The sequence below is a fragment of the Spermophilus citellus genome (assembly GCF_964194105.1).
Source record: "Spermophilus citellus genome assembly, chromosome: 1".
In the NCBI taxonomy this organism is placed as follows: domain Eukaryota; kingdom Metazoa; phylum Chordata; class Mammalia; order Rodentia; family Sciuridae; genus Spermophilus; species Spermophilus citellus.
The window spans coordinates 78,626,096-78,698,184 of NC_138182.1; positions in this window are offsets into that span (position 1 = coordinate 78,626,096).

Sequence of the window (72,089 nt, forward strand, 5' to 3'; positions counted from 1 at the left end):
CTCATATCCAGGCTATAAAAACTGGGTGAGAAAGAACTGAACCGTTAGGTTCCCTAGACATAACTTCCTATCTCCAGTTCAATCATCTCCCCAACTTCATTGCAGTAGAGAGACTTCTTATGTGAGGGCTCAGCATTTCAAAGGTCCATTCTCTGTGAGGGAGCCACTCTGGTAGAAACTGCATCAGTTTTATGCCCTGACCTCAGAAATCACAGCATCCCTTCTGTCATGTTTTCTTGGTTGGAGATGATAGAAACCCCTACTCACATTTAGGTATGTGAAAAGTAGTTCCCATCTATTAATGAGAGGCCTGTGAATCACTTGGCATAGACAATGGAACATGGATAATATGTCCTGGCACAGTAGAGTAATTTACAAATGAAGAACATAATGCCTGAGTGGAGTGGGATTTGGAGTCCAGTAGGATGATGGGAAGTAGAAGACAGACTAATTCATGCAGAGACCTCCCACCCTACTTTTCCACACATCATCTTGTGGAGGTACTCAAAGTATTTGAAGAGCATAAAGTCATGAAGCACAGAGAGGCCTCATAAGGAGATCCTCCTCATCCCTGTGTAGTATGCAATGAATCCAGAAAAAACCCTGAATTCCAGAGTGTCAAGTGATGTGTTCAAGTGTACACTTGGTCATATAGGGTCATATATTTAGAGTGTGTTCCATGAAGGAACCAAAGGAAGTGTAGATCTTTATCAGTTTCTTCTTTTTTATCTTTATAAATGGAAAACCCCAACCAGGAAACACTTAAAAGTAGAATTAATTAATGGAAAATATCCAAGACCTGGAAGAACCTGCGAAAGCCTTGGAAGCCTCTTTATGTATAATCATGAGCTTAGACTCTACATTTTGAGATAATGATTTTTTTTTCTAATTTCTTCTAATTAGTTATATATGAGAGCAGAATGCATTTTGACTCATTGTACACAAATGGAGCTCAGCTTCTCATTTCTCTGGCTGTACATGATGCAGAGTCACATTGTTCATGCAATCATACATATACATAGGACAATAATGTCCATCTCATTTCACCATTCTTCCCATTCCCAATCCCTCCCCTCACTCCCCTCTGCCCAATCCAAAGGTCCTCTATTCTTCCCTCCCCCCTCCCCCCATTATGGATCAGCATCCCATATCAGAGAAAACATTTGGCCTTTGGTTTTTGGGGGGATTGCTTATTTCACTTAGCATGATATTCTCTAGCTCTATCCATTTACCTGCAAATGCAAAATGCTCCATAATTTCATTCTCCTTTAAGGCTGAGTAATATTCAATTGTGTACACATACCACATTTTCTTTATTCATTCATCTGTTGAAGGAAATTGAGATGTTGATTTTTTAATACCCATAATTCTCTAGGCAAAGAAGAGGACTGCTGGAACATGGTTCTTAGTAGAGTTACACCAGGGCTGAGAGATTTCTGAAGAAGTAAAAAATAAGACCTTGTTAGTTTATATTTCATTCATATGCAATTTATCACAAAAGAGCTGAGTAAAAATCTCCAATAATTGTAAAAACATTGATAATTCAATAATAAATCTTAACTAGCTAGGGGAGTAAATTTTTCAAACACTGTTATAGCATATAATCCATGTAACTTACATTTTATCAATATCAACAAAGTAGATTGAAAATAGTTTAAAACTAAAAATATAAAAAAATACTTTGCAATCTTTCAAAATGTATTTAAACAATAAAAATTGGTTATGTTTAGAAGCTATATATAGATTCAAATCAATTCTTATTCTGACTAATCTCTACTATGTTGCCCTACCATTTTTTACTCAGTAGTTTTCTCAAATTCCTCTTATAAAGGTAAAAAAAATGTCCCTAATCACCAGTCCCTACTAGTAGTTTATTTCTATTTTCATATTATATGAATTTATTTATTTATTTGCCTTTTATGTCACTGCACTCCTACATTCTCTAGTTTTTACTCACTTTTTTTGAGGAATTATTCATGATTCTGGTTTTTAACATTAGGATCAGTCCACAATATAGTTGATATTAAATGATTATATAAATGAAAACTGTGCTGAGGGAGAAACACAAGTCTAACAAAAAAATATATGATATCTTCATTATATTCTTCTTTTTTAAAAAATTTACATGCCAATGGTAGTGTAACTGTTTTTTTTTCTTTGAAGAATAAAAAGTAAAAAGGCAAAGAAACATACCAAAGAAAAATGTGAGGCATATCACCCAGTTCATGTATAAAGAGGAAATGCAGACAAGGTGAAAAGAAAGTACAGCATGGTGCTCCAGGGGACAGAAAAAGAAGCAGAAAGTAATCATTGGTATTAAATAACTAGCAGATTATATTAAGTAGACAATACTGGCATAAATAAAAATATCTTAGGGAGACTACCCATTAGTTAGCATAAATAAGCTCACAGTCTGATAATGTTTTGTTTTTCCTAAAATAGAATAGAGGAGTTTAGGACAAAAATACTGGAAAATATCTATAGAATTGTGTGTGTATGTGTACATGCATATTTTTCTTGGGATCAAATCCAGAGCCTTGCACATGCTAGGCAAGTACTCTATCATAACCTCATTACCAGAAACAATTTTAAGAACTCAGAAGAAAGCATCCTTATTAAAATTCCTAAAAGATTTCAGCATTATAATCATGAGTAAAATATTGATGATTAAAATCAAAATCATTATTATTATGATCTATTATTTATGTACATAAACACCTGGGCTCTAAATTTAGGTTGAATGTATGTGCATGTTGGTTTTTCTCCTTTAAAATTACTCACTCAGTTATTCTAACAAATCTTTCTTGCCTTCATAATGCCTACTATAGAGAGCCTTTTAGAGTGGGTGAAATCTGACATTATTGATGATCACCTCCAGGTAAGTCAGCTGCCTTCCTGAATGATGGTCTAAAGAAGTTTATTAGCCTTGTTTTCTACCATTCATATTGCCATTCACTGCCTGTGCTTCTTTGAATACCTGCATAACACCTTTATATATTTCTTTTTGGAAAGATCTCTTCACTTGCAGAACTTTTTTGTCTATCATGCAAATAACTTTCAAATGGTGAACTAAAACCTGCCTGAGGAGCTTTCAGTTCTTAATTCCAATTACTCGATTGCATCATCTCCTGGATTCTCCACTGCTACTTTGAACCCAATAAGCACAGAACAGAATGCCTCATGTTTCCCAGGAGATCTGTCACTTTATGATTCAGAACTTCTCTTGGTAGAAAACCCTTCTCAATTACCTGGGTACTATCATCAAGACCCAGGACAAAAGACCTATCTTTCCACATATCTTCCTCTCATTCCTACAGTGAAATAAAAATAAAACAACAGTAAAACATCTTTCGTTTCAGATGAAAATATATCTCACAGCTACCTATGCCAGTTTTTACTTTTTTACCATGCATTAGAGATATTTTTCTCATGACTAAGGTTTGGGATTTACTTTATTATAGTTTTGCACACTCAAGGACTTGAACATTTATTATGTTTTGGGAGTATATTTGGATAAGTACTAAATGGAAGAATTTCATAATGCATGAAAGAAAAATATTTCTAATAAATCCCTAAAATTAAATTTGATATCATTTTGACATTTATATAGATACAGTTTTTTTTTACAGCCTGTGGGAAAATAAATTTGACCTATGTCAAAATCTATGTCTATAACTTAGAGTTGAATGGACATATACTATTTTTACTCAAGGTATCTCTCAATAGTTTTAGATACTCTAGTTATCACATTGCTTGCATATTTTCCAATCTGACAATTTGTAAAATTTGTTATATATATATATTTGCTATGTTTTCATTTTGTCATAAAATTTACCCTGCCTTCATTTTTTTCTAACTACCTATTCTATGTAAAATAAATTTATGTTCTCTTCTAAACGCAACATTATTGGTCTGCTGTCATTATGATTTTATATTTGGCAAATTGTCATGTGATTTTTGTTTCTAAAGATATTTCATGTGACTAAAATTGTCTTGACATGTTAGAACATAGTCACAATTTATCTATTTTCTTTTTCAGGGAATAGAATACAGTATCTAAACTCTCGGCATAGATTAGGTATGTATGACTGTGCATATCAAAATGCATATACATCAGTCTGGGAATGCAGCTCAGTGGTAGAGTGTTTGCTTAGCATGTATGAGGCCCTGTGTTCCATTCTCAGCATGCAAATAAATAAATCAAAGATCCTGAGGCAATTCTTCAAAAAAAAAAAAAAAAAGGAAAAGAAAAGAAAAGAAATGCCTATATCAAACATAAATATGTGTATAAGTACATGATAGGGTTGGTGAGAAGTATAGGTAAATATAAATAAATATAAATAAAACATTTGAAACAATGGCACATAATAAATAATAAACCCCAGATTTATTGTGTATGAATCTTGCAGGATCTTTTACAATGAAAGGCTCAATGACACTTTTATATCTATAAAAAATCATTTTTCTAAATTCTAAAATGAAAACTCTCAAAAAGGTGTCAGTGTGTGGATATTTGAACAACTTAAACCCTTTGCATATATTAGATATAACAGTACAGGAAGAAATACATAGTGATGAGCCCAAAGTCACACACATAGATTGCAAAATTGGTGCTAGAACAGATTTTATGAGCCAATAAGCTTTCTAACTTATCATGTTACTTGCAGTTTAATGTGTTTGCTGTTATTCTTTTTTTTTTTTTTTGGTGGGATCTTGTCAAGGAGATATTGAAAATAAAAATAAAAGTTAATTTTTGGTTTCACTTGTCATATAATTTATTATAAAATGATCAAGTTGCTCAGTCTCCCATATCTCAGAAGTTTATGATCATATATTTCTTATTCAGTCTATTTGCTTTACTACCAGGTTGAACTGGCAAGAATAAAGATTTTTGGAGCTCCGTGGTCCACCCATATTTATGCTCTACCCTCTGTAGTGTGAAGTTCTAAGTAGGAGTCTGGCACCAACTAGGGACACTTACTAACACCAACACTGCACATTACCTTCAACTGAGTCCTATGACAAGTTTCACAGGAGTTTGTGAGTAGTCATGATGCCTTTATGAAATATGTATCTTCATTTCATCTTTCTTCTTTCTCCTAGTATAAGACTTTCAAGTCTCAAGGAATAGAAAACCTGTGGAAAGAATCTGTAACCCTGAAAAAGCCCGCTGATCGAAGCTGTCTGACAATCAGGAATACCAATTGTTACATGAGGGAAAAGAAATGCCTATTATCTAACATGACTTACATTTTGAAGTCCTTTGTTTCAGGAACACAACCCAAACTAAAATTTTGCATCTCCTTCATGCTTCTATAAATGATTTAATATTTATATTTAGTATTAATATTTAAAATAAATAAAACTCTTCTCTTTAAGTTTACCTATGTTGTAGATTTTCTACTTATTTAGAACAATGCCCTACAAAATTAGTATGATTCAACATCATTAGTATAAGAACTGCATTCATTTGTAATAGATGTGGTATATAGAAAATTGCAAACCCTCTAATAACATTCAAAGCACCAGAATTCACTATTCTTTCCTCATCAATTAGTTCAATCACACTATGATTTGGAAGGACATAAATATTATCAAGTGAATTGAAAAGTTCATCAGGGGATGGGGATAAGTAAATAAGTAACAAAGTATCCCTGTGTGGTGTCTTACACCTGTAATCCCAGCAGCTGAGGAGGCTGAGGCAGGATGATTTTGAGTTCGAGGCCAGCCTCAGCAACTTAGTGAGGTCCTGTTTTGAAATACAAAATAAAAGAGGTGGGGATGTGCTTTTCTCCTTAAGCACCTCTGGGTTCAATCCCTGGTGCAAAATAGATAAATAAATAAGACACAAAGTAACATTGGTTTTGTTTTCTCAACAAAAGCAATGAATCAATAAACCCAGATAAATTGTGGGTATTGTTACCTAGAAGTAACATGGATGTGCTTTTTTTCCTCTTTGATTTCCACGTCCTGCAGCTGTAGCTTCCCTGTGACACAGTTAAGCCACATTCTACCCACCTTTAAAGTGTCTCTTCAGTGACTTACTGGAAATAGGCTCCCAATCGTTTTTTAATTGCTGTGCATGGGAAATGTTTTTCGACAGCACAGCTTGCTCCAGAATATCTCTCTGGTGTTGGAACAACTATTTTCTAATTGCTTCCCTACCTTTACAATTAAATTGCAAAGAACCCAGCTGGGGGAAAGCTCTTCAAATGGATAACCAGCCCTACCATGTCAGCTCCTAGTGACTATGATGTGATAATCAGGAAAAAAGGAGTGTTCTTTTTGATAACTGAACTTCAGGAGTACTGACAACAAAGCAACCAGTGGGAAGGAAGTGGAATGTTGTCTGATCAGTATTTGAATTTCATGTGAAAAATTTTAAAACACTGAATTCCTATTATAAAATACAAGCCTAAATTCTTCTGTACTTCCTATATTAACTTTTCTTAACTACTACTTCTCATCAGCTTCTTTACCGGGGCTGCAGGGGGTGGGATAAAACTATTCCTGATGTCCACTTTCTCTATGCAGTTCAAACTTCTGTCCCCAAGATTACTGTATCCTAGAAATGAAACTTCAATTGATATTTGTTCTATATGTTATTATGTGATGTCAGTAAAAACTGTATACAACTACATAATCTTAGAAGCACTATTTTTGTCACTTGGGAGAGAGAGATTATTTTCTAATTCTGACAAACAAATATTGTACCCATTCTATCAAGAATATTTTACATCCAGCTCTTTAATATTTCTTGTTTGAAATTACATAGAACAAAAATCCCTATGACAATCAACTGTTCTCATTTTCATCTGGCAAAGTGGTCATTGAATGAAACTCTTAAAATTCCAATATGATAAATAATTCACAGGGAGAAATTCAAGCCAAAATGATATATATTTTTAATAGTAAGACATCATGTTCTTGGATAGAAAAACACTTTATCATTATTATTAGTTAATCGTGAGAGTACAATGTATTTTGACACATTATTCATATGGATCATAATTTATCATTTTCTGGCTGTATATGATGTGGAATTACATTGGTAGTGTAATTACATATCCATATAGGATAGTAATGTCTGATTCATTCTACTATCCTTCTTAATCCAGTTCCCCCTCCTTTCTCTTCATTCTCCTTTGTTTAATCCAAATTATTTCTATTCTTCCCTAATCAGCCCCTTTTTGTGGGTTAGCATCTATACATCAGCAAAAAACATTCAGTCTTTGTGTTTTTTTTTTTTTGTTTGTTTGTTTTGGCGGGGGGATTGGCTTATTTCATTTAGCATGATAGTCTTCAGTTCCATCCATTTATCAGCAAAAGCCATGATATTTTTTTTTTCTTTTTGGCGGAGTAATATTACATTGTGTATACATATATAACATATTTTTCTTTATTCATCTGTTGAAGGGCACTTAGGTTGGTTTCATAGTTTAGCTAATGCGAATTGAGCTGCTATAAATATTGATGTGGCTGCATCACTATAGTATGCTGATTTTAAGTCCTTTGGGTGTAAACCAAGGAGTGGGATAACTGGGTCAAATAGTGGTTCCATTTCAAGTTTTCTAAGGAATCTTTTTTTTTTTATTATTTTATTGTTGGTTGTTCAGAATATTACATAGTTCTTAATATACCATATTTCACAGATTGATTCAAGTGGGTTATGAACTCCCATTTTTACCCCGTATACAGATTGCTGAGGAATCTTCATACTGCTTTCCAGAGCGATTGTACCAATTTCCAGCCACACCAGCAATGTATGCACGTACCTTTTTTCCCACATTCTTGGCAATATTCATTATTTCTTGTATTCCTGATAATCGCCATTCTGACTGGAATGAGATGAAATCTCAATGTAGGTTTTTGTTGTTGTTGTTGTTGTTGTTTCTTTTAAGGGGGGATACCAGCAATTGAGCTCAGTAACACTAAACACTGAGACTCATCCCCAGCCCTATTTTGTATTTTATTGAGAGTCAGGGTCTCACTGAGTTAGTTGCTTAGTGCCTCGCTTTTACTGAGTTCTTTATATATCCTGGAGATTGATGCTGTATCTGAGGTGCAGGAGGCAAAGATTTTTTTTTCCCATTTTGTAGGCTCTTTATGTTCTTGATTGTTTCCTTTGCTGCGAAGAATTCTTTTAGTTTGAATTCATCTCATTTATTGATTATTGATTTTACATTTTATGCTTTAGGAGTCTTGTTAAGGAAGTCAGTTCCTAAGTCAACATGATGTAAATATGGGCCTAATTTTACTTCTATTAGGCTCAGGGTCTCTGTTCTAATGTCAAAGTCCTTGATCCACTTTGATGAGTTTTGTGCAAGGTGAGAGACAGGGATCTAATTTCATTTTGTTACATACAGATTTCCAGTTTTCCCAGCACCATTTGTTGAAGAGGCTATCTTTTCTTTAATGTGTATTTATAGTGCCTTTGTCTAGTATGAGATAACTATTTATGTGGGTTTGCCTCTATGTCTTCTATTCTGTACCATTGGTCTACATGTCTGTTTTGGTGCCAACACCATGTTTTTGTTACTATAGCTCTGTAGTGTGATTTAATATCTGATATTGTGCTGTCTCCTGCTTCACTTTTCTTACAAAGCAAAATTGTTTTGGCTATTCTGCATCTCTTATTTTTCCAAATGAGTTTCATGACTGATTTTTCTGTTTCTATAAATAATGTCATTGGTATTTTAATAAAAATTTCATTAAATCTATACAGCACTTTTTGTAGTATGATTGTTTTGATAATATTAATTCTGTGTATCCAAAAGCATGGGAGATATTTCCATTTCTAAAGTGTTTTTCAATTTATTTTTTAGTGTTATGTATTTTCATTATAGAGGTCTTTCACCTATTTTGTTAGGTTGATTCTCAAATGTTTTGTTTGTTTGTTTTTAGGGCTATTATGAATGGAGTAGAAGTCTTTATTTTCAGTAGACTCACCACTGATATGTTGAAATGCATTTGATTTATGTGTGTTAATTTTATATCCTGCTACTTTGGTGAATTCATTTATTAGTTCTAGAAGTTTGCTGATGGAATTTTGGGGGTCTTCTAAATATAGAATCACAACATTGGCAAATAGTGATAGTTTGGGTTCTTCTTTTCCTATTCATATCCCATTAACTTTTTTCTTCTGTCTCATTGCTTTGCATAGTGTTTTAAGGATGATGTTGAATAAAAGTGGTGAACGAGGGCATCCTTGTCTTGTTCCAGTTTTTAGAGGCAATGCTTTCAATTTTTTTATCTATTTAGAATGATGTTGACCTTGGGTTTAGCATAGATAGCTTTTAAAATATTGAAGTATTTTCCTATTCTCCCTAGTTTCTCTGGTGTTTTGAACATGAATGAATGATGTATTCTGTCAATTTTTTTCTGCATCTATTCAGATAATCATATGATTCTTGTGATTAATTATTTTTTTTTGATTTCAAAATGTTGAACCATTCTTGCCTCCCTGGGAGGAACCCCGAATGATCGTGGTACACTATCTTTTTAATGTGTTTTTGTATGTGATTTGCCAGAATTTTATTGAAAAATTTTACATCTATGTTCATCAGGGATTTTGGTCTGAAGTTTTCTTTCCTTGATGTGTCTTTGTCTTGTTTTTGTATCAGGATGATAGCTGCTTCAATAGAATAAGTTTGGAATGGTTCCCTCCCTTTCTATTTCATGGAATACTTTAAAGAGTATTGGTATTAGTTCTTCTTTGAAGGTTTTGTAAAACTCTGCTGAGATTCCATCTAGTCCTGGCTTTTCTTGGTTGGTAGGCTTTTGATGGCATCTTCTATGTCACTGCTTGAAATTGATCTGTTTAAATTGTGTATGTACTCCTGGTTCAGTTTGGGTAGGATATATGTCTCTAAAATTTGTCTATGTCTTTCAGATTTTCTCTTTTATTGAAGTATAAATTTCCAAAATAGTTTCTGATTATCATTTGTATTTCAGTAGTGTCCATTTTGATATTTCCTTTTTCATCATGAATTTTAGTTATTTATTTTCTCTTTCTCTTCATTAGTGTGGCTAAGGGTTTATCAATTATCTATTTATTTTTAAATATGTGGTTTTGTCAATTTTTTTGTTTCTTTTGTTTCAACTTCATTGATTTTTAGCTCTGATTTTAATTATTTTCTGTCTTATGGTTTTGATGTTTATTTGTCCTTCTTAGTCTAGATTTTTGAGATGTAATATTAGGTTTTTTATTTGGCTACTTTCTATTCTTTTAATAAATAAGCTCAATGCAACTTCCCTTATAGAACTACCTTCACAGTGTCCCAGCGATTTTGATACATTGTGTTACTATTCTCATTTACTTCTAAGTAATTTTTATTTTTCTCCCTGATTTATTTTGTTTTCCATTGGTCATTCAATAGCATATTATTTAGTCCCCACGTGTTAGAATAACTTCTATTTTTTATTTTGTCATTGATTTCTAATTTCATTTCATTTTGATCAGATAAAATGCAAGGTATTGTGTCTTTTTTTTTTTTTTTTTTTTTGTATTTGCTGATAGTTGCATAGTTGCTTTATGGCCTAAGGTATGATCTAGTTTAGAGAAGGATGCATGTGCTCCTGAGAAGAAAGTGTATTTTATCATTGATGGATGAAGTATTTTATATATGTCTGTTAAGTCTATATTATTTATTGTATTATTAGTTCTATAGTTTCTTTATTTAATTTTTGTTTGGAGGATCTATTCAGTGGTGAGAGAAATGTGTTAAAGTAACACAGTATTATCGTGTTGTGATCTATTTGATCCTTGAAATTGAGAAGGGCTTGAGGTATGTGGATGCTCCATTGTTTGGGGCATAAATATTTATGTCTGTTATATCTTGTTGATGTATAATTCCTTAATGTAGTATAAAATGCCCTTCTTTGTTCCTTCTGATTAACTTTGGCTTGAATTCCACTTTATCTGATAGGAGGATAGAAACCTCTGCTTATTTTTGTGACCCATTTGAGTTTGCTTTTTCCCATTCTTTCACCTTCAGTATGTGTAGGCCTTTGTCTATGGGATGAGTATGCTCGAAATAGCATATTGTTCAGTATTTATTTAATTTATTTATTTAATCCAATGTGCCAGTTTATGTCCTTTGATTGATGAATTAAAGCCATTTACATTGTAGGTTATTATTACAACATATTGTATTCCTAGTTACCTTGGTTAATTTCTGCTTTTTAATTTTTATTAGTTATCCTTTGATTTACTATTCCTTTAGTGTATTTTCTGTCTCTGCTGGTTTTAACTTTTTTTTTTTCATTTTATCTTCATGAAATATTTTGCTGAGAACGTTCTGTAGTGCAGGTTTTCTGGTTGTGATTTTTTTTAACTGTTGTTTATCATGGAATGTTTTTATTTCATCTTTAAATCTAAAGTTTAGTTTTGCTGGGCATAGAATTCTTGATTGGTAATCATTTTCTTTTTTTTTTCTTTCTTTCTTTATTTACTCTAATTTGTTACACATGACAGCAGAATGCATTTTAATTCATACTACACATATAGAGCACAATTTTTCATGTCTCTGGTTGTTCAAAAATTAGAGTCACACTATTCATGTATGTGAGAAGCCACCTCTGAGCTATTCAGCATCTTCACTTGGCCTTGAGGCAAGGAGATTTTGGTTTAGCATTGCATGCTATTTTGTGTCCCCTCCCACTTAATAGATTACACAATGCATGTGACTTCAGTCTTTGCTGGACTAGGAAGACTGCTCTTAGCTCTGAAATTGGTGACTCATTGGGAACTGGACAGCCCACCTCCTACCTTATTTGGCAAAAAAAAAAAAAAAAATTCTGTAGAAAGCCTTTGAAGTTCCCTCATATAAATAAATCACAATAAAGTGAGTGCTCTCACACTCGCTTTCCAGTGTGTAACTCATCCCCGAAGGTTGAAGAGTTGTCCTGCCCTCACTTTCTAAAATTACTTTCTGTGTCATGTAGTTTTTTGCCTCCTTCTTTACTTATTTTTATTGTGCAGCCAACCTACTTCACACAGAAGAACCCCAAATTCCATTGCCCATACAGGACATGGGCAACACATGCACTTAGGGTAATGATGTCCATGTTATTCTACCATCTTTCCTACTCCTATGCCCCTTCCATTTCCCTCCCTCTCCTTTGCCCTATCTAAAGTTTCTCCAATCCTCCTATGCTCCTTCCCCAGCCCCATTATGGATCAGCATCCACAAATCAGAAGAAACATTCAGCCTTTTTTTTTTTTTTTTAAGGATTGACTTACTTTACTTAGCATAATTTACTCCAACTCCATCTATTTACATGCAAATGTCATAATTTTATGCTCTTTTAATGCTGAGTAATATTCCATAGTATATATATACCACAGTTTCTTCATCCGTTCATCTACTGAAGGGCATGTAGGGTAGTTCCACAATTTAGCTATTGTGAATTGTTCTGTTATAAACATTGATGTGATTATGTCCCTGTAGTATGCTGTTTTTAACTCCTTTGGATAAAAACTGAGGAATGGGATAGCTGGGTCAAATGATGGTTTCATTCCAAGTTTTCCAAGGAATCTCCATGCTGCTTTCCATATTGGTTATACCCATTTGCAGTCTCACCAGCAATGTATGAGTGTGCCTCTTCCCCAACATCTTCACCAACACTTACTGTTGTTTTTATTCTTAATAGCTGTCACTCTGACTGGAGTGAGATGAAATTTTAGAGTAGTTTTTTATTTGCATTACCATTTTCTTTCTGAGCTTGGTATACATTATTTCATGACCTCCTAACTATGTGGGTCTCAATTGAATAATCAGCTGAGATCTGATTTGGTTTCCTCTAAATGTAATCTGACAGTTTTCCTGGAAGCCTTTAAAATTCTATCCTAATTCTGTATATTAGGCATTTTCATAATAATGTGCCTTACTGTGGATCTGTTGTAATTTTGTACATTTGGAGTCCTGTATGCCTCCTCTCTTTGATTTTCCATTTCAGTCTTTAGGTTTGGGAAATTTTCTGAAATTATTTCTTTGAAAGGATTGTGCATTCCTTTTTTTTTTTTTTTTCTGTATCTGCACCATAATCTAGCCTGATAGATCTTAAATTTGGCTTTTTCTTTCTTTTTTAAAAATATTTTTTAGTTGTTGATAGATCTTTACTTTTATTTATTTATATGTGGTGCTGAGAATCAAACCCAGTGCCTCACACATACCAGGCAAGTGTACTACCACTGAGCCCCAGCCCCAGCCCCAGCCCCAGCCCCAGCCCCATAAATTTGGCCTTTTCATGTTATGCATATTTCTAGGAAATTCTCTTCATGTTCTCTTAAAATCTATTCTCCATGGTCATCTTTATTTTTAGGATTATATTTGTAGTCTGAAGTTCTGTCTTCCAAGTGGTTTAGTCTGTTGGTGATGTTTTCCATTTAATTGGTTTATTTATTCCTTTATTTCATAGTTTTCTGATTTTTTTGTATCTTTACCACTTTATTTAAGTAATCTTTCACCTCCTGAATTTTTTCTCTGATTTCACTCCTTATATTGTCCTTTACTTCACAAATCAGTTTAAATATGTACATTATAAACTCCTTCTTTTCTTTCACTGTAGTTTTAATGGATTCTATAATTGAAGCACATTGGTTTGTTGTGAACAATTTTTCCCTGTGTTTTTTTTTTAATGTTGTTTTTGTGTCTACCCATCTCTCAGTGTAGATCTTAGGCAGTACAGTTTCAACCTGTAGACTTATAGTGATCTTGAAGGTTTCTAGTAACTTACCTTTAAGGGGAAGACAAAAAATAACAGCAACCAATGCAAACAATATATATCCTTAAACCAAAAATCTCCTACTATGACATCTACTGTTTTGTAACAATAAACAAAAATTATCTGTCCAGTTATTGCTTATAATAAAAACAGTAAGTTTGTAAAAATAGTTTAAAATTTCAAATGGTGGACAAATAGAGAACAGAAGTGATGTTTGATGTGATTTATGAGGAAGGTGAAGATAGAAGAAAAAAAAATCAGGAAGTATGAAGGAGGGAATAATAGTTGTTGCCTGTTAGCAGGAGAAAAGGGAGAAAGAAAATCAAGGGAAACAAGTGAGAGAAAAATATACATATAAATTAAGTTTTTTAAAAAAGTTAAAAATAGTCGGGGGGAGTAAAAATTAAAGAATACAAAACTGAAATATGCTATTCAGAAATCCCAGTCCTCATTAACATGCTCATTGAAAAATGATTGCTTTCAAAAATTGTCACTAGCCACCCATGGGTTACACGTGGGTCCCTGTGCATGGAAGCCCATTGGATAGAGACATTTAGTGTCTGGGAATGACCAGTGAACATTTTCTCTGGTCAATTGTCCAGGGACAGTATGAATTTTTATCCTTCTCTGCCATGGCCCACATAGCACCTGGATGGGTTTGACCTGCCACGATGTCAATCAATGTGTGACTGCAAGATATCAGGAAGCAAGACTCTGCCTTTGAAACCTTATCCCTGCCTTTGATGTACCCCTCCCTGCTGCAAATATACCACTGAAGCCATCTTTTCTTTGTCTAGTTTCCAGAGCTCATGTGGACTAGATCTATAAGGGTTTAGCATTTTGTAAATATATTTCTGAATATTTGTGTTTTGTTATTCACTAATTATTTGAAATTTAACTTTTAGGGTGGCTTAGATTCTCCTGGGCCAAAAGATGAACCCCCCAAGGAGACACTGATCGTCATCCCTGATAAAAAAAAAACATCTAAAAGTGTGTGTGTGTGTGTGTGTGAGAGAGAGAGAGAGAGAGAGAAATCTCAATGAAAAAATTGATCAATTGTTTCTGATGGAATTCAAAAGTTTCTCAGCTTCCCTTCACAGCAGTAAGGTAGGCTTGCTGGGAGTTTGATGCTTACTCCTTGGATGGGGTTGCTAGGATTAGAGGGTTAATCTTGAAAGTGGAACTCCTGGTGATGGGTTTAAGCTTAGATAGGCTCCAGGCTCTTTGCTGAACATTAATTAGTCTGGAGATTTAAGTCAGTTCACCTGCAGGGTCTAGCAATTTCCCACCTGCACTGGAAGACTGTACCCAAGGAATCTCCTTTGGATTCCACTCATGTGGTGCAGGAGCCTGATAGTAGCCCATTACATCACCTGAAGACCTGATGATTCCTGGACTGACTCAGTCTCCAAATTCAATGTTTTCATCCCCTGCCTTTTCAAATTCCTGGCCAGACCCTTCTCTCCCAAGCTGGTCCTAAAAGCAGCTGGATTGGAAGGGGAGGAGGGAAGCCAGGTAGATTTCCATGACCAGTATTCCCCTGTATAAACCTCTTTGCATACTTGATTTTCTCCTGGTCACTTAGGCACACTTTCTTTTCATGCAGCATACATTTTCCTGGCTTGTTTTACTTACATCTGCCATAAATCAGCTCCTCCAGCTACCAGCACCCATGGTGAAGCTACAAAATGTTTCCTTCTGTTATCTTCTGCATGCTACCAGGAGGGATGGTGACATTTTTCCCATACAAGTATATTGTGCAGTGCACATTACTCTTTATTCAGGCTGATCTCTAAATTCTCAGTCCCCCAAGTTTCAATCTTCTCAAAATGGGGGTTCCTTCAATTCCTTTATTACTTTACTGTGTTCACTGAGGGACCATTTTAGCTTATGTCTGTAGCGGCTTCCACAGCTCTGGGGCTGGAAAATTTTTATTTATTTTATTTTATTTAATCTCCTGAGTCTCCAATCTGTTTTGAGTGTCCAGTATTAAATTCCAGTTAAGTTTTCCCTAATTCTTGTTAATTAACCCACCTTGTTGAAAAGCTGCCTATCTACTTTTCTTGTTTTCATGCCAGGGAGCCAACAAGGAAGCAACTTCTCTTTTCCACCATCTTCTGAGGATCCCTCAAAATGATAAAGAATTTTTCAAAATAAATTTTATATAGGGGCATTACTCTTTTCAGTAATGTGTATTTTGTTATTCAAAGCTGATGGTAGCAAGTTATGTCACCTAGAAAGTAAAATACACAAGGCTCCACCACTGCCTAAAGCTAAGACAGATTTTCAGAAATTTAAGGAATTCCTCACTATACATAAAGATGTAGAGTGCAATGATTAGTATTTTGTGAATATGTGTATTTTACAAGTATTTTATTTGAGGCTTTTATTTGTAGATTCCTTCATCTTAATAAATTTTGATATTTCTACTAAGGATAAAGAATATCCATTATATCTGCAAACTCAGAGTAGGTATTTACTTAAAATCTTCTTCAATTCCGTGAGTTTTATTAATAGCCTTTGAAAAATCAAAACCTATTAAAACAAATATTTAAAGGGTATCTGTAAATGTATAAATCAGATCCTCAACAAAGATTAGTTTAAGTTGACATCCTCACACTTATGAGTGCTAGAAGGCAGGAAAAAACAAGGGTTAAGGCACAGATCAGTTCTCTAAGAATACTTTTATCAATACCTGATAAAAGTATTCTCCTTAGGTTTCAATGTTGGTTGCTGAACTGAAAGTACCTTTATCAATAAAGTATAGCCACACTTCTCATCATTTGATAACTAGAGGATCGTTTTGTCTTTGCAGCTATAGAAACAGACAATAAATAAATCTAAATAGTTAAAAAAATATTAAGAATAGAAAGACCAACCGAATTGATTTTGTAAAAATTATAGTCCAAGTCACATTTTATTATTGACTTCATTCCACAGTAATTCACAAAAACACATAAATATAAACTATAACATTGAAATTAAATTTTCTTATTGTTCTTATTTAAATTGTTTTAACCTTACAAATACTATTGGCAATGAACCTGTTGAATGAACTCTGAGATAAACTCATATTGATTTTTTGATGTTATATTTTCTCTTAAATATTGCATTATTTTTTAATAAAATAGATAAATAAGAAACTAAAATATTTAGACACATAATTTGCTTATGACAATATTAAATATTTTAAAATATTGCCAATTGAAGACTATAGTCTCAGGAAATTATTTTTAATTGTGTAAGTATGCACAGGTTTGTAGTATATGGTTTAGCATCTTCCAATATAAACTGCTCCTTCAGGATATATTTTACAATCCTATTGTAGCATATCATAACTTGCTATGTTGTGCTCTCAAACATTACATGCCAATAAAAGTCAGAAGAGTCTAAGTGAGATACATTTAATTTAATTTTAAGTTGACTCTAAACACTATATCATTATGTAGAGAATTAAAATACTAACAAAAATAATGTATCACTTTTTTTAGAGTGGGTATTATGCCATAACCTGGCATATATTAGTGATGTGTATATTAAATATGCATAAATGCTCTTAGATAAATAATTTAGCTATTTCAGCTATTCATCACATTATGAACAAACATTTCAATTGATATAACTGTCTTGCCTTGAAAGCTTGTTTCATTAATTAATAAATTGTTATCTGTCAAATAAGATGAAAAAGGAAATCTACCACTTCATACCTTCAATGAGATTTTACCCAAGAGAGAACAAAAGGTAATCAAATTAAAAATTCAACAAAAGCACAAAATATAAGATTTCACTCAATAAGTGTAAAGCATTATATTAAGTGTGTCATTATAATTAGCTTAGATGGGTTTGATACTTCTTGCTCCTGCTGTGGTCTCATCTCCTATTATGTGATACACATTTTAAGGACTGTAACACTTGCTAAAATCTTTATCTTTTTCCAGTTCCTTCTGTTGAAATGCTATTTAAACTTTTCTTTCAAGGACAGTACAGGGGTGCTCATTTTTATGTGTTTTTAATATATTTTTAAAATGTATATATGACAGCAGAATGCATTACAATTCTTATTACATCTATAGAGCACAATTTTTCATATATCTGGTTGTATATGTAGTATATTCATACCAATTCCTGTCTTCATACATGTACTTTGGATGGGTGCTCATTTTTAAAGTGCATTTTGTAATAGGGTTTCTAAGACCACTGTTACCTGCTACCACTTAGGGTAGCAGATAATTTTGACATAGCTTGTGCTAAAAACTTTGCATTGCAAGCTACCCACATTCCTTTCTTCAATAGAAAATTTATGCTAATTGTATGTAGGAAATAGAGGCATATTAGAACTGTCTTAGACTCTACAAAATAATATGAAGATTTTGTTATTTATTGTGTTATCCAAGTCTGTTTATATTGTATTAAAAATGTTATTGTGTTTTCATAATAATCTTTTATACTGGCAATAGGCTAAAATATAAACTAAAATAATATTAAGTAAAAAGCAGAAACTGTACAAAACTCACCTAATAATTTGTGCTATGTACTTGTTTGTGTTTGTTCCCTTTATTTGCCCAGATTTGTCAAAATTAAAGTTGTTTCAGGCACTAGGGATGAAAACACTGGGATTTATTAATGTGAGGTGATATGAATTTCCTCATAATGCAAAGTTAAAAATTACTCAAAGTCACAGTTCTCAATGACCTAAATGCAAATAGTACAATCAAATCTATCATAATTTTGAGCCCAATGCTTTTAACTGTACTTCACTGCTTCTCTAGACACGGTGATGGGAGAGATTTGCTATCTAGAAAGAGAACGAAAAGAAAAAGGAAAGAAAGGAAAGAAAAGAAAGACAGGAATAAATACACAAATAAGTAAGTATTAATACAGGAAATGTAAATACCACTGGTCTAGATCCTACTCTGATTTGAAGTAATTTAGTCCAGTACTTTTTCCCTACTGCTGTCCAAAAACTACCATAACTTTCTATATATACCAAGATACCATTTGCCTATATGACTTTACCTCTACTGTGTTTACCTATATACTTTTTTTTCAAAACTTTACCTTGAAAACTTAATAAAAGTCCTGTAAGACCCAGATCAAAAGCCAACTGATAAGTAACATTTTCTCTAGCTAAGAATTACACCCAATTCTTAGCTCAACAACTTGTTACATTGTTGAATACAAGACTATATGGAAAATGATTAAATTCACAAAACAAAATGATGACTCTCAAATAATGGAGCCACACATAAGAGGTCCTCAAAATGAAATTTAAAACTAGCAAAGAGATTGAAATAAAAACTGATGCTGAAATTGTAGCATAATGGAAGTTGAAGTAGTTTTACGATACCAAACTTGTAGTGACCATGGATACCAGTGGCAGAATGTGGAGCTAAACTGAATCGGAATGTATATTTCCATGAGTTTAATAGATGACAATGATGCATACTGTGTTAATCAGCTTTTGTTGGTATGACCAGAACTACCTTAACAAGAACAACTTGGAGGAGGAAAAAAATATTTTGAAGCCAGTTTCAGTGGTCTCAGTCCGTGGTTAGCCAACTCCACTGGTCTGGGTCTGAGGTGAGGCAGAATATCATGGTGGAAGGACATGGTCGAGGAAAGCTTTGAGTTCATGGTAGGCAGCAAGCACAGAGAAAAATATCCATGGACAGATAGAGTCCAGGTCATGCCTGGAATAACCTACTTTCTCCTGTCACACACCACCTATTTACAGTTACCACTCAAATCCTTAATTCATCCAGTGGATTATTTCTCTGCTATGGTGACAGCTTTCATAATCTAGTCATTTTACCTTGAAAAATCCATGTGTGGTCTATAGCATGAGCTTTTCAGAGGACATTAAAAGTCCATTGAGAAGTTCTTACATGGCAATAAATAAATGCTGCTTGAGCAGAGGTGCCAACACAAATGCTATGGTTAACTGTGACAACATTGCTGTGTCACTGCCAGGAATGAGATTTTAAAAATGTAACATAGTCTAGCTCTACTTCTGTGTGGCCTTGGGTAAATTTATGTAACTTCAATATGCTTCAACATATATCTCTCCCCAAAATAAATCAATTAAAAACAATAAAATCTACATCAAAGGGTTTTGGGGAATAAGTATGTTACTCTATCACTTACTGTAATAATGGTAATTACTTATGGTGAGAAATAACTAAGTTCCTACATTGTGAGAGCTTGGAACAGTGCCTAGCACTTAATGAGTCATATAGAATGACGATGAAGAGTATAAATATAAATAAACAGCCACAGAGATTGTGAAAGCAATCTTGAAGAAAATGAAAGTCTCCCTAACAATGTGGTCAATACCTGCTACCCACATAAAATGAGTTCTCTTTATGACAAAAGCAGAAGCCAAGAGACAATTGCCCCAAGCCACAGTAGATCTGTGACACAGTCAGATGAGGTCACAGAAACAGAGAAATCACTTAGAGGAATTCTAAAACTAATAAAGAAAACATGTGTGTAAGACTAGAGCAGAATTTCCATATATTCTCCTGCTACTCAGAGAAAAAAAATGTATATTATACTAGAAATTTTTATACTATATATAATCATTTGTTCTAGTTATTTTAGGAGAGAATTCCTTCCTTACATATTGCTAAGTTAGTGACTTATAATAAAATATATAATAAAATTAACAAGAGAAAAACACACAAACTTAATTCATATCACTTTTTCATGAACAGAAGGCCTTCAGAAATGAAAAGCCAAAGAAACAGGGATAGTTGTACATTGTTATGCTGGGGTTTGATGAAGAGATGAACTGTTGTGCAGAGGTGTGATTGGCTGAGGCGGGTAGGTTCTAATGGTAACAAAGTGAGGAAACTTGGCAAGCTTGTTCCCTCAGACTCTTTTCTATGCCTGTGTTTCTTAGAAGATAAGAAAGTTCCCTCCCTCTGGGTATAAGGATGATATCTCTCCAAGGAGGGAATCTGCTTCATTGGAAGGTCAGAGAATTCCTTTGTGACCTGCTTCAGAGAGGCCTGCTTTGTTTTGAAATATCTAGATGCCTTATTTTGGGTAGCATGTTCTGAAACCATTCATGATTAATCTTAAGATAGTTTATACCTTTTAAATGCTTTCATGGTTTGCTTCACAATGATCCAATGAATAGGGCAGAAAGAATTGATGGAAGGGTAAAGGTGAAACGAATTTTTCCAAAATGTGATAAATGAAGAATTTATGAGTGACATGAGCAATGAAAATACTACTCTTCTTACTTTCATCTTGTTTGAATTTATCTATTTTCCGAAGTTTAACAAACAACTAAACAGCCAGGTGAAGCAGTACACACCTGTTATTCTAGCAACTCAGAAGTCTGAGGCAACAGGATTCCAAGTTTGAAGCCAGCATCAGCAATTTAGTGAAACCCAGTGGTAAAAGTATCCTCTGGGTTCAATCAACAAACAACAAACAAAAACAACAACAATAACAAAAATACTGGGCAGAGAAATTTAAAGGAAGAATGATTACAATTTGATATTTTGGGTCTTACTTATCTTCCTAGTCAGAGATGAAAATTTCCAGATTGTGACTGAGACGGAATCATATTTTTTAATCTCCCTGGTGGGGACATCTTGAAGTTGCTTGTATCTATCTGTTAATCTTAACATTTATGTTAGTAAATAAGCTAAAATATCATTTAGATCTTGCCATATAGCAGAACATCTCAAACTTAATGTATATCAGAATTGCCTACACAGCTCACAAACAAAACAAAACAGATGCTGGCCTCCTTCTTTTAGTCTGATTCAGCAGTTCTAGAGAAAGGGTCAAGAGTGTGTATTTCTAGGAAGGCCCTTTTGACACTGCTGCTGCTACTTAGGGGAGCACACTTAGAAACTGCAATCTAGCCAATATATTTAAGTTCTTTCTCCACATTATCATCACTCAGCATCATTAAGTTGGATATACTATATAAAATTAATAAGTAAACTTTTATCCCCGACTTCTCACTGATTATATTTAAATAAAGATACTAGTTTAAATTATTTCAGAGAGACTTTCCATTAGAATAAAATGAGAATATGAAACAACAAATATCATCTTAGATTTTTGCTGAATATGGTTTTAATTGAAGTAGCAACATGGAATCACCTACTCAAAAATAATAAAAGAATAAATATATCTCTTGTGCTGGGAGCTATCTTGGGCATAGGGACGTGATGCTATAGAAGTCTTCAAGGACATGGTCTTCATTGATTAGTTAGCATAGGGTGATCCAAAGGCAAGGAGGTCATTTTTACAGCTATTGTGAAAACACAAATGTAAGATCATACATATTAAGCTCCAGGTGGTAAACGCAAAAAAATGGAAAGGAAAGAGTGGATGTAGTTATGTTATATCTATAAAAAAGATATCAAGGACTAACTGTCTGTTTTAATGTCAGGGAATAGAAACTAGATTGTTCATCTTGTTTCTTCCATAAATGTATATTTCTTGAAAAAGATATAAAGCCTTCAGAAGGAAAGTAATTAAATGTAAATATAACTTTATGTCAGTTAAGAAAATGACAATTTTTCATTTTGAAATTTGAAAAATCCTCAGTTATAATCACAGAGGTTGTGATTTAAAATAATAAGGTGATTATCACACAGGTCATTTTTATACTGCTTGAAATTCATGGATCAAATAATAAACTAAGTCTTAAACATGCCATCTTTGTTCATGTTATGTTTTTATAAGGCAGCTTTTCTGTTTTGTTTTGTATTACTTCCTCAAGGGCTAACCACAGCTTTTCCCAGCAGGATGAAGAAAGCCCACCCACTAGTTCCCCTCCAACTTTCACTGATGAGATCTTGGGGCTGTTTACATTAGCCATGCAAATTTGAAAAACCCAAACTATCTCCTGGTGTTTAATCTCACAACCCAATTTGTTTCTGAGGCTACTGTGGTTAGAAGCTGTGCCGTAATGCTTTGTCTGTCACAAACATTAAAGATTAAAATTTTTTAATTAAAGAATAGGCAAAAGACACTAATATCTTCAAGAGATCACTTCATTGACAGAGGTAATTAATGGCCCTGAACAGTCACAACCAATGTATTATCAGTTATAATTAAGAAGAAAATGTATGTGTCAGGTGTTTTCTGGAACTGGACCACATGTATAAGAGTCACTCACAGCATACTTTGAAAAGTTGGTAATGACAAAATGTCTGTGAGGAAGCATTTACCCCTTCCCAGCAACAATGATTTTTCCTTGGAGTTTATTTAAAGACATCTGTTTCTGGCAGATTCAAGAAAATATGAGATTTGGTTTAAAAAATTCTGCTGCTGTTAAAACAGAAAGAGAAAGTATATATTTATGTATTCAGGCTCAAAATGTCCCTCAGTTGAGCCATTTTCTGGAGAAAGCTCTTTTAACACAGGTCTCTAAGACTGTGATATATAAAAACCTCAGAAAATAAACATATCTAAACTTTAAATCTGGAAATAAGTTGAAACCAGCATGTTATTATTAGAAAATAAAGGACCTCCAAGCTTCCAGGGTTCTATTCCACATTTAGCAGAGCTATTTTCATTAGTTTGTTCAGTTTGCACCTAGAAGGGTTTACTAGCTTAACACATGGCTATAATGCCCTTGATAATTTGGCCTTGACCTACTTTTCCCTTTCCCAACCAATTAAAAAAAAAAGAGAAAGACTATATTTTAGAGAATTTTAATTTCACAGGAAAATTGAGAAGAATGGATTCAGATTTTCTGTGAACCTCTACCCTGCCTATATAGCCTCCTCCAATATAAAAATCCCCACCAATGTGATAGGGGTGTTAAAAATTATCAGTACACAATAACACATCTTTATCATCCAAAGACCATAGTTTACATGGATGCTGTACTTCAGACAAATGTATAATGACATGTGTCAACTGTTACAGTTACATACAGAGTAGTTTTCCTGTTCTAAAAATCATCTGTGCTTCACTCATTCATCATTCCTTCCCCCACCGCCTGGTAACCATTGGCCTTTTTTACTATTTTTAAGTTTTGCTTTTTGAAGCATGTCATGTTTTTCAAATCATAAAATATGTAGCCTTTTCACACTGGCTTCTTCCACTTGGCAATATTCATTTAAATTGCATGCAAGCATTTTCATGGTTGATAGTAAATTTCTATTTAGTGATGAATGATGTTCCTTTGTCTGCATATACCTAGTTTGTTTGTTGATTTACCTATTGAGGAACCTCTTGGTTGCTTCCAAGTGGAATTACACTCACAAATAATAATAATAAAGAGAAGAAGGAGGAGGAGGAAAAAAAGGAGGTTCGTCATCTTGATGTAGATCCTGCACTCTTCAGAAAAAAAAAATCTCTATGATAAATGTAAAAAGTAAAACTATAAAACTGCTAGAAGATAACTTAGGAGAAAATCTAGATGACATGAGTTTGGAGATTTTTTTTCATTATGACAAAACATGATCCATTAGTAATTGATGTCTAGTCTTATTAAAATTAAAAATGTCTGCTTCATGAAAGATGCTGTTAAGAAAATGAAAGCACAAGCCACAGAATAGGAAAAATAAAATTGATATATACATGTTTTTATAAAGAACTGTTGCCTATAATATACAAAGATTTTCTAAAACTCAACAACAGAAAAGGACATGATTTTTAAAATGGGCAAAAATCTTAGCAGATATCTAACCCAAAGATACAGATGGTAAAGGAACACATCAAAAGATGCTCCATGTCACAGGTCATCAGAAAGTCTAAATTAAAATAACAATGAGAAAGTACTATATATCTAAGAAAATGACCAAAATTGACAACACTGACAACAAATTGCTTGCAAAGTGAAGCTTCAGAAAGTCTCATTCATTGCTAATGGGAATTCAAAATCATTCAACCATGTTGGAAGACAGTTGGGCAGGTTCTTGCAAAACTATACATAGTCTTACCAGACAATATAGCAAGAGGGCCCCTTGGCATTTCCCCAGATGTTTGGAAGACTTATATCTAAAAAACAAAACAAAAACAAACAAACAAAAAAACTAAGTATAAATGTTTATTGCAGCTTTATTTATAATTGACAAAAAAAACCAAAAAAACAAAAAATGCACACACACAATCCTGGAGACTTCTCAGTAGTTTTCTAAAAACATATACTTCTTGATGTTTCTATGTTATGGTTTATGATAATAATGATGTTTCCAGGACAGCCTTCCCCATTCCCTATTTTTAAAAATCTTATAATCCAAGATTCTCTCCAAATACATGAGCTCTTTTTCCCCTAAGAAGCAACATTAGTGTTCATTTTTTGTTGTATTTTAGCAGTGGCACTAATACTCTTCTTATATTATATTACAGTCTGTTTTTCAGTAACATATACCCTTTGAATAAGAAACTCTACAAGTTTTCTCCTGTGTAATGATCACTCCAGAATCTCAAGTATTCATTAGTGATTGTGGGTAATTCAAAGAGTTTTATTTGACTGACTTGTCTGATTATTTCTTTCACCATCTAGAATTAGTCAATGGAATTATTTATCTATTTCAAGTTTATAGCTCTGCAAATGTATTTCTTTTAAGTAATTTAAAATAAAACTTTTGGGCATATAAACCAAAGGCAAATCACTTCCGAATGGCACAATGAAAGGGAATTGCTTTTAAACAGAGATGATATTCTTTTACCACTTCTCCTCTCTGTAAATTTTCTACTTAAGCAAATGGCCAATGTTTTCATGATTTCAGGAACAGTGCTTGGCACATGCTTGCTTTTTGGAGATAGAGTGTATCTTCAAAGGCCTAATTAATTATGTGCTTTGCAGTGGCTCCCTTAGAAATGTCTCCTACATCATGGCACTTCATTCCTAACTGAAAATTTAATCAACCAGGGGCAATGCAGTCTAAGTAAGGTAATGTTTTAGATAAGAGTAAGTAGAACTTAAAAAGGAGATAAACAGACCACTCTAATTGAAAAATAAGGTGTCGCTATATAGTTAGAAGGGAATTAAAATAAAAGCTCACTTGTGAGTTAATGTAGCGTATTTATACGTTAAATAGTTGGGGGGAAAACAGATAAGAAGTTGTCAGAAAGCCTTTTCAGATGAGAGCCTCTTCTATACTTTCAGCTTTATCTGTTATGTAATGCTAAGAGGGCACACCCCTCAAGTAAAAATCACCCTCCTGCATGTCATTCCTTCCCAGAGTTTATGTGAAGTCTAGGGAAAAAATAGCAAAATGATCTTCCATTTCCATCCCTCTCTGTTTGAATTATTTAAATTTCCTGAATCCACATTTCGTTCACAACTGATAATTACTCAAATAGATCTAGTTTTGTGTTAGAAAATGTCTTTCTCAACCAAAACACATACACACACACACACACACACACACACACACACACACAAAAGGTAAAGGGGTGAATTATGAGCTCATAAACTTTTTCACTGTCGTGAATGTTAAACTCAGGAATTTAACCTGATGGTCCATGAAAAGTGGAAGGATGCACCTCTGATTACTAACCTCAGATGAGAAAGAGACCATTAAATTAATCATATTTAAGCTCTGTCAACTAACTCCATGAAAGAAATGAATTTTATGGTAGATATTAGCCCCATTGATATCTGCTTAATTGGTTTATATATGTCAAAATTCTTTCTTTAGTTCATCAATAGCATATTCCTCCAATTTTAATGCTATCAGTTAGCTAAAACTTGCATTAAAAATTTAAAAAATTAAACTCCATTGCTTTTATAAGATTAAAGCCCCAAACTGAAACACTGCCTCTGAAAACTCAGAAAATTAGTAATTAATCTGTATTCCAAGGTTTCATGCTAGTCTACATCTAGTGACTCTGGAGAAAATTTCAGAGAAGATTCTTTTCTGAAAAAAAAAAGATTAACTCTAGAAACACTCTAGAAAACCATAAACACTCTAGAAAACCATGTAGGTTTCCCGTAAACTTCTGTAGATATGTATGAGTGGAGAGTCTCTCCCTTGAGAAAATTCTCTTTTATGTCAGGAGTAATAGGATACATAGAATTTATTTATTCGGATAAACAGAAGAAAAATAGATATTTGAAGTTCAATTTACAATCCTCCACTTATATCTTTTATAGTTTAGGCGCTTTTCTTGGCTTCTCTTTGTCTCAGATGTTTCTGGGTTTAATTAATAATTATAAAATTATGTACTAAAAATAATATTTGCAAATCTTCCAATAAAAATGCAGTTATGTATTTCTTGGGTTTCTGCCCTCTACCAAATTAAATTAGAAAATTTAATTTCTTTTTTTTTTTTTTGGATGGTCTCATTTATTAATCAAAAACAATGTTTTCCAAAGTGTTATATCTATCCATACCATCACTGGCACAAAAAACATATATACACACATACATACACATAGGTGTGTGCTTGTGTGTGTCCATGGAATTTATGTTCAGCATGTTTTTTGTGTGTAATAAGAATTTATTTCAATATATATTGTACCTACATAAATTCTTTCAAATACAGAATATATATGCCACATTTGAATATTGTTGACATAACTATTGTGGATATATTTTTCTTTAAGTAGTACATACACATTCATTCCCTTTTTAAATTGGTTCTTTTATTTATAAATGATAGTAGAATTGATCTTGATAAAATCGTATGAGCATGGGATATATCTTATACTAATCAGGACCCCATGGGTAGGAACAATAGTGGGATTCATTTAGATATTTTCATATATGTACATAGGAAGATTATATTTATTCTCCTGTTTTTTCTATTCTTATCACTCCTTCCTTCCTTTTGTTCCTGTTTGTCTAATCTACCAAACTTCTCTTCTTCCCCTGTCCCCCTTTAATTATAGTTTATCTTTCACATATCAGTGAATGCATTTGACTTTTGGGATTGGCTTATTTCACTTAGCATATTCTCCAGATCCATCCATTTACTGGAAAATGTCATGAAGTCATTGTTCTTTATCCATGAGAAATATTCCATTGTATATATGTACCACAATTGTTTTATCCATGTATTTGTTTATGGGCATCTACATTGGTTCCACAGCTTAGCTATTATGAGTTGTGCTGCTGTAAACATTGATGTGTTTGTGTCGATGTAGTATGCTGATTTTAAATCATTTTAATATATGCCAGGGGGTGCATCGATTTGCAGTCCCACCAACAGTGTGTGAGTGAGTGTTCTCTTTTCCCCACATCCTCCACAAGATTTGTTACTTGTATTCTTGATAATTGCCATTCTGATGAGTAAAATGGAATCTCAGTACAGTTTTAATAAGTATTTCTCTAATTGCTAGAGATGTTGAACTTTTTCCATATATTTATTAATCATTGTGTTTCTTCTTTTAAAATTTTTTTAGTTGTAGATAGACATAATACCTTTATTTTATTTATTTATTTTTATGTGATGCTGAGGATCTAACCCAGTACCTCACATGTGCAAGACAAGTGCTCTACCACTGAGCCACAATCCCAGTCCCTTATGTTTCTTCTTTTGAGAAGTGTCTGTTCAGTTCCTTTGCCCATTGATTGTTTTTGTTGTTGTTGTTGTTTGTTTGTTTGTTTGTTTTTGGTGTTAAGCTTTTTGAGTTCTTTGTATATCCTGGAAATTAACACTATCTGAGGTGCAGTTGGAAGTTTTTCTCCCATTCTGTAGGTTCTCACTTCATGCTCTTGATTTTTTCTTTTGCTGGGAGAAAACTTTTTATTTTGATGCTGTCCCGACCGGCAGGACACATCAATGTGGGTAGCGAACCTAGATGGGGAGGAATGAAGGGACAAGAGACAGGAAAGGTGACAGCAAGACAGGAGTCTGATCAAGCTGCAAATTTTTATTGTTCACACAGGGGTATTTATATGCTGGGGATGGGGAAGCTCTCTAATCAGCAATTGCTGGATGTGGGTGGTAAAACTGCCAGCTGCAAGATGTCTGATGATCCTGATAACCACAGGATGTTTCAGGGAGATAGGTAGCTGCAGGATGTCTCCCAGGCAGGATGTCTCCCAGGGGGCTGCAATTGCTGATTAGAGAGCTTCCCCATCCCCAGCACATAAATACCCCTGTGTGAACAATAAAAGTTTGCAGCTTGATCAGAATTCCTGTCTGGCTGTCATCCTTCGTGTCTCTTGTCCCTTCATTCCTCCCCATCTAGGTTTGTTGCCCATGTTGATGTGTCCTGCCGGTTGGGACACAAATGAATTTCATCACTTCTTTTTCTGTTTCTATGAAGAATGTCATTTGAATTTTTATGGGAATTGCATTGAAATTGAAAACACTTTTGGCAGTTTGGCCATTTTCACAATATAATCTCCATTTTATGGGATCTTTAAAGTCATTAATTCTATAGTTGTTTGAAAGAAGGGTCATTATCTCTTGACCAATAATTTGACCACATTTACATGGATTTAACCCCCAAGTATAGGTCTTCATTGAGACTCATTTAGGGGACCATCAGCTGGCAGTCTGAAGGGCAGGGAAACAGCCCAATGAACATCACCGCAGAGGAGCCAATCAACTAGATGTTGCTGGGGCCGCTGTGAACCAATCATCAGCCGGCAGCTGGAAGTTTGCTGGCAGCTGGAAGTTTGCTGGGGTCCCTTTGGCTGCCCCAACAAACTTCCAGCTGCCAGCAGGGGACTGAAGGAAAAAATTCCTCTCAACAGTGACCATCTGAAAGGATGTCTTCTCAGTCGGCATTCATGTTACCAAATAAATAGGCACTCTTTGGCAGCAGAAGCGTTTGTAAGCCTTATTTCTCACTTCAATGGTTCTTTATTTCCTGAGCCCTCAGTGCTTCTTAAAATGATGATTAATATGATAATTGTACATATAAACGTGACAGTGTGATATTTCAATATATGCATAGAGTGTACACTGATCAATCCTGCCTCCCTTTATCCAACTCATTTTTGTTTCTAATCTCTTTCAATAAATATTCTATATTAAAATCAACTTTTTTTATTAGCTACACATGACATTACAATGATCTTGGCAATTCATACATTTGAATCAATTGGGGTATAATTTCTCATTTTTCTGATTACTGTAGAAAATGTAGTATATTAAGTATATTTTGAAGGGCTGGATTTTTACATTTTAGAAACCCAGTTTTGTCATTCAGTAGTAATTGAGGAACTACAAAATTCTTACTGCTGATAACATTCTATTGGTTTGTGAACATTGATACTGAGAAATCATTTTCAATAGAAATAGATCTTCTAGCTCCCTAGATCTTCTATGTATAGTGTTGAACATTCCCAGACCCTGAAAGAATTTATTACTCAGAATTTTTAAAAAATAGTCCCTAATGCCAGGACAAAGCTTGGACTGTAAGATAAGTCTTTGTGCTCAGCAGCTGGTTTTGGAATCAAAGTGATATTGGCCTCATAGAATGATTTTGGAAGTGCTGCCTATTTTTCTATTTCCTGAAATCAATTGGAGAGTATTGGTATTAGTTCTTCTTTAAAGGTCTTGTAGAACTCGGCTGCATGTTCGTTTGATCCTGGGCTTTTCTTGGTTGGTAGACTTTTGATGGCATCTGCTATTTTGTCACTTGAAATTGATCTGTTTAAATAGTGTATAACATCCTGATTCAATTTGGGCAAATTGTATGACTAGAAATTTGTTGATACCTTCAATATTTTCTATTTTATTGGAGTAAAATTTTCAAAATAATTTCTAATTATTTTCTGTATTTCTGTCATGAGTGTTGTGATATTTCCTTCTTCATCACATATGTTAGTGATTTGAGTTTTCTCTCTCTTCTCTTCATTAGCATGGCAAAAAGTCTGTCAATTTTATTTATTTTTTTAAAGAACCCACTTTTTGTTCTGTCAATTTTTTCAATTGTTTCTTTTGTTTCAATTTCATTGATTTCATATCTGATTGTAATTATTTCCTGTCTTCTGCTACTTTTGGTATTGATTTGTTCTTCTTTTTTTTAGGGCTTTGAGTTGTAGTGTTAAGTCATTTATTTGTTGACTTTTTCTTCTTTTAAGGAATGAACTTCATGCAATAAACTTCCCTGTTATAACTGCTTTCATGGTGTCCCAGAGATTTTGATATGTTGTATCTGCATTCTCATTCACCTCTAAAAGTTTAATCTTCTCCTTGATGTCTTTTGTAATCCATTGTTCATTCAGTAGCATATTATTTAGTGTCCAGGTGTTGGAGACTATGTCTTTTGATTAGTGAGTTTAGGCCATTAACATGTAGGGTTATTATTGAGACATGATTTGTATTCCCAGCAATTTTCATTGATTTTTTATATTTAATGTAACTTGGTTTCTCCTGTGTTTAGATTTTTCTTTAGTGTAATCCCTACCTCTGCTGATTTTTATCATTGTTTTTTATTATTATTATTTCTTCTTCTTGGAATATTTTGCTGAGAATATTCTGTAGTGCAGACTTTCTAGTTATAATTCTTTTAACTTTTGTTTATCATGGAAAGTTTTTATTTCATCAGCATATCTAAAGCTTAGGTTTTCTGGATATAAGATTCTTGGTTGGCATCCATTTTCTTTCAAATTTTGGTATATGTTGTTCCACAATCTCCTGGCTTTGAGAGTCTTGATTGAAAAATCTGATGGGATACAAATAGTTCTCCCCAATATGTGATCTGATTCCTCTCTCTTGTGTCTTTTAAGATTCAATCCTTATTCTGTATGCTAGGCATTTTCATTATAATGTGCCTTGGTGTAGATATGTTGTAACTTTGTACATTTGGTGTCTTTTAAGCCTCTTGTATTTGGCTTTCCAATTAGTTCTTCATGCTTGGGAAATTTTCTGACATTATCTCATTGAAGAGATTGTGCATTCCTTTCATTTGAAGCTCTGTACCTTCCTCTATCCCAATGACTCTTAGATTTGATCTTTTGATGCTGTCCCATAATTCTTGGATGTTCTGTTCATGGTTTCTAACTTTCTTCCCTGTGTGATCAGCTTTATTTTCCAGATTGTATACTTTGTCTTCATTATCTGACTTTCTTTAAAAGACTTTCTTTATTAAAAGACTTTCTTTCTTCCAAGTGATCTAGTCTGTTGGTTATGCTTTCTATTGAGTTTTTTTTTATTTGATTTATTGTATCTTTCATTTCAAGGATTTCTGTTTTTTTTTTTTTTTCAGGGTCTCTATCTCTCTCTGGAAGTAATCACTAGCCACCTCTATTTGCTCTCTTATCTTATTTTTGGAGTGATCAATTTTTTTGCCTATTTCTTATTTAAGTCATTCTTTAATTTACAGATCATTTTAATTATGAACTTTCTGAACTCCTCTCTGACATTTCAACAACTTTGCTGTCCATGGGTTCTGTCATTATAGTGTCCTGGTTTGTTTGGGGGCACTTTCCTCCCTTGTTTTTTCATGTTGTCTCTGTCTTTCTTTCTTGAAGTGTGAGTCTGAGATATTACAGTTTCTTCTGTATATACTTATAGTACCTGTGCAGATTGTCTGTACCTCACCTTGATGTTGGGCTTCCAGACCCTGCTGGTGTCCTTCAATGAATGCTAGTGCATCCTAGGTCTGGGTCCTGTGTAAATTGGAGTGGGCAGATCTGGGCTGCTGGGCTTGACTTCCCCTGGTTGTCTGCTGGTAGAAAGGGGTGGTCCTGCTTCAGAGACTAGGCTCTGGTGGTGTCTTCCTGCCAGGAGAGGAGTGGACCAGGCCTGCTGTGCGCCTGGACCCCACAGAGGCTGGTGTGGGTGGATCTGGGCCGTTGGGCTTGACCTCCGAGGTAATCTTCTTGTCTAAAAGGGCAGTCCTGCACCAAAGGCTAGGCTCTGGAGGTATCTCATTCTCCAGGAGAGGGGTGAACCAGGTATAATGAGAGCCTGGATCACACAAGGGCTGGGATGGGTGGATCTGGTCCACTGGGCTTGACCTTTCTTTGTAGTCTGCTCTGAAAGGGTATTCTTAAGAACAATGAATTACCAAAAAGAAAGAGCACCTTGATACAAACTGGTACAAGTTTCCATAATCATGGCCTGTCCTAAAATATCATCGAACTCAAAGGGGTTATCCAACAAATAAAAATATTTTCTCCATCTTCTTATTTATTAAAATCTTGTAACCAAACTGTCTTTCTCTTTCATCCTTCACAGAGGAAAAGGCTTTTCTAAGCTGTAGAGCAAACAAATAATTTGTCCTTACTATTTTTCTGGTAGTTAATTACACAAAGCATCCTGGGGTTATGCATCTTCCAACTGGCAAATGCAAATACTGTAAAAAGCAAGTTATCATTTGCCGAAGAAGAGTTATCCTTGGAGAAGACACTGCAGGACATCCCATTTTTGTTTCCTAAAACATTATGGATAGTGTGTCCTTGAGAAATCTAGAAAATATCTAGGTTTAAACTGAAATTTTTAAGGATGTCCCATAATGTGCAAGACACTTCACTTTTGAGGACTCCATATGCAAGTTTACACATGTGCTTCTGCTACTCCAGACTTGGGATCAAGTGCACAGCAGGGCATCCATACCATCTCCTCTCAGCTCTCTCTGGCTGATCTTATTTTGCTTTCAGGAAATCTGCAGCCCTTTCAATAAGTACAGGTTTCATTCTGTCTGTGATCTATGCCTTATAACCATTAATTGTATTCTGGCTTTACTGTGATAAGTGTTGAAGCCAATAGCTTCCTTAAAATTGAGACCATAAGAGAATCCCAGCTTACCAGATCATGGATGAGAACTGAAAACAATTGTCTCTTTCCAGCAGGTTTTTAATAATTATAACTTTAGCCTTAATTGGACATGTTTAAAAGAATTGTGTTTATGTGTAAAGCAAGACTAGTAGCAGAACATCAAAGAAGACTTTTTGAAGCAGTCCAAACTGGAAATAAACCAAGTGTTCATCAATATGAAATAAAATAAAATGACTAATTGTCATGCATTATATCCAGTGAAATACTATTCAGTCATAAAAACAGACCCATTTCTGAAATAGCAAAATATGGATGATTCTTTAAAAAAATTATATTGTGCAAAAAATGTCATACACAAAAGATTATGCCTCAAGTGTTACTATTTCAACAAAGTTCTAGCATAGGTAAAGCTATAATTAATAAAAATCATAACAATCAGTATATTGGTTGACTATAATAGAAGGTTGTGATTGACTAAAGCATCAGAGAATACTCTGTTCCTTTGATCTGGTGGTAGTTGGGAAAAAAAAACTCACATATGTTAAAATTTCCATATGTAATCCCAGCGGCTCAGGAGGCTGAGACAGGAGGATCAAAACCAGTCTCAGCAACTGTGAAATGCTAAGTAACTCAGTGAGACCCTGTCTCCAAATAAAATACAAAATAGGTCTGGGATGTGGCTCAGTGGTTGAGTGCCCCTGAGTTCAATCTATAGTGGCCCCCACAAGAAAAAATTTTCCAAAGTTGTGCTCTAATGCCTGCATTTTATTAGATATGAATTCTACTTTAATAAATTACTGATTTTTTATTATCACAGATAGGAAGATAGAAGTCAAAATAAACAATATTACTATCAACAGAGTTCTGGTCTTGCTCTTTTAGGAAAAGAAAGCAAATTAATTTCATTTCTGCCATGAAGGAACTGTTTACATTTCTCTTGAAGTATATATGAACTTGAGACACATCTAATAAATGGGATCATGGTTTGTCAAGACTCCTTTTAGTTTTTCTAATATTTTTTCTGCCAAAAATTTCCCCCACTTCATATTGAACAATATTTGACCTGTGCCAAAAATTTTCAAATCATACTTGGGTGTGAATGGGATTACCTTCTCTATCTCTAATGTACATATTTATTTGTTTATGTGCACCGGTATTACATAAAATGAACAGTGGATGTTTGCCATTGGAGGAAAATTTTTCTCCACCCAAGAATATTAAAACTTATTATAAAGTGTGTGGAGAATATTACTAGTTTCGTCTCATGAGGATTTTTTTCATACCTCTCTGTTATTTGTTGCAATAAACAAAATATTCAGCTATATTGAGGTGGAATCTGCATTGTGTCAATAATTTTCAATTTTACTAAAATGTTTTTTTGGTATTTTTTCAGCAAAGATTTAGTAATATATACTCTGGCCTTACCAAGTGAATATCTATGTGCTTATAGTTTTATACATAAATATATTCAATCATAAAATTTTACATTCAAGGTCTCTGACTAAATATTTTAAAATTATTTCCTTACTTTTCTCTTCCTCTTGATTTTGCATGTTTTAAAATTATTTTCAGAAGTTATTCAGTTCTAACCAAAAAGTTTGTAAGGAAGAAGTTTGCAAGCATTTTTTGATTTGCTTTGATTAATTTGATCAATGATGATACTCAAAAATTAGAACAGAGTTGTGTCTCTTTTTCTGTAATTTCAAATTATTCAAATCTAGTTTAACAGATATACCATGATATACTGAATTGTAAATATCAATCAGTCTGGTTTAGAAAATATCAACTCAAGGGGAAGCTGATGTTAAATCCCCCAAATTGGACAGATGACCAATTTCTATTAAGAGTGCCTTCCATATTTTGAAAAAAAAGCTCCTTATATACTTGGAAATGACTAGCTAAAATCTCTTAGCCTGTGGATAACATTCTTTTGAACAATTTGAAATGCTTATTCATACAATTAGCATGGCTTATTGGTAATCAACACTGTGGGATACTTAGATGTAATCAATAGAGATTGCACTTTGTTTTCTCAAATAGGCTCATCACATATTTTAAATTAACAGCCTTTGTAATAATAATGAAGCTGAAAGAATGTGTTTGTTGGTGAAACCTCTATAACAGATGTGTAAAACACTTCCAACTAAAGATTCAAATTAGGAGCATTTCAAAGCAATGATGGTTTAGTGTGTGCTTTGAAGGAAAATTAAGTGCAATGTTCATGAAATAAAACAGTTCTGTGCAGTTTCAAAAAGATGCAAAGGAGAAACCAAATGACATTAATAAACACAGTTGCAATTTCCAAAAGAGACAAAGAATCTTTTCAAGTTATGAATGCATATTGCTATAGACAGGTAGGGAGTCCAATGTATTTCAATAGAGTAGAGGCATACAGATAAGGTATGGACAGCTATTGCTCACTTAGAAAGGGAATAACAGTCATTTCACTCTTCCATTTAAAGCCCTTGATCTTTGCTCAGGTTGCTTGTGGGGATCCCTTCTAATTTCTTTCTACTCTCCTTCAGAAGTGCCCTTTTCTCTCTTCACACTAGGCTACCAAAGGACTCTTTGTCTAATGAGTCAAGATTCTTTTGGAATTGATATCCTTTCTCTATTTCTTCTTTAGCATTATCTTTGCTTCTAATACCACACTTACAAAATAATCATAACTATTTATGAATATATTTCATTCATAAGAGCACAAACTATCAATTACAGGAAACACATCCCATATATCTCATATATAGCATATCATAGAATATACTATAAAATCTGCACAAGTAAACATTTAAGAAATGATAATAGATAAAATTGCCACCTAAAAGTTTACTTTTTGGGCTGGGATATGGCTTAGTGGTAGAGCGCTTGCATGGCATGTGTGAAGCACTGGGTTCAATTCTCAGCACCACGTGAAAATAAACAAACAAAATGAAGCTAAAAAGAATTAAAAAATAAAAGCTTACTATTACCAAAGATATAGCCAAATGGAGCAAAAAAAATTAATACAGTAGGAAAATATTTAGAGATATTCTTAAATGCCTTATTTTTACTCTTTAGAGTTAAAGAAAAAACAACCTACATTCAGGATAGATAGAAAGCATGCACTCTGTTTGAACCTTGAATATCAACTTTTCCCTTTAATATATTTTCCTTTTAATATCAAAAAAGTGAAATGTAAGTACACCCTTCTGAGGAAAAACTTCAGATCCTTGTCTCACTCAACTCTATTTCAAAATAAAATATTCTATTCTTTTATTTATTGTTTTATGTTTTAAAATAGTATATTTATGCTTCTTTTTCTAAATTTTAGACATTAATATTAAATTACATTTACAGAATATAGGTATCTCATTTTCACATGCTCTTCTAATATTGTATTGATGTTTGTTCAATCCCCAGGCTATAATTTTACTTTGGCTGTTAAAAATGTTTACTGTTATGCAATGATAATTTCTTTTATTGTTTGTATATTTATGATCTTCTATGACTTAATATTTGCTTTACTTTAAATTGTATAATGCTATGTAATAAATGCATATGCAACTAATCATTGACATTGTATAACTTCAGCCAAAGAAATTGCTCCACATTTAATTTAGAACAGAAATATTAAACTGATAACATTTCAAGATGTCTCTGATACATGTTGAAAGGTTCATGGTCTTGCATGGTCATGTTTATTGTAATTCATTTTTACTACTTGTATTACATAGGAGATTTTTCACAGAAAGTAACAGAATCCCATCCCAAATTAGTTTAAACAATACTAAAGTTTACCAAACCTCCTGAAATAAAATTTCAAACATAGGCAATGATCAGGGTTGTTTGCTAATGGGCAGAATGGTTCATCAGGTTTACAAAAATTATTGATGCTCACTGAGGTGATTTTCAAGTTTTACTTACTGCTCAATCTTCTACAGAACCTAAATGTGAGTTCATAATGGGTGAGACTGTGTGATCTATTGTAATGATAAATTCTAGGCTGTGCTCAAACTCTTCCCTTCTTTCAGGTTAAATTTTTCCAGTTTTGATTATGCTACATTTTATTTTCTATTATAATTAGAAGTTCACATTTCTTATTGTAAGACCATGTAGATCTGTCCTACAGGCTTATCAGATAAAAACTTATCTGAATCTCAAGGTATTAATAATAATGATGAATAATAATGCATTTCTTGCATAAGCAATAACTATACACACCTTAAACTGTGAACATCTTTGAGAAGTACTCCTGTTCTTTATTAATAGATAAAAACATATATATAATAAATCAATATTTATAATGGAATAAAGCTAAAGTAGCATTTAAAGAACTGTCCAACCATTTTAACATGTTTGACACCTTCAGCTCATCCTTCATACACCTGCCAGAATATTCTATGCATATTGATCATGCAACTTCATTGCTTAACGAAACCTTCTGAAAACTATCGTTGGCTTAATAAAGCCATTTATGCCATCTCAAGAGCCTGCCATCTATCAAGGCTCAATCTAAATAGCTCCTCTTAAAGACTATTTCCACTTCAAAAATCTGGAGAACTGCCTATGTGCAATTTATATTACAATGACATACTGCTTTTTGTGATATTTATTGTGTTCCAAGTTTTCCTTTTCAAAGTTAGTTATAAATCACTTAAGGTAGGGCACCAGTTTTTATAAATCTTTGTACTCCCCATAGAAATGAGCACTATAGCTTTCATGTATCAAATACTTAATATTTGTTGAATAAATGCATTTTATGTATGATAAAAGAGAGGCAATATATAATAAGCATATAATCTTGAGGGGAACTATTGACTTTTAAAGATTTTAAAGGTCATGTTCCTCTTTATGAGTTATTTTTTATAATTTATCAATGCTTACAGATTCCATAGAGCTAATGTAGGTTTTGAAAGAGTGGGACTACCATGAACTTCACATGGGATTTAGTTTAAATGTTCCAAGTATCAAAATATATGGAATATGCAGTCATTTTCTGAGGCTACTTTAATTCCATGTGAGATAGCTATACATTTGGCAATACTTCTTGACACTGAAAATATGGAAGACAGGTAATCTACAATGTCCCCTCTGTGCTATAAACTTTCAGAATTATGTAATAAAACTACAGAGGCAGACACAAACATTTTAAATTTACTCTAAGGCTGTATAAATTTGCTTCATTTTTATTCATTTCGTTGTGTATTTAATGAAACTCTGCATTGACTTATATGACTTTGTCTTTTGGAATTTAAATCTGAAATGATTCACATACTTAAGCTCAGAAGTACACATTCATTTTTCTCTCCTATTCCCTTTTCTCTTTTCTTTTCTTCTCCCACTGTCTTCCCTCTCTTTTTCTACCAATCTATTCCCAATACTTAAAAAAAAAACTCCTTTAAAATGTATGCTAAATTTATCTATATAAAATTAAAGTGACTCACCAAAAATATCTAAAGATACCACAAAGATTCTGAGCATTTACAATGACTCAGATCCACAGAAGAGGGGAAGTTTAGCTTGAACTTTAGCTCTGCATATCACAAACTACTCATGAACGTATAGAAGTAACTATTTTCCTACACACAAAAGCCATGAATATAACATTGGAGATGTGGAATCTGTTCATGTAGTTCTAACTCCATACTCTGGTCAATAATGTATTGTACATTCTTTTATCCTTTGTAAAAGCGAATAAATTGACTCTAAACAGAAGAACCATTGTGAAGCAAAGAGATTCCCTTGAAAATATAGCATGTTCTCTTAGAATCAGCAAGTTATTGCATTCTTTTTTTAATCAGGGAAGAAATATGCTGTACATCCAAGGTTATAAAATTCTCTGCCCTTTGAAATCTATCTGTGCCTTTGCCCTGACATCTGTAAATTCAGTAAAAGTTCAAACTAACTTTTTTGCAATGGCCTTTGAACAGTGACACTAATCCCCTCACTTGGAGTTCAGAGCACTGTGCAGTTTAAGATAATAAAAGTAGTTTTTCTCATTTTATTGGCAATATTTTAAAAAATCTGAATATTTCAACAGTATTACATATATACATGTCTTTAGATTAAATATAGAACTTATAATACAAAAATATCTGGGTCTTCAATCTTATAAATGCATTTTACAAGATTATTGAAAAATGTCAAATTGAAAACAATATTACATTAGTGAAACTAAAGATATTTAAAAGTGAAGATTCCTTTCATAATGATAGAAACTACTTCCAATTTAGAAAAAGGTTGAAAAATTACACAATCATAATTGTGCTTTTTAAGCAACTTAAAAATGAAAGAGGTTTTGGTTCAAAAAAATATTTATCCTTAACACCATCATTCCTAACATGAACTTATTTAATGTTTGTTATTGTGCTTCATAATGTACTAAATGTTTTAGGGGATTTTTTTATTAATAATTTAATAATGCTCCCATTATTACCTTAATTCATGAAAACACTAGGGCTTAAATAGCCCAGTTACTAATAAATAGGACAGGCTGACACTCAAACTAGAATCTCCTGGATTCCTTGATGAAACATAAATTCTTATCTAACACACATCACATTTACATGTTCACCCTGCAACAGGCAAATGACACATATATAATAGTTATTGAGGAAATTCTATTTAATGTTTGAACAGAACAGAATGGTGAAAATGAAAATCAGTAGCTTAATGAAAGAGGCAATATATAATGAAGAACTGAAGTACTCTATGCTTTGTGACATTTCTTTTTATTCTTTTTTTTTTTTTTGTGTGTGTGTGTGTGTGTGTATGTGTTGCTGAGGATGGAACCCAGAACTTCAAGCAAGCTAGGCAAGTGCTCTACCACTAGCACCAACCCTATGAGTAATTTTAAAACTAGGTATCACAAACATTCCGTAATCAAATTAATTTGGTACTAAATCCCTTCTAAATGTACAAATAACTTCCTGTCTCAAGAATTAATAACTGATATTAAATATTCACACTCATGTCTGATAATTAGATTGCTTAACACTTAGGATAAACGAGACTCATGAAATTGTGGTGGGGGAATACAAGAAGTGTTAATTACATAGCATGGTTGAAATGAGAAGCCACTGTGAGGAAATGAATTAAGTCAATGTAATATTCATATGCTCCCCTTCCTCATTCTTTCTATAAATGTTTAACTATTTATATGTCAACACTTCAACTTATAAAGTTCCTTCAACTTAAATAATCACTAGTTCATCTTGGTTTGGTTATATGCATAATGTAATATTCAAATATTTTATAGGAAGAAATACAAAAAAATTCTACCTAAAGTAGTATAATAAAAAACAACCCAAGTATATTAACAATATTTCAATTATTTATCATGAAATTTCAAATGTTTCTACATATCATCTAAAGCCCTCATGTTTTTTTCTTTTTTTTTTAATATAAGTATTTTATTTGGTAGGCTGTTTACATTAAGTTTCCTGTATAAGTTAGATGAGTTCACCTCAGTAGCTACAGCTTTATTATGTTTTTTTAAATTTAAATTTGTTATCTCTGACAGCAGAATGTATTTCAATTTATATTATACATATGGAGCACAGTTTTTCTGTGCTAGCATGTGTGAGACATTGGGTTCAATTCCCAGCACCAGATACAAATAAATAAAATAAAGTACACAAAGTAGACTCACACCATTCATGTCTTCATACATGTACTTAGGGTAATTATGTCCATTTCATTCCATTGTCTTTCCTGCTCCCATGCCCTTTCCCTTCTCCTCCTTCCCATTTGCCTTATCTAGAGTTCATCTAATCCTCCCATGCCCAACCCCCAACCGCATTATGAACCACCATCCTTAAATCAGATAAAACATTTTGCATTTGGCTTTTGGGGAGTGGATAACTTCAGTTAGCATTATATTCTCCAACTTCATACATTTACCTACAAATGCCATGATTTTATTCTCTTTTAATGCTGAGTAATATTCCATTGTGTGTACATATACACACATTATCCATTCATCTACTGAAGGGCATCTAGGTTAGTTCCACAGTTTATCTATTGTGAATTGTGCTGCTATGAACATTGATGTGTAAAGTCCTCATGTTTTTATAATAACATATATGAGAATTGGTTGCACAATCTATTATTAACATAGCTAATTAAATTTCATTCATATTTAGTTAGCAAGTTTTAGTTTAGAGTAAGTTTTAATAGTTTTAAAACTATTTTCTCTATTCTCTCATTAGCAATTTTCACAAACAGTATATTAAGTTAGAGTCATTATCTAAAAACTAGAAATAAATTTTGTCTTAATTGTCTCATAAAAAAAGTTGTTAAGTACATCAGAAAGATCCTTACTGCAACATTCAATAGGCACATTAGTTGTCATCATTCTTAAACGCTAGACAGCATTTGGACATAAATGTTTGTTCATTCCTTGAAACACTGTTTCTTCCACATCTGTCTGTCATTCATTTTCAATTTCTCTTGCTACCTTTTCCTCTTCTACTATACAGTCTTTATTCCTGACAACATGTATTGCTCCAAGTCTTATTTACTATCAGTAATGAGCAATTCCAAATGCTTTTCTTCAAACTGTAATTGTCCAAAGAGTTCCACTTATTGATCCGTGACCTAGTCCACTCCTCACATCCCTCTCTCATAAATAAAATAAAGTACACAAAGTAGACTCTTTCTTTCTGTATGAGAAAGAAAACAAGACCGAGAAATAGAGACAAAATTTTAGTTAAGTTGCACCTCTAAACTTTGATATGTTTCTATTCATCTCAAACTATTTTCTTTTTATTTAAGTATTTCACCCATAAGATATAGGAGGGAGTGTGTTACATAGTTTTTGCATATTTGTGGATTTCTTTCTCTTATTGATTTCTAATTATATTACATTGTGATCTGAGAACACACGTTGCATGATTCCAGTCCTTTTAAATTAATTGACTCATGTTATGATCTAGAATATGGCCCACTCTGTGAAATGTTTCATGTGCTTGTTGAGTACATTGTATTATGCTAGTAGATGGAGTGTTTTATAGATGTCTCCTTTGCATAATTGGTGTATAGTGATCTTCAAGTCTGCTTCCTTGTTTTATTGTCTTTCTAGTTTTTCTATCCTTTTAAAATTTGGGATATATAAATCACTCAACTATTCTTATTGAATTGCTAATCGTACCTATTATTTCTGATAGTTATTTCTCCATATATTTTATGGTTAAACAAAAACAGACTCTGAGATGAAACTAGATTTTCTGTTTCTGCTGGTAGGTGGAGTCTGACTGAGCTGCAGGCCCCCACAACCAAGAAAGCCCATTTTAATGATAGTAGTTAATCACAGCAGGGGATACCTTCTGGTGTCAGCTCCTGGGGTCTCATCCATCAAAACTGGAAAGTGGCATGTTGTAGCTTAATGGTGGACTATGCCCTTCAGGGTAGCAGCATAATCTAGAAGCACACTGCCAATTTATTTTGGGTTCTCTTCTATCAAATTTAAAGAATGAAATCCACAGACTAATGTAAGGCAAAACTGAAAAGAGTAGGATTTATTCAAGTGAGAGAGATAGAGGGGATCAGATAGCTGGTAGCAGCCTGAGTGTGCTAGTTTAGGGGTTTATATAGATCTTTGGTCAAACTGTTAGTCCAAATGTATGCCAATTAGACCAGAGCTATTGGTCAACTCTTGAGTCTGAACTTTCTTCTATTTGAGTCTCTACACTCATCAGGCCCAGGCAAGCCTGCCATTTGCCACACTCAGCACATCCTGGCTTGCCTTGGCCCTGGCTTGCCATGCCTCAGGCCAATGCCAGCATAGGGACTCTGTGCACCTGAGCCCAGTGCTCAGCCTACCTGGACAACCACTCCATGACAAGGAATTGGCTTTGGTATTTTTAAGAACATTTATTATATAATGGTTATACTTTGTGATTAACACATTAATCATAAAAGATGATTTTTTGACTTTAAATAAATTTCTGTCTTAAAGTTAATTTTGTTTCATATTAGTGAAGCCACTCCAACTCATTTTGCATTACTGCATGAAGGGTATAGCTAATTTTTTTCCATCCCTTCATTTTAAACCAATTTGAATGTTTGAAATGGAACTAAGTCTTGTAGAAAGCATGTAGTTGAATTATTTTTCTTAATCCATTCTGCCAATCACTGCTTTCCAATGTAGAGTTTCTACTTTTTGTATTTCACGATTGAGTGTAACTGACAACAAGGAAAGGTTTCAATCTGACATTTTTTTTTCTATTTTTATGTTTTATTTGTTTTTTGTCTTTTCCTTTATAACTGCCCTTTTTGTATTAAATAGCTATGTCTAATGTGCCATTTTAATTATCTTTATTTCTGCTTTTGTTGTTGGTGGTGTAGCTGTTATTTTGTTTTGTTTAGTTTGCTTGTTCTTCATATCCTTGGCATGGAACTCAGGACCTTGCACATATTAGGCAAACACTCTTCCACTGAGCCACAACCCTATCATGTCACCCTGCATTTCTTTTACCATATTTAATAGGATATTTTCTAAATGGCAGACCTGGGTTTTATAATTAACTCCTTAATTTATAGCAATCTTATTTATATTATATTTAAATGTAGTCATCCACAAAAACTTTTCTCTTATATAATCCACTCATTTTATTAATTTTTGCTTTTTTTTCTAATATTTCTTTAGTTGTTGATAGACCTTTATTTTACTTATTTGTATGTGGTGCTGAGAATCAAATCCAAAGCCTCACACATGCTAGGCAAGTGCTCTACCACTGAGCCACAACCCCAGTTCTTAATTTTTGCTTTTAATGTCATAGAAATTTTGCGTTGTGTACTTTATACCCATTAATACATATTATAACTATTTCATTATATATTTTCTTTTAAATCAGATTAGGTGAAACAAGTGTTAAAGTAAAATATATAATTATACTTTTTTTTAACACTTATCTGTGTAGTTGCCTTATTGTTGTTTTTTATTTGTTCATGTTTATAGAAGTGATGGTCTAGTGTTCTTTGTTTTCAGCCTAGACTTTCTGTAGTATTACTTTTGAGCAATGGTCACTAGCAATAAATTTTCTCATTTTTTTTTACTGATTGAGAATATTTGAATTTCTTCTTCATTTATTTTAGGATAATTTATTGTAGATATAGAATTCTTAGCTGAAGGGACTTTTTTTCCACCAATTTTAATGTGGTATTCCACTCTTGATTCTAATAATACATCAGTTATTAATCATGAAGCAAATATCTTCTATATAATGTGTCACTTCTTTTTGATGTTTCCAATATACTTTCTTTGACTTTTGCTTTCAACAATTTATTTTCATGCTAAATTAATGTTATTAATGAATTCCTTAAATTTATCTACAGACTTATGTCTTGATAACATACTCAAAACATATTATTTTGGAAGAATTAAAGACATAATGTAAATTGCAAATATAAATTTAATTGCAAATAATGATTATAATCAAAATGACATTGGAAACCTGGACCTGTGTCCTGTAGGATTATAAACTGGATGAAGATACTGCCTCTTTCCACTGATGTATTATATATATATATATTTACAGTCATAGGCACATAATAGGACTTCAGCAAATATTTTCAATGAATAAGTGAATGGTAAATGAATGGATTTTTCTTTCACTTAAAGGAACATTAGAATGCAGTATTTGAATGCCTATGACATATGAGAAGTTGAAATAATCTGGGAGAATTTTTAAAAAAATTATAAAACCATAATTGAACTCCAAATATACAACTTAGTAGATCTGGTACCAGTAACTAACATACCTACAATTTTAGTGACAATATAAGAATAATGCTTTTCCTCACTCGTACTACATATCCATCAATGTTCAGCTGTTTTTCTGATCCATATTAACTTAAGAATTCAGCCTTGCCGGAAACCTTACCTATAATCTCTGCATCTCAGAGACTGAGGAATTGCAAGTTGAAGGCCATCCTAGGTGATTTAGTTGAGACCCTACTTCAAATTAAGAAAAAAAAAAAAAAAAGCTGATGATTTAGTTCAGCACACCTGAGTCCAAGCCCCAGTACAGAAACAAAAGAACAAAAATAAAAATAACCTGACTGAGGAGCTTTGATCTTCTGTCTTCAACATTGCTGCAGGTACAGAGAAAGGGAAGAGGTATTACTAGCCATGTTTGGCTCTTAAATCTCCTCTTAGAAATGCCACATGTCATTTCCACTCAACTTCAATTGGTAAAGGTAAGTCATAAGGGAATGCTAATCAAGTGGACAAATATGAATAAACCTCTAATACAGAGTAGTACACAAGACACATGGGCAAGAACAAATCAATATAAAGAATAATATAATCTACCACTGCCTCAGTCTTGGCTGGGCACAAAATCACGAGCCACTCACAGCTTTGTAGATTCAAACAGCAATTCTTTATTCCCGAACTCACACCGGCCTCTACACACACGTTCTGGGGAAATCCAAGTTCTGCCGCACAATTCACGTCCCAAAATACTTTCTCAATTCCACGAGAACTCAACGGGAACTCAGGCAGCAGGATACGCCCTATTCCCAGCAGCAATAACCTTAAACCTGGAACTGCCTTAAACCCAGATTGTCTTAAACCAGGAACGCCCTAAACCCAAATTGTCTTAAACCGGGATACTTCCTAAAACCTGCAGGATACACCCTAAACCTGGATCCACCCTCGTCCTTGAGCAGAGTCACCTTTCTCAAACACACATGCAATGTCACAGCGAATTTCCAAGGCAAGTCCATTTAACATGGGGTACGCTGGCAAGGAAATTTTGATGTGTCATTCCTACTTGGCAATGGCCCTCAGCATGCCACAATGATATTTGTCCCAAATATAATGTTAATTCTGCTAAGGCACACCAGACTTGATCTTGATTTTTTTTTGCAAATAGATAGAGAAAAATAAATTTCATTAGAATTTTTTTTTTATAAAACTAGCATGTTAAAGATCTACAAAATGTAAGTTCTATTACTAGTAATATAACTGAGCTATACTGTGCATATATTCACAGTGACTCTACTATATATAAAATCAATTTACTACAGAGATTTGTTCACAGTTCATTAAATAGTTGTAGAAAACTGGTTTGGAACTTTCAAAAGTATGTTTAAGATTTTTAGAAATGACACTTGGATATAAAAGTAAAATAAAACATTACTTTGACTTCTGACATATCTGGAATGGCAACACATCCATCACCCACTGCCTGCAGAACAAGATGATGTTTGGTGGTGAGAAAGCCTGTGTAAAAATATTGTTGGAGAGGCATTTCATGGTCGCTTGTTTTTTTTCAGAATTAACAGTTAAGAGGATCCTCTATCAGTAGTTTTAAAGATTTGCACTATATTTCTTAGTGTACGTTTTACTGAATTCAAATAGTAAAATAAAACAGAAGAGAATACTCTATGGATAATAATTTTCTTCAATCTCATTTTTTCCTGTTCTTAAAGATACAGATAGATGAATCAAAAAAAATATTTTGTGTATTTTGTGAGGTGATTTGAAGGATACAATTGACATATATAACACGATTCTTTCTCTGAGACAGCTTACCACTAGATGAATACTTAAGGCAACATAAGGCAATTAAGAATAAATAAATTTTTAAAACAATGCTTAAAAAATTCAAGGTACAGATCAGGTACAATTTAAATCTCAAAATCTTCTAGTTCAAGTTTAAGATGTGGAGACAAGGGAGAGAATAGGAAAATAGAAATTAAAATATCTTTGAGATTAAATTTTCCATCTACCATATAGATGAATGTTAAAATGTCCAACATCACCATATTTTGTGAGAGCAACTCCATTATTTGTGAAATTCTTCATTGTTGCAAATACTTGGTAAAAATCTTTGGTATGATCTATCATGTTGAAGATTTTCATGTCCTCAGACTCAGTAATTTAATGATTGAATATATTCCCTAATATATGAATTTAGGTATAAGGAAATATATACAAATATTAAGAATAGCATTCTTTCCAAAAGCAAAAACCTGGAAATAGTCCAAATATTGCATAAATATACTTGGCTATATTTACATGGTAACATAGAGTAGTGAAAGTAAATACACTGTAGTTTCCAACAATATCAAAAGAGATTAGAATTATAATATTGGTTTAAATTAAATAAAAATTATCTCAGAAGGTATTTTTTACTACAATTATTTAACATTCAAGACGTTAAATATGATATAACAGCTACTGGAAGGGTGGTTGAAGAGGGAAGGGCAGGCTACTAGGATGATATAATGTTTTGTTTTGTTTTTTAAACTGGGATATATATGTATATGTATATATATGTATATGTATATATATGTATATATATGTATATACATATATATATACACACACACACACACATATATACATATACAAGCACATATATACATATCAAAAATAAGCGTGCAGAAGTGTATATGTGCTTGTATTCATTTTATTATTCTTAGTGTATTTGTACCCTCTATAAACCCTTTAATGTCCTGTTGTATGTGAATGTTCTACTATTACATAAACATAAAGGAAAACTAAAAGTTTCTAAAAGACTTGAAGAAAATGTCTTTATTTCCTGAGTGGAGGATAGGATGTCTTAAATAACACAGAGCATAAAACAAGAAGGGAAAATCTGATACATACAACTATGCTTTATTTAGGAACTAATGTCCCCAGAAACACCATTAAATTATGTAGACACAAACAAGAAGAAGACATATATAAAAGAATATTCTGGAAAGGGTCAAAAAAGACAAATGATTAGATACAAAAATTGGCAAAGATGTAGAGTCACTTCTTAAGAGGATATGATAAAGTTTCAAAAACGCTAGAAGAATTTTAAAATATTTTCACCACAAAGAGTGAGAAAAGTTTGAGAACACAACTGCACTTATTGAATTGAACATTGCACAATGTATATAAATATAGCATCTGCACATTTCTAAATGTGTAGAGAAACAATAGGGAAACAAGAGGAAACAGAAAAGAGAGAATAAAAATATCTACTGCAATATAAAAATGTTAAATGGAAAAAAAAACATGTTTCTGAATGAGAAAACTCAAATTGTAAAGATATAAAATTATCTTAAATTAATTCATAAATTGAATTGAAATCCAATTAAAATAACAGGAGGACTGGGTGGAGGGTTACTTAGTAAAATTAAACTCACATTTATCTGAGAAAATTCATATCTTAGACTAATCAAGAAAATTATTTAAAAAAAGCAAAAGAGGAAAAATAGAGCCTTAAAAGACAATAAAAAAATTAGTAGTTAAAATAACTAACACAATTTTTTTACTATGATAAAAATATACAGAACAAAGGAGCAGAGAAGCATTCAGAAATGCAATGAAATACAGATAGGATGCAGCACATATAATAATGGCATTTCAAGTCACTGAGGAAATAAAAATGAATCATACTTGGAATAGGGGTGTGTGTGTGTGTGTGTGTGTGTGTATGCGTGTGTGAGAGAGAGAGAAGAGAGAGAGTTGCACATACCCCTTTTTGAAAAATAATTTTCACATAAATTGAGTTTCATATGAATGTTGTAAGAGTTGACTTTTTTGTTAGAATGCTGTAAGGAATATTTCTTCAGGGAAAGGAGAGATTCCTTTCTATGCGCTTACTTGCTAATTAAAATCAGGCTCACTTTTAGATTGACACAACACTTAAAACACACAGTGTCAGTTAAATGATACTTCATAAAAGAGCTTTTATTGTTATTCACAATGGTGTGTGCATTAATTGGTGTTGTGAAACTTCCTTCTTTATATAAAGTACATTGTTTGATCCTCTTCCTCCACCTTGAGAAACTTGCCTTCTTTTTAATGATTAGGAGGCAAAAATACCATCCGAATGCACGGCTTTAGTATGGGTCCTGGGGTAGCATTTTATAATCTCTCACAGAGTAATCTCTAATCAGATAGTATACAGCATTTTCATTGTGACATCTTTCAATTAAGAAAATTCATTTACGTTTCCTCCATATTTTTGAAGATCGTCTTGGTTGCTTCTAAGTTTTGGAAATCACATATAAAGCTGTGGCAAACATCAGTGTGCAAGTTTTTGTGTGGACATAGATTTTCAATTCATTTGGGCTTATACTAAGGAATAAAATTGCAAGATTGTTCAGTGAGAATATGTTTAGTTTTGTAAGAAACCAAAATAATATTAAAAAGTAGCTGGACCATTTTGAATTTTTCACCAGCAATGAAGGAGAGTTCCTATTTTGCCACACATCATTTGCCAGCATTTGAAGTTGGCACTTTAAATTTTCTTTTTTATCTTTGATTTTTGGCCACTTGAAATATGTTATTTCTATGTATAGGTTTCATTTGTTTGCTTTTAGTTATCTTGTGCTTGGCGTTCTCTATGTTTCCTGGATCTGTGCTTTGGTGTTTACGTTATTTGTGGAAAATTTCCCATTTTAGCTCCTTTATTATTATTGCTTTTATCTCTTTCTCTCTCTCTCTCTCTCTCTCTCTCTCTCTCTCTCTCTCTATATATATATATATATATATATATATATATATATAGTTATATGTAGTTTACTATATATAATAAAATATTTGTGTATTATATATGTGTGTATATATGTATAATATATATAATATATTATATATATGTATATATATAATATATCTACTAATAAGCCCAACAAAGGCATTATTCATTTCTGTTACTATTTGTGATTTGTAGGATTTCTTTTTATTTTTAGAATTTCCATCTCTCTTCTTACATCACCAATTGATTATTGAATGCTAACTACATTATCCATTAGAGCTTTAGCATACTGATCATGGTTACTGTAATTCCAACTTCTTGCCATATCTGAATCTGGTTCACATGCTTTCTCTGTCTCTCCAAACTTTTTCTTACCTTTTAATATGACTTATAATATCTTTTTTCCTTGAGAACCAGAAACAATGTGTGAAGTAAAAGGAGCATCTGTAAATTGGCCATTAGCACTCTGGTGGTAGAGTGTAGAGGAAAAGTAAGCAGCTTGTTTCTCTTGGGTACACTGTGAACTTCACAAGTGTCTCCTACCACCCCAAGTAGGACAAGATTGCAAGAATGGCATGGATGGAGCTGAACAGTTTCCTTTGCTAAATCAAAGAGATTCTGATGAAATCCCAGCAATTTAGGCTCTTGTTAAAATACTGAGGGCAGATCTCTTCCACAGAAACCATAAATAGGCATATAACTCACAAGAGCACTAGCCTAGCATGTGTGAGGCCCTGAGTTCACTCCCCAACACCACAAAAATGTGAAAATGAAAATAGCCAAACACAAAAAGCATAGGCATGTTTAAGGCTGAGACTGTAAAAAGAAAAAAGGAAAAAAAAAAGAGAGAAGAAACGAAAAAAAAAAAAAAAGGAAGGGAAGGGAAGGGGAGGGGAGGGAAGGGTGAGAAGGAAAGGAGAGGAAAGAAAAGCAAAGAAAACATGCTCTGGTATTTTACAAAAAGGACAGTTTTTTCCATTCCTCTGCAAAAACCAAAGGAAATTTTTGTCTGATTTTCACTATAAGAGCATGCCAAGCTCCTAATTGTATAAGTGCCACCCCCTACCACCACCACCAGCAACTCTTGGGACCCCCATGAACTGTCTGCCTTTCAGACCTATGTAATTCAGACCTTCAATTCTGAAACTAGTTTAGGTTTCCCAATTCTTAAACTAGTTTCTATGGAGTTTTCTATTCATGGATTCTCTTCCAGTAGATTGTGATTCTCTTTATTTATCTACCTCTCCAGTGTTGAAGACTGTTTTTTGACCTCTCACTTCTTTTATATATCTCAGAGGAATTTTTAATTTTTTTACTTTGTTCAGTTTTTGAATTGTTGTTAGAATGGAGTTATAATTTATAAGCTTTTTATATGGCTTATGGAATACCATTAGGTCATTGGAAATGCCATTTTTAAAATGTGAATATATTAATAAAGCATTAAAACTGGGACTCACCAAAGATAAAAATCACATGATCATCTCATTAGACTCAGAAAAAAATTCTATTAAAATTCAGCATTCTTTCATGTAAAAGCTTTGAACAAATTTTTTATGGAAGAATCATACCTCAAAATTATGAAGGATATATAAGACTAAACCACAGCTGACATGTTAATGAATGGGGAAGAGTTAAACATGTCTCCTCTAAGATCAGGAATAATACAGGTGTATACTGTCATGATACTTCATCAATTTAGTATGAGAAATTCTAGCCAGAGAATCAGGCAAGAAAAAGAAATTTTTAAAAATACAAATAGGAAAGGACGGAAATCAATGTATCCCTGTTTGTAGATGACATGATTCTATACATAGAAACATCTAAAGACTCCACCAAAAGATTTTTATAACTAATAAATAAATTCAATAAACTATAAGGATATAAAATAAAAATAGAAAATCAGTACATTTTATTTTTGATCTAAAGAATGTTTAATTTATTACCCACAATTTTAACATAATTTGTGCACATCTAAACATTTAGAAACACTCAGATATTTCATATAAGGACAAAAATACATCCTCTGTTTACATAGTAGTACACACCTATAATAGCACTTAAATAAACAAAATATGTTATATATACATAATGTAGTATTATTTCACCATAAAGAATAATGCAATCATGGCATTTGCAGGAAAATTGATGAAAATGGAAATTCTAATATAAATTAGAATAAACACAATGGAAAACGGAACTTATAGCACTTATATCTGAAAGTGGCTTCTAAGTAGAAACACTCTGGTCTGAATCCTTCAGTTCCTATAATTCCTTATCTCCTATGTTACATGTAATACAGGTACATGTGTCATTCAGATATGATGGGACAATTTCACTTCCAAAAGTCCTCTTCAGAAGACTGACTTTCTATGAATTTTAACATACAATGTACATAGTGTGTAATTTACTGATTCTTCTTTTTACACTATGGCAATTTCTTTAATATCTAGAGACTAGATATTATAAAATTAGCACTCCTTTGTTCAGTATATACACAATATATTGAGTACATTAAAGTTAAATGAAATGCATATAACATCCAGGGCCATGTGTGAGCTGAAATTTTCTACCATACTCTAACAAAAAAACCTATCGCAATTTATTTTCTCCTATATCCATCAACCCAGTAATCAGTAGATTTCCTACACACCAATAATAAACGTTCCCCCCCCAAAAAAAAAATCAGAAGAGCAAAAAGAGAGGCTTTTCAACAAATGGTACTGGGAAAACTGAATATTCACATGTAGAAAAATGAATTGAGAACCCTATGTCTCTACCAAAACCAAAAAGTCACTCAAAATGGATTAAAGACCTTAATAAAAGAACTGATACTTTGAAACTACTAGAAGAAAACATAGGACATACACCTCAAATTTTTACTCTAGACCATGATTTCCTGGATAGGTCTCTAATAGCCCAGGAAATAGAATTGACAAATGTGACTGCAGTAATTTATAGAAGTTCTACCCTATTAAGGGGACAATCAAGAGACAACCAAGAGAAAGGCTGAAGAGTTCTAGCAAATCTTTGCCAGCTATTCATGTGACAGAAGCTTAATACTGGGCATATACAAAGAACTCACAACATTTAACAAAAAACAAAAATAATCCAATAAATATGCAAATGATATGAACAAATACTTCACAAAGGAAGAAGTACAAATGACCATTAAATTTATTAAAAAGTGCTCAATATCTTTACTCATTAGGAAAATGCAAATCAAAACTACATTGAGATTCCATCTCATATAAATCAGAATGGCTTTTGTCAAAAAAATAAAAACAACAAATTCGGGTGAGGATGTGGAAGAAAAGGCTCACTTATACACTGTTGGTGGGAATGTAAATTAGAATAAACACAATGGAAAACAGTGTGGAAATTTCTCAAAGTAAAATAAAAATAGAACTGCTATATGATTCATGTATACTACTCCTGGGTATGTATTTGAAGGAAATGAAGTCAGCATTGTAAAGAAATATCTCCATGCCTATCATTACAAAGCACTATGCACCATGACTATATATGGAATCAGCCTAAGTTGCCATCAACCGATGAAAGAATAAACAAAATATGTTATATATACATAATATAGTACTATTTCACCATAAAAATAATGTGATCAGGGCATTTGCAGGAAAATTGACGAAAATGGAACATAACATGTTAAGTGAAATAAGCCAGACACATAAAGGCAAGTATCAAATGTTTTCTCTGTATAAGAAAAATTTTAAAAAAGATGAACTAAAAATAGAAAGTAGATTATTAGGGATTGTGATTGGGGATTAGAGGGAGAAAAGAGGGGAATCAAGAGGTGGTAGGAAAAAGGATGGCAGATATTATCAAAATTCAATACATGAATGTACAGAAATGTCATACTAAAACCTGCTAAGTTATAAAATTGTTATGTGTGAATAGTTATAATAATGATACAATTAAAATAAGACTTTCAATCTGAAGATGATAGAATTGTCATCCAGTCTAAGCTGTGCCCTTTTCTTAGTAGGCACTATGGGAGATATTATCAAATCTTGAACAGTATAAATTTGCAGCTTTTTGAAGTTGTCATTTAGTTATCTATTGCTGTATAACATTCTAAAATTCTGTGGCATAACTCTTAATGATTCTTCAGATTTTAAGTCAGAATATAGCCCAGAGAGAATAGTCCATTTCCATTGTATAATGGTTGAGAACTCATGCAAATGGTTCTAGATAACTATGGATGGCTAGAGCTTCACTTGGTCATATATCTATAGCTCAGCTTGGTCATACATCTATAGCTCTGTTCTCCTTTACATGCTATGTACAGGGGCAGGAGTGTTAAGGATGGCTTCTTCATTCATATTTCTGATTTCAGTGTTGCTATAACTAGAATACCTAACGAATAGCCGAAATTGCTCTCTCTGTGGCCTTTCCAGGTACAGCATTGATCTTCCACACATCTTGGCAGTTTCAGAAGGTTGGGCATGCTACATCATGCTTGGTTTCCTGTAGAGTAAGCATTTAAAAAGGTGAGGAGAATATCGTGCTAAGAGAAATAAGACAATCCCAAAAAATCAAAGGCCGAATGTTTTCTATAATATGTGGATGCTAATTCACAATAAGGGGGGGCCTCTAGGGAAGAATAGCATTACCTTATATTAGGTAGAGGGAAGTGATGGAAGGGGAGGAGAGAGGATGCGGGTATAGGAAAAACAGAAGAATGAAACAGACATTATCACTGTATGTGTATATGTAACTTCAAGGCCAATATGATTCTGCAACATGTACACTCAGAAAAATGAGAAATTATATCCCATCTATGTATGATATAACAAAATGCATAAATGCATTCAACTGTCATGTATAACTAATTAAAAAAAATAAAAATTTTTTTAAAAAAGGTGCATGGGGAAAAAGCTGCAAAGTTTCCAACTCAGCTCTAGAGATTTCAGAATGTAGCAGTTCTGCCACAATCTAATACTTAACCAACTTAATAAAAAAAAAAAACACATTTAAGGAAAAGGACATTAAATTACATCTCTCCATGGAAGGGTTAACATAGAAACTGAAGCTATCTTTAATCCACTATTACAGTTGAAGGAAGAGAATACAAAATATATTACTTTCCCAAATTTTGAATTAACATTTGAGCACATTTGCCCTGTACACTCATGGGGCCCCAAATAAGTGAGAGACTTCAATTAAATTTCACATTTAAGAGTAATCTGAGTCTACTGGAAGCTGGATGCATTAGCAATATATTAAGGATAAGCCTCTGGACATAAATTCAATATCTAGTAGAGAAAGAAGTATTGTTTAAATACTCTAATGTACGTCACCTACATTTTCTTGTCTTATAGAAGTTCTGGATATCAAATATATTTTCTATGGTTCTACCTATTGACTTCACATTTAATGTACTGGTAGAGTGAAAGAATGTGGTATATTATTGTGTTCGAACTATTACTACATTCCTTGCTTACTTGAAAGAATTATATATAAAATATATCAGTGTCTATTGTCTTTGCAATAATGAGCAAATCATTTATTTCTAATCAGTGCAAGGTGTCCTTTTGCCCTGGAATGGGAAAAAGCTTTCAAAAAACTAAAGATTATTCTAGCATTCTTACAAAGATAGAGCATTACAATTTTTTTACATTCTTGAAGGACATCTGAATTATGCAGCAATAACTAAAAAAGGTAAAAATTATTCACCTAATTGTTTATCACATTGAAGATATCTGAAAGCAAATTTTCTAAGAGAGTGAAGGAGGATATAATAAAGATAAGGTATAGGAAGATGGCGGCAGGAAGGGAGTGAGCCGATCCATGCTCCGCACCGCCGTGCTTGCAGCGTGTGTTGCCGCGTCTTAAAAGAAAAAGTAAAAATCATTAAAGGAGATCTGTCGACAAAGACTAAGCACCGTGTCAAGAAAGGGGCCTAGGTGGAGTGAATCCGTCATGACTCCAGCCAAGGTGGAGTGAGTCCGTCAGGACTTCAGCGCGAGCATAAGGCTGCAGCCCCTGAGCTTCCCGGCTCTCTCGGCCCCTTTTCCTTCTCCTCTCCGCCTTTCCGCTTTGCTTCTCCCCCGCCGTCTCTCCTCCCACGCTCACTCCCTAAATCTAGATCTCAATTTCTTTCCCCCGCCCTGCCCACTCTCTCGTGTGCCCAGTCACCCGGCCTGTGCGGGCCCCACGGGACTGCCTCCCCTCCCCCAGCCCGCACCCCCTCCCCGGGCGTTCCGATGGCCCAGCTGCTGCTGCCGCCGCCGCTTCCTACAGAGCACCTTAGAGCAGACTCTTCACCGCGCGAGTGACCTGCCGAGCAAAATGGAACAGCTGATAAGATGAGTGATGATTTAAAATCTAAGTGATCCAACATGGCAGCGGACGCGGAGAGATCAAGTCTCTAACCCCTTCAGCTGTGCAGGCATAGGGAGAAGTAAACTATCAAAATGCTGTTTGCTCAGGACCACTAGGCAATGTTGAGCTGACGTGGATCCCGGGCGAACAGTCTGGCCTTCTCAGAACACACTGAGCCCGGATCGGCTGCATTCTAGCTCCGGTTCGCCTGCTTGTCGGGACTCAGCAGTAATGATCCCACTGAAATAACTAGTCAGCCCACCAGAACTCACAGAGGTAAAAGCCAACCGAGCACGATAGCCAGACGGAGGGAATCAGGAGTGACGCGGGACTAGCGGCGCAGAACTCCCGGCTACCGCTCCCACCAGTGCTGACAACTGAGGTCCCTTGCACCAGCTACCAGGGGAGTTGCTACCTGAGGGCAAACAAATTTGATGGGGGTTCTCAGCCCCAAGCTCTACAAACTTAGGGTCTGGGGGAGGCAAACAGAAAGAGTGTGCCCAGGCATCCATAAAAACAGGGCTCCCAGGAGCAGCAGACCTGGCGTGTAGCCACTATTGTGGTGAGTGTCACAGGTGAGCGGGGCCTGGCTTGAGGAAACACAAGAGAAGGCCCTAGGCACTCAGGGTTGGAGACCCGCACAGTCTGGGAGGAAGAGCTGCTGCACAGTGATTATAAACCACCTATCGAGAAGAGAAGCTTGGCCCAGTGGGCACGGCTCCACCTACTGGAAGAGAAGTTAATCGAGCTCTATGACTGCATTTATTATTATTATTATTTTTTATGATTATTATTTTTTTTCTAATTTTATTTTCATTTTTTTGTTGTTGATGTTGTTTTTGTTCTTTAACTTTTTTATTAATGGTTTCAATTTTTAATTCTTTTTATTTTATTATTATTACTATTATTTTTTAAACTTTAATTTCCATTTTTTTATTATCATTATAATTTTTTTTCCTTTTTTCTTTCTTTCTTTTCACTTTTTTCTTTTGTCTTTTCATTTCTTTTCAATTTTCTTATTCCCCCTTCCTTGAATTCTACCTGCCTACACTCATTCTCTTTAGTGACTTCTTCCCTTCCCTTCTAATATCTCTCCTCCCAAGCATCAAATAAATTTATAAGAGTAAACAGTAACTCAGCAGTCAAACAGAAAAAGAAGTAACATAAGCATAAAAAAGCAAGGAAGAAAAGGAGTACAAACAATGAAGGACAGACTAAATATTCAGGAGGACCTAGATTCATCAGAAAAATGGCCATATAAAGAACTCAAGGAATACCTTAGACAGATGGAATGGAACCTTAAAGAGGATATGAGACAGCAAATCCAAACAGCGAAAGATCACATTGAAAATGAATTACATAAACAGATAAAAGAAGAAGTTAAGCATCTTTATCAGAAGATAGAGTTTATTAAAAAAATCAAACAATAATTCTAGAAATGAAGGAAATGATAAACCAAATTAAAAACTCAATTGAGAGTATCACTAACAGAGTGGAGCAAGTAGAAGCCAGAACGTCAGATAATGAAGACAAAATATATCATCTTGAAAAGAGTCTAGCCAACTCACATAGGCTGGTAAAAAATCACGAGAAAAATATCCAAGAGTTTTGGGATAATATAAAAAAACCAAACTTACGAGTCATCGGGATAGAGGAAGGTACAGAGATTCATACCAAGGGAATGAGTAACCTGCTGAATGAAATAATTACAGAAAACTTTCCAGAAATAAAAAAGGAAACAGATATAAAAATGTAGATGCATACAGGACACCGAGCACACAAAATCACAGTAGACCAATGCCAAGACACATTGTTATGAAGATATCCAATATACAGAACAAAGAGAAAATATTAAAAGCTACAAGAGAAAGGAGACAGATTACATTTAGGGGTAAACCAATAAGGTTAACAAAAGATTTTTTTATCACAGACGCTGAAAGCGAGAAGATCCTGGAACAACGTATTTCAAACACTGAAAGACAATGGATGCCAACCAAGAATTCTGTATCAGCAAAATTAAGCTTCAGATACGACAACGAAATAAAAATCTTTCATGATAAACAAAAGCTAAAAGAATTTGTAGCCAGAAAACCGGCATTGCAAAGCGTCTTGAGCAAAACACTACACGAGGAAGAAATGAAAAACAATAACCAAAACCATCAGTGGGAAGTGCCTCGGTAAAGACAGAGGACGGGGGGAAAGCTAATCATGGAGAAACAAACTAAATTAGAAAAAAAAAAAGATAAATAATCAAACATGGCAGGAAGTACAAACCATATATCAATAGTAACTCTGAATGTTAATGGCTTAAACTCTCCAATAAAGCGACATAGGCTGGTATCATGGATTAAAAAAACAAATCCAACAATATGCTGCCTCCAGGAGACACATCTAATTGGAAAAACATACACAGGCTCAAGGTGAAAGGTTGGGAAAAAATATACCACGCACACGGTAATCATAAGCAAGCAGGGGTGGCCATTCTCATATCGAATAAAATCGACTTAAAGACTAAGTTAATCAAAAGGGATAAGGAAGGACATTATATACTGTTAAAAGGAACCATTCACCAACAAGACATAACAATTATCAATATTTATGCACCAAATAATGGTGCTGCGATGTTCATAAAACAAATTCTCCTCAAGTTCAAGAATCAAATAGACCACAAAACAATAATTATGGGTGACTTCAACACACCTCTCTCACCATTGGACAGATCCTCCAAACAAAAGTTGAATAAAGAAACTATAGAACTCAATATCACAATCAATAACCTAGACTTAACTGACATATATAGAATATATCAACCATCATCAAGTGAATATACTTTTTTCTCGGCAGCACATGGATCCTTCTAAAAAAAACCCATATATTATGCCATAGGGCAACCCTCAGTAAATATAAAGGGGTGGAGATAATACCATGCATTTTATCTGATCATAATGGAATGAAACTGGAAAACAATGATAAAAGAAGGAAGGAAAAATCCTACATCACATGGAAAATGAACAATATGTTACTGAATGATCAATGGGTTACAGAAGACATAATGGAGGAAATCAAAAAATTCTTAGAGATAAATGAAAATACAGACACAATATATCGGAATCTATGGGACACAATGAAAGCAGTTTTAAGACGGAAATTCATCGCCTGGAGGTCATTCCTCAAAAAAAGGAAAAACCAACAAATAAATGAGCTCACACTTCATCTCAAAGCCCTAGAAAAGGAAGAGCAAAACAACAGCAAATGTAGCAGAAGGCAAGAAATAATTAAAATCAGAGCAGAAATCAATGAAATTGAAACAAAAGAAACTATTGAAAAAATTAACAAAACTAAAAGTTGGTTCTTTGAAAAAATAAATAAGATCGACAGACCCTTAGCCATGCTAACGAAGATAAGAAGAGAGAGAACTCAAATTACTAACATACGGGATGAAAAAGGCAATATCACAACAGATGCTACAGAAATACAGAAGACAATTAGAAATTATTTTGAAAACCTATATTCCAATAAAATAGAAGATAGTGAAGACATTGATAAATTTCTTAGGTCATATGATTTGCCCAGACTGAGTCAGAAGGATACACACAATTTAAACAGACCAATATCAATGGATGAAATAGAAGAAGCAATCAAAAGTCTACCAACCAAGAAAAGCCCAGGACCGGATGGGTACACAGCGGAGTTTTACAAAACCTTTAAACAAGAATTAATACCAATATTTTTCAAGTTATTTCAGGAAATAGAAAAAGAGGGAGCTCTGCCAAATTCATTCTATGAGGCCAACATCACCCTGATTCTGAAACCAGACAAAGACACCTCAAAGAAAGAAAAATACAGACCAATATCTCTAATGAACCTAGATGCAAAAATTCTCAATAAAATTATGGCGAATCGGATACAAAGGCACATTAAAAAAATTGTGCACCATGATCAAGTAGGATTCATCCCTGGGATGCAAGGATGGTTCAATATACGGAAATCAAAAAATGTTATTCACCACATCAATAGACTTAAAGATAAGAACCATATGATCATCTCGATAGATGCAGAAAAAGCATTTGACAAAGTACAGCATCCCTTTATGTTCAAAACATTAGAAAAACTAGGGATAACAGGAACTTACCTGGACATTGTAAAAGCTATCTATGCTAAGCCTCAGGCTAGCATCATTCTGAATGGAGAAAAATTGAAGGCATTCCCTCTAAAATCTGGAACAAGACAGGGATGCCCTCTCTCACCACTTCTGTTCAATGTAGTTCTCGAAACACTGGCCAGAGCAATTAGACAGATGAAAGAAATTAAAGGCATAAAAATAGGAAAAGAAGAACTTAAATTATCACTATTTGCAGATGACATGATTCTATACCTAGAAGACCCAAAAGGGTCTACAAAAAAACTACTAGAACTAATAAATGAATTCAGCAAAGTGGCAGGATATAAAATCAACACACATAAATCAAAGGCATTTCTGTATATCAGCGACAAAACTTCTGAAACGGAAATGAGGAAAAACACTCCATTCACAATATCCTCAAAAAAAAAAAAAAAAAACACTTGGGAATCAACCTAAGAAAAGAGGTGAAAGATTTATACAATGAAAACTACATATACCCTGTTCATGGATAGGCAGAACTAACATTACCAAAATGGCGATATTACCAAAAGTTCTCTAAAGGTTTAATGCAATGCCAATCAAAATCCCAATGGCATTTCTTGTAGAAATAGATAAAGCAATCATGAAATTCATATGGAAAAATAAAAGACCCAGAATAGCAAAAACAATTCTAAGCAGGAAGTGTGAATCAGGTGGTATAGCGATACCAGATTTCAAACTATATTACAGAGCAATAGTAACAAAAACAGCATGGTACTGGTAACAAAAACAGCATGGTACTGGTACCAAAACAGGCGGGTGGACCAAAGGTACAGAATAGAGGACACAGAGACTAATCCACAAAGCTACAGCTATCTTATATTTGATAAAGGAGCTAAAAGCATGCAATGGAGGAAGGATAGCATCTTCAACAAATGGTGTTGGGAAAACTGGAAATCCATATGCAACAAAATGAAACTGAATCCCCTCCTCTCAACATGTACAAAAGTTAACTCAAAATGGATCAAGGAGCTTGATATCAAATCAGAGACTCTGCGTCTGATAGGAGAAAAAGTTGGCTCCAATCTACATATTGTGGGGTCGGGCTCCAAATTCCTTAATAGGACTCCCATAGCCCAAGAGTTAATAACAAGAATCAACAAATGGGACTTTCTTAAACTGAAAAGTTTTTTCTCAGCAAGAGAAACAATAAGAGAGGTAAATAGGGAGCCTACATCATGGGAAGAAATTTTTACTCCTCACACTTCAGATAGAGCCCTAATATCCAGAGTATACAAAGAACTCAAAATATTAGACAATAAGATAACAAATAACTCAATCAACAAATGGGCCAAGGACATGAACAAACACTTCACAGAGGAGGACATAGAATCAATCAACAAGTACATGAAAAAATGCTCACCATCTCTAGCAGTCAAGGAAATGCAAATCAAAACCACCCTAAGATACCATCTCACCCCAGTAAGATTGGCAGCCATTATGAAGTCAAACAACAACGAGTGCTGGCGAGGATGTGGGGAAAGGGTACTCTTGTACACTGCTGATGGGACTGCAAATTGGTGCGGCCAATTTGGAAAGCAATTTGGAGATTCCTGGGAAAGCTGGGAATGGAACCACCATTTGACCCAGCTATTGCCCTTCTCGGACTATTCCCTGAAGACCTTAAAAGAGCACACTACAGGGATACTGCCACATCGATGTTCATAGCAGCACAATTCACAATTGCTAGACTGTGGAATCAACCCAGATGCCCTTCAATAGATGAATGGATAAAAAAAAATGTGGCATTTATACACCATGAAGTATTACGCAGCACTAAAAAATGACAAAATCATGGAATTTGCAGGGAAATGGAAGGCACTATAGCAGATTATGCTTAGTGAAGCTAGCCAATCCCTAAAAAACAAATACCAAATGTCTTCTTTGATATAATGAGAGCAACTAAGAACAGAGCAGGGAGGAAGAGCAGGAAGAAAAGATTAACATTAAACAGAGACATGAGGTGTGAAGGAAAGGGAGAAAAGAGAGAAATTGCATGGAAATGGAGGGAGACCCTCATTGTTATACAAAATTACATATAAGAGGTTGTAAGGGGAATGGGATAATAAACAAGGAGGGAAATGAATTACAGTAGATGGAGTAGAGAGAGAAGATTGGAGGGGAGGGGAGGGGGGATAGTAGAGGATAGGAAAGGTAGCAGAATACAACAGTCACTAATATGGCATTATGTAAACATGTTGATGTGTAACCGATGTGATTCTGCAATCTGTATTTGGGGTAAAATTGGGAGTTCATAACCACTTGATTCTAATGTATGAAGTATGATATGTCAAGAGCTTTGTAATGTTGTGAACAACCAATAAAAAAAAGATAAGTTATAATCCACAATTTTTGGATTATAAATTTGTTCCAGGAAGGAAAATGTGTATGGTGAAGAAGACAGGCACTTGGAGGCAAGCCCCAATCTCTACACTCTTTCTTCTGCCTGAATCAAAACTTGGCAGAATAGCAGATAAATTTAGCTCAAACCACTCTTTTTTAATGTTATGTTATATAAGGGTTTTAGAATTTCCATGTAAGCCTGGAAGGTGATGCAGAAAATATCTAAATTGATAGCATGGTGACAGTTAAGTAAACTAAAGCCAGGGTCCAAAGAGAGAAAAACAACACAAACACAAAGAAAAACAGAACCAGAAGTCTCAGAACCTTATACAAGTTCTGAGAAGGCAATCATCCAGGGGATATCACAGATCTTAGAATTGAGTGAGAGTGATCAAAACAGGTTAACACATGTAATGTCAATCACAAGCTTCTGCACTTGATATAAACAATGAATCTAGCTGCATATAAGACAGGTCCCCAAGCAGACAGTTCATTTAAAGATGAAGCAGGATCTCTTGAACACATCACATAGATCCTTTGATGAAAATGGACCCTTTGTTCTCATATCTTTTATGTTTGCATTCTTCCTCTGGACAGAGAAATATTATTTAGAAAAGATTACTGGAGAGAAGCATAAAACTTAAGTGATGTAGAAAGTTCTATCTAAAGCACCTGTGAAGATAGAATTATTACATTATATAGAATTACAATTCAGTTCACTTTCTATTCTCTCAAGGAGAGTTGTTCTTGAGACACATTATATTATTTTTAGAGGAAATAAAGTTTTGCATGTATAGAAATCTCTAAATATAGGATCTTATTAGGCATTTTTATTTTTCTTCACACTATATTATTTTCCTCACTATTTTGTTTTATATTGCTATTTCCATAGTTCTTAATAATTTTTAGTTTCTTTAATTGAATCTCTTAAAACAACAGTTTTCAAATTGTGTCCTTCTACAGTAGCAATATCAGCATCATTTAGAAGCTTATTGAAAATGAAAATCAGGTTGCCCTCTTTTTCCAATGAGTGGGAAACCCAGGTTAGATACCAATGTCTGTGTTTCACTTATCTTCTACTTGTTTCTGATGCCCAGTAAAGTTTGAGAAGCATTATGTTAGAAAACTTAAACTTCACCTTTATATATATATACTTTCTTCAAAATTTCCACAATTAGGGTCTCCTCTAGTCCTTCAGTCCCCTGTCATGTGTATCTGCTTTACTAAGGTTTGAAAGTTGACTTTTAATATTCATACTTTGGCATTTCAAACATGTGAATATCCCTTGGCTGATTTAATTAACATTCTTCAAATTAGACTGTGCTTAACCAATTTGGGAGAAAATGCCAGGTGACTAATCTTTGTTTTCTCAGATGCCTCTTTCAATTGCTTTTTTACTCTTTGGCATATTAACTTGTTATGTCAAGTTTTCTTTGTATTTCCTTTGAGCTGAGCTCTCTTAATAATGGTAATTTCTATGTATTGTCCCTGTGTTTCATTTTCAATTCTCTCAACACCCTAAAATCTCCAATCTAACTAGACAAACCTCCCTAATATTTGTTTTCCAACTTTACAAAAATGACAAACCAATGTATTTGTCAATATTTAATCAGCTTCTATATTACTTATGATATATTTCCCAGATTGTTGGAAAGAGTACTTTCTGTAGACTCTTCCTTATTTGGACTGTTCTCAATAGGTTCTTGTTCTCTCTTCACCGATGTGGCAGCATTCTCCAAAGCCATTTTCTTGGTCTTTTCCTCTTTTTTGTATTGTAGAGATGCCATTGAGTGGCCTTATATGATTATAAGATCTTCATTTCCAAAACTGAACACACATCTGACATTCAGATCCAAATATTCAATACCAACTGGATAGATTTCTATGAAAAGTCCATAGATTTCCTGTTAGCTAAATTTTTTCATATACTAGTTATGATTTTTGAAGTATAATACATATATTACAGGAATATATTTTTAAATGGCATAAAATTGAAAGCATAAGTCACTTTTGCTACCACTACCCAGAACTAACCGCTTAGTATATACACAAACATAAACACATACACAGCTTATATTCTTTGATTTGAAAGCATAATATTTTACCTACCAGATATGTGACTGTTTAGAATACCAGAACATTTTTTATTAACCAAACACAAATGTTGTAACTACTTATACATAAGCTTCATACCAAGTAAATTAGACCATTTTTGAACAAGAATCTGTTTCTTTCACTTTTATTTTCACTTGGCTGCATTTAAATTACAAAAGAGTATGTGCAGCAGGATAGAGATCTTTCTGGTTCAAAGCCAGTAGACAGCATTACCCTTGAGTTACAGGGTATGGCTTTTCATAAATATATTTCCTTCTGGGAACCAATATATACTGTCCAGAAAAAGAGCAGAGATCTTCAGTGTGACATTTAGTGAAAATTCAGTTTTGAAATGGACATGTAGCTTCAAACTATTATCTCTCTTGCATGCATCTTAGATCAAGATTAATTGAAAAGCTGTTTATTCTTAAGACCAAATGTCAGTGGAAAGTGTTCTGGGATTAAGGTGATCCTGAAGAGTTTATGTGACTGTGCATGTTTAGTGTGCTTACATTTTTTTAAAATATAAAATTGCCAAAATATTTTAACTATGAAAAAGACATTTTTATTTTTAATATTTTGATTGGTACAAATTACAGCTCAAAATCTAAATAATTTCAGATATAATGTCTTAAAGGTGAAATATAAAAATATAGCTGAATAACTTAAGAAATGAAGTTAAATGTAAAAAGAATTTTCTCAAGTATGGACCATTAAAGAAGGGGAACCACTCCTATAGATTATTCTGTATCACACATCTTTTTAGAAGCCTACCCAAAGCTTTTATTTTAAAATTAAAGTCTCTCTTTTAAACAGAGAAAAATTTTACAAATAGTGAGGATTTGTTTATTTTTGTTTTCTATGTCACCTATCTAATTCAGCACCTATATATGCGTGTGTATGTGAGTGGGTGTGTGTGCATCTGTATTTCCAAAACTGAACACACCTGTGAGATTCAGATCCAAATATTCAATTTAAATTACAAAGGGGTAAGTTAAATTACACCAATTGGATAGTTTCCTATGAAAAGGCCATAAATTTCCTGTTGGCTAATTTTTTTATATTAGTTATGATTTTTTGAAATATAATACATATATTACAGAAATATATTCTTAAATGGCGTAAAATTGAAAGCATGAATCATATAGTATTTTATATATATATATATATCATATTATGAATACAGGTTGTGTGGAATGCTTCTAGAAAAGCAGAAAAATGCAAAGCAGACAAATAAATGAGTTTGATTGCAGTCGACAGAGTTATGAACTCTCTGGAGAAGATTGGACAATGTGTAAAATTCGTACTATGAGAGTCAGTGGCAGAAGAGCAAAGTGTCCTGTCTTCTGTCAAACCACTTTGTATTGACCAAGAAGCAGTTGCCTCTCAATGAAATTTGGGTGTGTAACTCTCCTAGATTTCTCTGTTGTTTAACATAAATCCTTAGTACCCATAGAACCAAAGTGGACTACCTGGTTTTCAGTGTAGACTAAATTGATCACATGATGTTGCATGTTCCCATTTCCTCCAGGCCTCAGGATATACACTTATGACCTCATCTACCAGTTTCTCTTTGCCTCCCATAATCTGACCCAGTATCTACATTCTAAGCACCACTGATTGTTTATCTGGAACTTCGAATCAGTGATAATAAAACTTCCTGGAATTCCTCTTTTATAACAACCCTCTTTTATAACAATTTTCATCATCTAATCTTCCCCACCTGAAATATTAAAATACAAATTAAAAAAAAAAGTTTCCCTTCAGTTTGCTTTTTCAAATAGTCACAGTTCAACTCTTACACCATTTCTGTCACATTAACTCCACTTATCTATATATCACTTGCTTATAATCTCTTCAATATTTACTTCCTCCCTCCACAATCTTTTTGGGGGAATTTTAGGGTCTATGATCAGTCAGTATAACCACTCCTCTATAAGAGTTCTGAATCCTTTGCCTACTTCCTGATTTATCCCCTTCCATAATATTTGCCTTCTCAAATTATTAATCAGAGTAAACAAAAACTTGTGACTTAACTGGGTCTATGATCAAGAAGCTAAATTACACCAAGCAGAAACTCTAGTCTTCAATAACGTACAGTATCTCAGGATTCAAAGAGGCCGAGGACTCTGTCTGATCATCCTGCTGTTTCGGCAGTAGACCAATTTCCTTTTCCTGAATAGAACATATTATGTCTTCTTTCTCCAAATATGTGTTACCTCACCCTCATTCTTCCATCTCTCCAGGTAGGCCTGGCCCCCATAGAGTGAAGAAAACAGAAATCACAAGATGGGAATTTTTCATTCCTCACCTACTAAAACCCATCTTGAGAAGGTCACCAGTGACTTGCCGAATGCAGTGTTCTTCATTCTACCTATGTTTTATACATTGAACAAGTGGAACATTGACTTATCACTTCTGAAAACATTTCTCGTCTGAGATTTCTTAGGGTATTGTATCATATTAGGGCATATTTTTTATTTGCTTCATAGTATATAGTTTATAAACATCTTTGTGTGCATGTGCATTTTAACGGGTTTAACATCTGCTCCTATAATGTCAGGCACTAATGTCACCTATATTTTGCTTTTGAGGATTCTCATTTTCTTCTATGTTCTGGTCACTTTGTCTCTGCTACCATTACATTTCACAGGGCATTACACACAGCAGATATATTTGTTTGTTGAATGAATGGATAAATTGAAATACTCATGACCTTATTACAACAACAATATTTGGAGCTACATGGATGAAAGCATAGAGAAGAGGTCAACTATTTGCTTTCTTTTTTGTGTGTTCATGATATTTAGAAACAGCAGGCTTTCAAATGCTCCTTTCTCTCCTTGAGTATAATCCTATCTTGTTTTTATATTCTTGTTCCTGCTTGAAAGCTGTAACTGGCTGCTTTCTCTGCTTTTCTTAAGATACTGTGCCTATGTGAAAGCCCAAGTCTTTACCTGATTCTGACTGGAAGTAGGAAGCTCTGCTGCAAGGAAGAAGTTGCTCTCACTTTGGTGCCTACAGGGCATCTGACATGATTCATTTTGATCAGACTACTTTCTACCTTATTAGTGATGCTACATGCTTCATGGTGCAGGTTAATTTTCTCTCACAGATCTGCGTAAATTGTCAAAATTATCCTATATCTCAACTACATATTCCTTTAGGGAACTGATCAGCATACCTTCTCCCATTTAAATGTTATATTTAAATTCCTTGTATATCGGTAGTGGTGGATGCTTAAAAAATACATTAATATAATTTTATGTGTCAACAGTACAAATATTGGCATAGTTCATCTTCCTTTTTTTTTTTTTAAATAAAATGTTAGCATTTTCCTGTTGGTTTAAACACAATCTCCCTTTTCTCTGAGATACTATTAAGTGTATCACATCATTTTAGATGGAAATTAAATTGTAACCAAGTTATTTTCTAATTTTACATTTTGCAAGTTTAAGATTTGGAGTTTCATCCACTTGGTAATACTAAAATAAAGAAAGGTAGCTTCTCTTTGAGGAAGTATGTCAGGACTGGCATAATCACTCTCTAAGAAATGAGGAAAACACGAAGATTAAACTAAACTAAAGTAAAATGTTTCACTGCTATAAATAAGTTCTCAGATTCATGGTTTAAACCAATTTCACATGCAGGAGAAACCACTTCAGATGTGTTTTGTTTGTCTCTATTGTTTATTCTTTTAAACGAATGTGTGCTAGCAGTTTAATCAAGGCTTTTTTTTTTTCCCCTAAGTCTTGATTTATACCATGTTTCAAGATAAGTTCAATGAAGGAAATATGAGTCACTAAGATATTTTCATACAATTTTAATATGAAGGAAGACATGTTTAGGAAAGTATTGGAAGGTCTGCAGGAAATAAAAGAATAAATCTCCTAGAAGAATTCTCAAAACAGAATCCATGTTCCAGGAGCAGAAAGCTGTGATGAATGTCTAATCAGAAGATGGGTTACTAGGAAATTGCCACCAGATTTATGGCAATCCAAAACATATCCCCTGTCTACTTCCTGGGAAGATGAAATTAGAAATAAGTGTGTCTTCATACAAGTTAATTCTGGTTCATTGATTGATGTGATCACCTCTTAAAACCCACAACATAAGCATGGTACGTTGTTTCAGACAGAACACTTCTGCATCCTTGCTTTCCAAGAGATAACAGCTAATATAACCAGAAGTTTGCCTGTTTCCTTTCTCCCTTCCAAATCTAAAAAACAAAAAACAAACAAACAAACATTATTTCTTGCTCTATGGCATTTAGAATACCATGAACCTTATTAGAAAGAAATGTGAGTGGATGCTCTATTCATTGACCAAATACACCTTAACCTCTTTTTGAAGAAATCAATGCTGAAAAGAAGCTTATGTGAGAGCTCCATTAAGTCAGGTCACAAAGATTCCACTTCAATGATTTTGTAGTTTTAAAATAATATAACACAAAAAGTATAAAATTACTTCTCTATTCTTAACTCATATTATATTCAGATATTTTAATCTTCTAATATTCCAGGTCCTTGTTTGTCTCTTAGCTTGCTTCTAAAGCCAGGATAATCATTCTATACCCACATCTCATCAATAGCCCTACCATTCTCCTTCAGGAAGCCTTATTTTATCTCCAAGTTCATTTCCATTTACTCCTGCCTATTTTCTTCAAATCTATCAATGTGTGTATCTATAATAAAATTATCTTCCATCACTTTTATTTTATATCCCAATAAATCACAATAAAGCTTTTAAAGAAATCTTCTATTACTTAGTGTGTAAAATAGGTGCTCAGTAAATGTTATTTGAATCATGTTCTAATGTCCCTTTGAGGATTCTTGGTACCATTTAGCTATGAGATATTGAGCATACTTTAATTTTGCTCAAGAGGCCATATTATTGATTATATGACATACCAAATAAATATATGCTTGTCTTCAGTTTTTAGTTTAAGGATTTTGACCTATTAGGTAAATTTAATTATGTTTTTGTCAACTTAAGACACTTGAAAGACATACTTTTTTTTTTCCTCTTAAAGCCAGGTGTGCTAAATAAATCATGCTGAGTTTTATTTATAGCCTTTTATTTTATTTTATTTTAATCGAATTACAATCCTTATTATACATAGAGAGCACATTTTTTCGTATCTCTGTACATACAGTATATTCATGCCAACTGATGCCATTATACATGTGCTCTTTTTTTGCATTACAATTCTTAATACTCGTATACAACACAATTTTTCATATTTCTGTTTGTATATAAGGTATGTTGGCCCCAAATTCAAATCTTCATACATGTATTTTGTATAAGGATGACCATCACATCCCACCATCCTTGTTAATCCCCTTCGCCCTCTCTTTCCCTCCCACCCCTCTTCCCTATCTAGAATTAATCTAATCTTCCCATGTTTTCCCTCCCTTCTATCAGAGAAAACATTTGGCATTTTGTTTTGTTTTGTTTTGTTTTTGGATTGGCTAACTTCACTTAGCATTATCTTCTCCAACACCATCCATTTACCTGCAAATTCCATGATCTTGTTCTTTTTTAGTGCTGCATAATATTTATATTCTTTTAAATATAATTAATGAATCAGGGCAAAAAATAGAAGTTGTCCTTCATCCTTAGGACTGCTATCACCAACACTCCTGTCTACCACTTAGTGACTAATTTCTAGCAGCAAATAACATAGATTATTTTTTGGGGGGTAGTGGGTATTGAACCCAGGGGTGCTTAATCACTGCTTAGTCACAGAGTCACACACCCCAACCGTTTTTTATATTTTATTTAGAGACAGTGTCTCACTGAGTTGCATAGGGCCTCTCTAAGTTGCTGAGGCTGGCTTTGAACTTGTGACCCTCCTGCCTCAGTCTCTTGAGGCATTAACATTATATGTATGGACCACCTTGCCTGGTTAGATAGGATTTTTGAGTGGGCATGGAGATCTTACAGTAATGCATGAGAGAGAAAAAAAAAGAAACATGTTTTATGAGAATTAAAAAAAATCTACCAATAAAAAAAATAATAAAGGCAATTCATTTCCCTAGCCAGAACTCTACTTTAACCTTACCTCTCACTTTTTGAGGACAAATCGACAAAATTCAGGTTAATTTTTCTGTAGGAAACTTCCAACAATATTATGTACTTTGGATATTGTTAACAATATGATCAATTTTCTGAAATATTTCAGATGTAGATGAAGGTTTATAACATACTATTTATTGTATACTCTTTGTATTTAGAAGTTGTTTACTTTCTATTGGTTTGTGTTTTCAGTGTAAATTCAGGAGCTATAGGAGAAAATCTTGGAAAGTAACATATTTGAGAAAGAGACACCATCATAATTATTGAAATTATATAAGTATTTTAATTATTATCATCATGTATGACTTTGTATATCATGATCTCAAGTACAAATCTTGATGCAGAGAACCAAAATCCCAAATAGAATGACAAATATTTTTAGAGAATAGAAGAAAAAAAATGCAAGTATTCTATGAGCTACTTATACCTGATCATAATAATTTCTAATAATTGCAGAGTATTTGGAAAGAGAAAAATGATTTATGCCAGTTTATACTATTAATAGCTAATCAGTTAATATAGTAGAAATTATTGCCCAAGGACTGAAAACCAAAAGTTGGGCAGAGACCTAGGGACAGAGGAAGCAAAGGACAAACAAAACAAAAGGAAAAATACTTAATTAAAGTGAAATTAAGGTAGATTTTTAAATATTAAATCTCATAATTTCCATTTTGGTTTAAATATATTCAAAGAACAACTTCAATATAAATAAGTAAATTAATAGACAAACTAGATTGGCCAGAGGGGTGGGAGGGGAAGAGAGGGAGCAGGGGGTTAGCAATGATGGTGAAATGTGATGGACATCATATCCAAAGTACATGTATGAAGATAGGAATTGGTGTGAACATACTTTATATACAAACTGAGATGTGAAAATTTGTGTTCTACATGTGTAATAAGAATTATGATGCATTCCACTTTCCTGTATTTAAAAAATCAATTAAATATTTAAAAAACTAACTAAATAAATTTTATTAGTATTAATTATTAAGTTGTTTTAATTATTTAAAGATAATTAAAGTTTCTTAAATATATTATTCAAGATAGGCTGAAAGAAGACAGCCTTTAGGAATTTGTCCTAGGGATATGTTCACAAAAGTTTACCTGGATTCACTTTGAAAAAGATAATTGAAAACAGAAAAATCCCATGGGGATCATTACTATCTGGTACCATCCACTCTGATGGCATTGTTTCTTAAGCCACAAATTTCATTAATTTAAACAAAAATGAAATATGATTTCAAGCACCTGTTATATAGAAA